Genomic DNA, 72,089 nt, shown 5'->3' on the forward strand with positions numbered 1-72,089 from the left:
CCACAACAGGAAGCTACGTCACAGCATGTAGGCTGGTCCAAAACCTGGGCCCAGTTAACTGCTCGATTGGCACAGTGCTGGAATATCATCAAGAACACTTCACCAAAACAAAGGAAACCTAAAGACTGTACTGTACATTGTACCTTCCCAAAATTAACATGTATCATTAACATGTAAGAATATTTGATCTTAACCTCCTCTGCCAGGAGTTTTGGGTAAATAAATTGTTTTGCTTTATACAACAATCACACCATGCGATATCTACCACTGTAACCTTAGTGAACCATATCTTTATGGAGCTTGCTTTGTGCAAAGTGCCCTCTTTGTTTAAATGAGAGAGAAATGTAATTCCACTTCATCCAAAGACATCCTATACAATTGTGTGCCCCCAGCTCTGGGGTAACAGTTTGGAAAAGTTGGTTGTCCCAATACTTTTTTCCATATGGTGTACATCTAAATAGAGAAATGGTTGCAGCACCCGAAATGAACGCTTTGCAATGATCAGTGAGCAGGGAAAGCAGCATGCACAAACATTAGAATAAATAAGCTTGCAATGTTCTGCTGTCTAAAAAGGGCTGTCTAAGAGCCCAATACATGTGTTATTTAAGCTTATTAAACATTACATGACGAGATTCCGTGTTGTTATTCTCTCCAAAGATACTGATTGACTTGATTTTTTTTATAGTTGTTTGCTCTAAAATAAAATATAATATATATAGACAGCTTTCCCCTATCATTGTCAACTACTCTTTTGTGAGCAAAATAAAACATCTCTTCTAAAAAATAACTCGTTCATTTAAGAGCACACCACATATTATCAATTATCCTAACATAATGTTCCATTACTAAAAAGAAACTGCTAATATTCAAGATTAGTTATGGTCATTAATTCAAACAGTTAAGGTAAGACTAGGAATGTAACTCAAAAAGTCTTAAAATTCAGAATTAATAGATAACATGTTCTTATGGATATGAATAAGGTACACAATTTTTCAGTCAGTGGTTTGCTTTAAAGATTGAACTAAACTGCTTTATTTACATTTACATTTGTGGAATTTGGCAGATGCCCTTATCCAGAGCGACGTACAAAAGTGCTTTGAGTCTCTAGCAATGAATAAATCTACATTGGTACGCAAGATTACAAACTTTATATAAATATAACTCTTGAATTCTACAAAGCAAAATTGGAAAGTGCTAATTGAAGTGTTTTATAAAGAGGTAGGTCTTCAATCGTCGCTTAAAGATAGCCGGGGACTCCACTGTACGGACATCTAGGGGAAGTTCATTCCACCACCTCGGTGCCAGAACAGAGAAGAGCCTTGAAGTAAACTTACCTCTCATTCTGAGAGAAGGTGATACCAGTCGAGCAGTGCTGGAGGATCTCAGACAGCGTGGTGCAGTGCGAGATGTGATGAGGTCTCTGAGGTCTGGTCCATTTTTGGCCTTGTAGGCAAGCATCAGTGTTTTAAATCTGATACATGCAGGTACTGGGTACTGGGCAGCCTGTGTGGACAGAAGTCTGTCTGTCCGGATGTTGTAGAGAAGAAATCGACAGGAACGAGCCACATTAGTGACATGTGAGAAGGACAGTTAATTGTCCATAGTTACCCCAACGTTATGAGCAGTGGCTGAAGGGGGGGAGCAGAGAGTCATGAAGAGTTATTCAGAGACCTTGACCTGGAGATAAATCACCTGGGATGACCAGCAGTTCTGGTAAGCTGGAGTTGTGTTTTAGTTGAGAAGCACTTATCCATGAAGATGTGTCTGTCAAGCATGCCGAGATACAAGTGGAAGCTGTGGTATCTGATGGAGGGAAAGAAAAGATTAGTTGAGTGTCATCTGCATATAAGTGGTAAGAAAACCCATGTGAGGATATGACTTTACCAATAGAGTGGGCATAAAGGGAGAAAAGGAGGGGACCAAGTACCGAGCCTTGTAGGACACCAGTGGTGAGGCTCTTAAGGATAGACAAGAGAGTCTTGCGGTTGACTGTGTCAAATACTGCTAAAAGGTCCAGGAAGATAAGTACAGATGACAGCTTGGCTGATCGAGCAGCATGCAGTTTCTCAGAAACAGTCAAAATGTTCATCTCTGTGGAATGTGCCGCTTTGAACCCAGACTGGTTCGCATCATGGAGGTTGTTCTGTGAGAGATAGACAGACAGTTGGTTAAAAACAGTGCATTCCAGAGATTTAGAAGAAAGGAGAGAAGTGATACCGGTCTGTAGTTGTTGATGTCTGATGGGTCCAGCGCAGGTTTCTTTAAGATGGGAATGACCCTTGCTTGCTTGAAGGTAGTTGGAACATAGCCAGATGTTAAGGACCCATTGATGATTGTGGAGATGAAGGGCAGGTGATGTTGTGTGATGGTCTGAAGCATAGTTGAAGGGCTTGAATCTAGAGGACAGGTGTGGGATTACAAGATTGGATGACTTGCAGTATATAATCTTCTGTTAAGGTTGGGAAGCTTGACAACAGAGAAGTAGTGGATTCCATGTTGTGTAGTTATTGTTGGGGAGGAAGGCAGATTTCCTTAATCTTTTCATCGTAGAAAGAGGCAAAGTCATTAGCAGTCAGGGAGGGTGGAGCAGGTGTGGCAGGTGGGTTGAGTAGTGAAAAGAAGATATTGTGGAGCTTACGAGGATCTTGTGCAGAGGCCTTGAGCTTTTCCTTGTAGAAGGCAGCTTTAGCAGAAGTCACATCAGAAGAAAATTTGGTCAGGAGGGCACGGTAAGATGCGAGGTCTACATCGAGCTGTGATTTTTTTCCACTTCCTTTCTGGTGATCTGAGTTTTCGTCGATTGCTGTGCAAAACCTCTGACAGCCATGGTGTGGGACAGGAAGTCTTCTTCGGTTTTGTGGTCAAGGGGCAAAGGAGGTCCATGGTTGAGGAAAGAGATGAGAGGAAGGATTCAGTAGCAAAGTCCAAGGGTAGAGAGGAAAAGAAGTCAGGGTCAGCAAGAGATGAAAGAGTACAGGAAGCTACAGAGGAGGGGGATATAGAGTGAAGGTTAGGACGGATTCACTAAGCTGCACTAAGCTGCAAACAAAAATAAAAACATATTGCCAACATATTTGTTAACAAACTGGGCCAAAGTTTACAGAAGATGCCTGATTGAATTTATAGAGCTCCTTTAACAGAGTTTTTCTGAGACAAAAATTGAGTCTGGGAGTCTCATAATCACTTATTGACCAATTTATTAGGAGCAACAGCATTACTTTTTTGCAGGTTTGTAAATTTTTAACCAATTTTATTTGAATGAGCCATAATTAATAACTGTTGTAAAAAGCATTTCATAACCGTTGTAAAAAGCATTTCACTGCATGTCGTACTCCGTATGTATGTGTATGTGACAAATACGATTCAATTTGATTTGATTTGCTAATTTCTCTTAAGTGCAGGCTTTGCCAGCAACTTGGCAGCATCACAGGCAATAAAACAGTGTGCTGGTCCAAAACAGTCTCCAAACAATCCAGATCACTTGATGGACAACACATCTTCTGATGGCCAAACCAAGCCTATAGTGCACGTATACGATGTGCATAGAGCACCAGATATCTGCATTTTAAAACTATTAAATGAAAAACATCTTGAAAAACATACAGGCGATTGTCACAGTTCATGAATAGAGCAAATACAAAGGTTAAAACACACTTTATTAAATTCATATTATATATATTTATTTTTTTAATTTAATTAAATGCAAATAAATAAACAACTATTAGCTACTATTGTTTTAAAGTATAATACGTTCCCTATTTTAGGAAAAACATTTTGGTGAAACATAAGAATTGGAAGTTTTTTTAATTGTCTTCTGAATGAGATTTGAATGAACATGGCTGCATCATAATTTAAAAGTGTGTATATTAATGCTTCCTTCTATAAATATACAAAATGATTAACACTGACTGGTAGTTTGAGTGGAAATGGTACCTAAACAGTATGGGAATTCTTTTTTGATTTTTGAAATGGTGCTTTTAAAAAAGTTTTTTAATTCTCAGATAAATATTATTTGAGCATTGGCTTGGCTGTAAAGTCTAACATAGTAGGAAACACATGCAGAAGATTACTGAATAATCTTCCAAGTGTAACACTACCAGGACCTTTACTGTGGACTGAAGTGATCTGGGCAAATTTAGTTCTAACCATTTTTAGCAGGAAATTGAAATAGGTGCCTAATCATGTGTCCTAAAGTCATTTATGTTTTGATTTGGGTGCTAGTTTGTGGTAATTTTATTGCTAAATGATTAGTAATCTCCTGTCAGAAGCAACCTTGTGTTATGCAAACTTATAGACTGTGTGTGACTGTGTGATTTTCCAGAAAATTTGCAATAACTGGTTGAATTTAATCATTATGTTTTACTTGATCTGGAAAAATATCTCAATTCTTGATGCTTCATGTAGCTGAGGCTATGTAGCTGACATGATTCAATATGTTATAATTAGTATTTTGAGCTGCATGATTTTACCTACAGTGCATCAGGAAATTATTCATAGCGCTTTACTTTTTCTACATTTTGTTATGCTACAGCCAATATGGATTGAATTCATTATTTTTATTAATTCTACAAACAATACCCCATAATGACGACGTGAAATTATTATTATTTTTTTATCTTTGGAAGAGACACACCTGTCTATATAAGGTTTCACAGTTGAAGTCCAAGGAACTGCCTGTAGACCTCCAAGACAAGATTGTATCGAGGCAAAGATCTGGGGAATTGAACAGAAACATTTCTGCAAAATTAAGGGGTACAATGAGCACAATGACCTTCATCATCCATAAATAGAAGAATTTTTGAACTACCAGGACTCTTCCTAGAGTGGGCTGCCTGGCCAAACTAAATTATGCCAAACAACCATCTCTGCAGCACTTCACCAATAAGGCCTGTATGGTACAGCGGTCAGACGGAAGCCACTCCTCAGTAAAAGGCACATGACAACTCACATGGAGTTTGCCAAAAGGCACCTGAAGGACTCTCAAACCATGAGAAACTAAGATTGAACTCTTTGGCCTGATCAATTGGCCAATCACTTAGCCAATACCATTCCTACAGTAAAGCATGTAGATGGCAGAATCATGCTGTGGGTATGTTTTTCAGTGGCGGGAACTAATAAACTACACTGTAAAAAAAATAAAAAGTTGAGTTAACTTAAAAAATTTAGTAAATTTGCTGCAAAGCAATTTTGAGTTTACTCAACTTCCGTGGTTAAAGTTATGCCAAATCATTGTAGAAAGTGGATTGAAACTGCTATCTTAAGTTAGGTATACCGTCCTCAGTAAGTTCATCTAACCTTCCTCAGTAGGTACATCTAACTAGTCATCATGAGTTTGTTTAAATTTTAAAAGGGGGTTGAGTGAACTTTAAAAAACGAGTAGGGAGAACAGACCTGAAGTTCAGTAAACTCAAAAAAGCTTTGCAGCAAATTTACAAAATTTTTTAAGTTGGTTCAACTTAATTTTCTCTTTTAATTTACAGCTTTAAATGTTTCATTCAAACTTCTTTCACAAATTCCTGTTTGGCACAGGAATTTTACATTAAAAATCAAACACAGATATTGCAAACCATACTGTAAACACAATGAAAAAAGAAATTTTTTTTTTTGAGAAAAATGTTTATTTTACAATTTTGCCAAGCGACACATTTCCTGTCAACATGAACTGCAAAAATTGGATTCAGATAGTTTTTTCTCTAGTCATCAAAATATAATAAATAATTGAAAATAAAATATATATATAAAATTGAAATAAAATAAAAGGCAAAAAAGGCAATCTTGTAATGCCTTTAAAGTGCTGGAGTAAAATAAATTGTTCTCAAAGTGCCAGAATAATCTTAACCTTTAATCGATCTTTGGGGTCTATATGACCCCAATCGACTTTTCCTTGATAAAAAAAAAGGGTTCCCTTCATCTGAGTGGAATAATATCTTGTGACTTTTCCTACATAATCTATCTATACACACACAAAAAAACTGGGCTTGATTCGGTTGTTCTGAAGGTATGTAAAAAATTTTTTACACTTTTGGTCTTCGGGGTCAATATGACCCCACATTGAAATGAATGGGAAATGTGAAAAAAACTCAATATTTTTTCTTCATTTGTCAAAAAAAAATCTATAAATCCAGCATAAATCAGAAATTTAGATCATCATTTAAGTGATTTTTTCATAAAAAATTAATATTTCATATGCAAGCTTATGGTGTAGTTGAGGAATTGTGTGGTAAATAGGTACAAAAGTACTTCATATCTCCCAAAACACAGCATTAATGAATAGATGAGAAGTAAACAAAAAAATATATATATTATTTGTATAATTAAAAATGTATATTTTTTGTATAATTTCTCTATCAATTGTTGGGGTCATATAGACCCCAAAGACCAGATTTGTAAACAGGAAACGAAGACCTTATGAGGGTTAAAACATTCAGTAGAGCAATGAAGTATTAACTGTTATAAACAAAACTTGAAAGTCATTAAACCTTACATTAAAACTCAAAACTGACTTTGGCCTATGTTGCACTGTTATACAGCTACTAAACAAACAGGAACAAATCAGTACTTGCACTTTTGATCAGCCATCTGAACTGCAGCTACTTCAACTTTACCAATTTGCTTTGAATCACTGGACTCCTGAAGAGCACTGGTGGTCAAGGCCAATAAACACTTTCTGAATAGTTTCAAAAGTGTATTTTAGTTCTTCAGGATAGCTAATGATTTTGATAGCATAAATCAAGTCAAATAGAAGAGCAACAGCTGTAGGGAAGTCTTGCACATTATCCAGCACAACTTGCTCCTCTAAAACTACAGACAGGCACCTTACATTTGGGTTTGAATGGATGGTGGCAACGTCATCTTTAACGACAGTTAAGACCCCCTTCTTCATCCCTTTTGTGTGAGTGTCTTCTGGGTCTGTGTCCTGCAGTAAAAATCAGCATAAATACAGAATCAAAACCCATTTTTAATTGATAGAGTTCTGCTGGACCACAAAGAGATTTTTATATTGTTTAAGATAGGTCACTCAAAATCACACATGCCACAATTTTCCATTGTGTTTGCTTGGATATACACCATGTTGCCAAAAGTATTGGGACACCCCCTTCTAATGAACAGGTTTCACTACTTTAGAAATTTCATTGAGTACAAATCTTAATGTTTAAGCATATGATGAGATTCGATGGAATTGTGTGCATCTAATTTTATAGCAACAGTTTGGACAGGACCCTTTTCTATTCTAAAATAGCAATGCTGTTTTATAAACTATAATACAATAGCAATGATTTGTTGCAACAGAGATGGAAATACAATTTGTAAATACATGAATTATGTTCCAACAGTTTTGGAAGTGTATAAAATGACTACCCATATGTATAAGTCATTGGTGTTTGGTTTGAGTTTTTGGCTCAAGCTCTACATTTAAAGTGACATCAAAGGTGTTCAGATGAGTTTAGGACTTGGCTTCATGCAGACCAGTCAAGTTCTTCCACACTGAATAAATCAATAATTTCCTTTTGAACCTTGCCTTATACACAGAGGCATTTTCATGTTATAAAAGAAAACCTTTGGCAATATAGTGTAACACTTAATTTGTGGTGTCAGAATCATTATTGATAAGTATTCAACTAGGATTATTTAATAAATACATTTTTGCCAACACTTTGCCTATGCCATTCTACTCTTTCCCCTGACGTTTGGGTTAAAGAACAGTTATCAGATTAGTTCCGGACACCAGACAAAACTGGATCTGGATAGTACCTCAGGTATAGGATAATATGCCTAAAACAGACTGATAGCACACTTAACAGGCAAGACTTCAGGAAGTTTCCAGACTTTTCCCCTTATAAACAAAGGGAGACTTTTGAGAGCTGTAGGTTTATATTTTGAGCAGCACACCAGAAGCCTGAAAGACACAGAAAAAGTTAAAACCTTCAGATTTATGCTTCTGAGATATGTGGCTACTAAAAGTTGAAAGGACATTGGTTGTCAACTCACAATCTTTAAAAGGACAAGTGACTGTGTCATGCCTCCTCAAACGATTACAACTGGGATGGCTGACAAACATCTTTAAAATCACATAACTTACATGAAAAATTACATCTTGTCAAATGTGTTTTTAACGCACCTAAAGTTTTAAAAGTGCAGATGCAGTCAGTATACACGCAAGGATGCTGCCGGGATCGCCCTAGATAGTGCAGAAGCTTGTAGTGTTTCAAAAGGACCTCTCTGCTGCTGTGGGCAAATCTGCATTCCAAACCTATAAAAAGAAAAACAAACACAGTTTGACATGTGCAGTAATACATTCCATCTAAATTGACATTAATTGTTTAAAACACAACATAAATATTACATAAAAAAATGAGAATATACAATGAATCACATTCAAAGCAAAATAATAATGCCAAATTACATTGAACTAGTTAAATGATGCTAAGAAGAGCTATGCTAAAAAAAACACTAAGCTCCTAAAATACTAGACATTTGCTGATAATTCAACATGATATATTTTCTGTATTTTAGACCGGATGTTATGTAAAGTATGTTATGTTTTACGTCTAAGATCAGAAATAACCACACGGTTAACAAGGTTAAGAATACCCTATAACTTACTGAAATGTAAAATGCTGTTTTTCCCCACTTTTTAATAATACTAATGACTTTCCTTGTTGATTGTGTAAGGGTCTTCAGTCATGGAGATCGCATTTTTCCCGTAAGTAGTGCTCTGTTTCATGGTGTAGCTGGATGATCAATAATCACATGTTTAGCATTAACGTTAGCCAAAACTGATCTACAGAAAGCAAAACGTGGCCGGTAAAATGGAACTGACCAGCTGGCAGAGGATTCTGTCTGGTCTGAAAGCCTTCCTCTAACACAAATCAAGCAAAGATTTATCCATAAAGATTCATTCTCAATTTAGCATTTGTAATTAGCATTCGGCGTATGACTGTGTTTCTTATGTCTTTCGTATGCTTCTCTTAATGACTTAAATACTAGAGATTCTATTAACTCCATCCCCAACACACAATCCATTTAAATACAGTTTATTGTAATAACTATAACTTATACAAAAATCGTGTATTTTAAAACATTTCTTTCAAATTTTGCAAAGTGAACTGAACATGACCTTCAAATGAAGCACGCTTACTGTCTCAGCTCTCTGCAAAATATCATTACATTCCTTAGAATAGTCTTTCCAAAAACAACGTTACATTTTACGTCATGCGCAATGACAGGAAGTGAAACGCTTAAATGAAGAAATCAAAATGTTAAGTTTTTCCAACTTAATTGTTTATTTTTATTGGACAAAATAGTAGTAAACATGCAGTTAAATCTTTTTTATGAGTAAACTCAACACTGTGCTCAAAAATATGTCCACCTAACTTATAATTTTAAACTGAGTTAACAATTTGCAAGTTGGATTTTTTAATTTTGATGAATATGGCTTACAGCTAATGAAAATCAAAATTTCAGTATCTCAAAACCCAAATTTCAGTATCTCAAAAAAATTTTATATTGTGAAAAAGTTTATTATTGGAGACTTGTGGCATCACACTCTAATCAGCTCATTAAATCCAAACACCTACAAAGGTTTCCTGAGCCTTTAAATGGTGATCTCTGGAATGGTGATCTCTGGAATTCTGATCTCTAGATCAGTCACCCTGCAAAAGGACATGAAATATATACAGTATCATACATGGAAACATTATTTCACTCACATCATTAAAAACACAAAAAACACTCTCCACTTCATAATTTAACAGAAGTTATACTTTAACAGTGGCCTTCAGCTCATTTCCATTTTTTGGTCTCTTGTTTCTCATTTTTCTCTTGACAATACTCCATAGATTCTCTATGGGGTTCAGGTCTGGTGAGTTTGCTGGCCAGTCAAGCACACCAACACCATGGTCATTTAACCAAATTTTAGTGCTTTGGCAGAGTTGGTAGGTGCCAAATCCTGCTGGAAAATGAAATCAGCATCTCTATAAAGCTGGTCAGCAAAGGGGGAACATAAAGTGCTCTAATAATTCCTGGTAGACGGCTGTGCTGACCTTGGACTTGATGAAGAACAGTGGAGCAACACCAGCAGATGACATGACTCCCCAAACTACCACTGACTGTGCAAACTTTACACTGGACCTCAAGCAACTTGGATTCTATGACTCTCCTCTCTTCTCCCAGACTCTAAATCAGTTGTAGCCCATGGATACGTCTGTGCGTAGTGGCTCTTTAAGCACTGACTCCAGCTGCAGTCCACTCTTTGTGAATCTCCGACAAAAACTTTAATGGGCTTTGTTTCACCTTTTTCTACCACATTATTTACTTCCATTCAACTTTCCATTAATTTTTTTGGATACAGCACTCTGTAAACAGCAGCTTATTTAGCGATGACCTTTTGTGTCAACGATCGTCTTCTGGACAACTGTCAAGTCAGCAGTCTTCGCCCATGATTGTGTAGCCTGAACCATACTGAGACACCATTTAAAGGCTCAGGAAACCTTTGTAGGTGTTTGGATTTAATGAGCTGATTAGAGTGTGATGCCACAAGTCTCCAATATTAAACTTTTTCACAATATTCACATTTTTTGAGATACTGAAATTTGGGTTTTGAGATACTGAAATTTGGGTTTTCATTAGCTGTAAGCCATATTCATCAAAATTAAAAGAAAGCGCTTCACTTTCTCCACATTTTATGTTCCAGCCTTATTCCAAAATGTATTCAAAGTATTTTACTCAAAATTCTACAAACAATACCCCATAATAATAACGTAAAAAAAACAACGTTGTTGCAAATTCATTATAAAAAAAAAAAAAAATCACATGTACATAGTACACATATATCAACTTTTTTTTTGCAGGGTATTTTCCTCACTGTATATATAATGTGTATATATATAATATGAAATAGTAATGTCATGCATGTGTGTATGTATATAATATGTATGTATATGTGTATACATGTACATGTAAAAATCCCAGAATAGTTCATACAGATCTGTGGGCCAAGGAAATGTTATCTGTGAGGTTGGCAAAAAAATAAAAATACAGATACAATAAAAGATTAATAAAACATTCAGTGTCATTAGGGTTGTGTGGTCCATATAAACACAATGCTGTAAATATAAATAAATACTTATTAAACACTGGTACACATTTCTCAGTAAAATAATATCTGAAAGCTCTGTTTCTAGGTAAAGCTTTTGGCACTGTGATGTGAGCTGTGATGAAGTGAGAAAATGCTTCATCAAAAGAAACACAAAGAAAAGACGTCTACATAATCCTGCGCTTTAACCCCACTGTGCATATGTGCACTGGTGACAACATAAAATTTTTTTTTCCACTCTAAATGTAAAAACAATGTAAAAACAGAAGATGAAATTCTATACATTAGATCAGCTTTCTCTGCCAACAATATGCCACATTGTAATGATTTACTGGTCCACGGAAAATGATTAATGACAAATCTATTTCTTCAGGGCATTGACTGTTATACTTGCATGAAATGCAGGTTAACACATGATTCAAATGAAACCTGTTTTTGAGGCTGCCTCTGTTTACAGGTGAATCAGTTAGTTGTACAATTTAAGCAGGCTTACAATTCAAAGCTCCAGGGTTAGAGGTTCTGGAAATGATTATACACAGGCGCACACATTTATCCTCCACTTATTATACACACACTCAAACACAACAACATACACTGGTCTACTGTTCTGCTTCCCTTTTTACAATGTCTTTTCCCATCACACTCCCTCCCTCCATCTATGTCTCTTTCCTATCAGCCGGGCCTGGGGCAATGTTCAACCTCAAACTCACAATGGACTTGTAGAGTAGGATTCCTTAAACCATCTCCTTAATGACTGAAGGCCCACTAAGTGACTCTACACCACTGGCACACTGCCCCCACTGCATATGTGTGTGCGTGTGTGTGTCTGTCTACTACCTCCTAACAGTGTGACCACTGCTGGCAGTAGCAACAATACACTTCCTCTCTCTACATCCCCTTTTGCATGATCCTGTTACCTCTGAAATAATACTACCTGGCATATATTTCCCTGAGGTGGTGAACCTGGCAAATAGCATGAAAGATAACCTTGAGATACAGTACAAAATAAAATGCATGAAACTAAAGCTGTTAAAAGTTGCTGTGGCATAGCCAGAGGATGTATAAACACTTATAAATTAAGTAATCTGAACATGCTGCTTCTTTTTTCACACACACAGAAAGATGTGTGTGTGTATATATATATATATATATATATATATATATATATATATATATATATATATATATATATATATATATATATATATATATATATATATATCACGCATCTATTTGACAATGGTCGTCACACACTAAGGAACCATCCTTTTACTTACTTGATGATGTACAAAAACTCTGCTTGATGAACCAAAGCTGTTTAAATTTTAATTCAGGTCGATAAGACTATTTACTTGTCTTCAGTAGTCAGAGTAGTGTCAGAGCTTCCTCCAGTGTCCAGGTGCCTTTTGAAACTGTTAAAACTGTCCTCACTGACACATTGGATTCTTTGCAATTTCTCTAAAGGAAAGACATACTTTTAAGGGGTATAATGGTCTTTCTGACAGCCTCCGTTAATTGCCCTTTTCTCATTATTATAAGAGCAATATATTGCATTACAACACTGTCCAAGGATTTAGTAAAAAATTTTAGCATCAACATTTAAGGCTTAATTTACTTCCATTGCTGCATAACAGCTTTAAGTTGTTAATCTATCATTTCTTCTTTATACTGTAATATTTCTTTGGTGACCTAAACACTGTTTATACCTATGGCAGTTTACCACTTACTTTATATAGCTTATTCACTAATTTTAAGCTGCTTATTTGTCAATATATAAATGTGTCCAATTTGTTGTCATCGGGCTAAAATACAGTTTTGAAGATGACAGAAGTTAAGCATACAAAGTGAAATTCTTTTTCTTTTTTTTTTGGAAATGTGCACAGGGCACCTGATCAACGAGGACTGGGCTGCAAGATGCAACAGAAATGTCACGTATTGCTTTCATGCTGGTTCATCAAGTTGCCCGATACACAGTATGACCAGGAGTATATGTACAGCAGATCCAGATCAACAGTTGACATACAGCTGGAAGCACAGCACTGTCTAGAATGCCACAAAGTGAGATTTGTAAAGACAGTTGAAGACTTGTATGGAAAAATCATTGGGTGGCATTGACCACTTCTGGCTACATTCCTGGCCTTCAAGCTTAACATCCAAACTTCTTGTAGCTAAATTTGCACATATCCTCTTTGTCACTCCAAATATAGTGGAAAACATTTCCAATAGATTGGAGGTCATTATAAGATCAAAAAGCACCAGTGGTGGTCAGTCAGGACCAGCAAGGCCTTCTCTGTCTAAGCTCTATTAGAATCACTGAATAGATATTTATATTTTTCTTCCATGAATATATGAAATTATACACGAAAGTCTATTCTCTTCATTTCATAGCTTTTCTCTTGTTTGCGCTACTTCCTATAGTGTCTATGTTAGAGTTTCTATCCAATTATATTTCATCCATCAAAACACGTTTTCTTTCCTGTAGAATTTGCACATCATCACACAATTTGCCTTGATTGAATTAAACTGTAATGCATAGAAAAAATGCATTGTGGTACATTATTGATTAGTTTGCTAGAGATGTTGTATGCGGGCAGTGCAGCTGCAGTGAATGGATAGTTGTTGAATTGTATTAATTGGATTTCTTGCTTTAGTAATGTCATTCATTACTGCTGCATGTGATACCTGTCTGTGGTGCTCTATTTTACTGCATTTCTTTATAATATTGATTTCTTTAGCCATGTCATCATAATAATTGTGGTCATAATGAAGACGTAGGTTGATTTAGATAGGACACCAATAAAGGCCTAGCTGTGAAATGAATAGCCCATCTCATCTATTATTTTAGCTATATACTGAATGAAATTTGTGGGACAAGATGCATTTACAATGAAAAGCAAGGCATTTGCAATAGTTTGCATGTGTTGATATTATACACAGATCATTAAAAAGATTTATTGTAAGCAGATGAAAAAGATTTTGTATAAAAGCCGAGGAATACACCATGCTGCCAGTGCGACATTTCAACATCTGGGGGTTTTTTCCTCCCTGTATTTTAAGGAGCAAACTATATGGGTATGGCCAAAATTTGTCTGCACTCAAGTAATAAACATACATTTTATTAAAGTTTTTAAGCTGCCTATGATCTATCAGAAAAAGACACAAATAATTCTGAGACTAATTGAGTGACAGGCCTCCTACACAAGTGTATGTCTTGTTTCTGTTCAGCTGGTGTAAATTTTCAGCACTTACTGCTTGACTTTTTTGTTTTCTCTCTCACTTGTCTCACTTGTCTCACAAGTTAGTTTGCATAAATGCGTCAAATGATTAAATGTAAATGTAACATTTAATTCTGTGGTCATGTGCGATGGATGAAATACACACACACACACACACACACACACACACACACACACACACACACACACACACAGACAGACACTCACACTCTCTCTCACACTCTCATACACACACACACGCACACACACAACACACACACACACACACACACACACACACACACACACACACACACACACACACACACACACACACTGACATCCTGGCCCCTTTGTTAATCTCTTTTTTTCCAACAATAAAGCATGTGACTTGCGGTTTCTCATGCAACAATGTGACATGTGGGCTCACGGACAAGTCCACAGCCTCTGTTGATTTCCAAAGTTCTCACTATAGTCACCTATTGTGCTCCCTCCATATTGGAGAATGAATGATGGATAACAGGCATGTAGTCTTACAATGTCCACTACTTGATGCTTAGTCTGGCCTGGCTGTCTCTCATGTGACCTGCTTGGCATGCACATGATTGGACGATGAAGTACCTCATTGTCCCCCAACAGCATTTACGCTGACCGAGTCTTGCAGTCTCTTTTGATTGCTTTGTAGAACAGCTTCTTTTAGTCAAATAAATAACACACACACACACACACACACACACACACACACACACACACACACACACACACACACAGACAAGAAAAAAAAAAAATAATTTTTAGATCATGCAACTAACCAACCTCAAAAGTTCATGCAACATTGCAGCTCTTATGATAAAGTGCATGCTGAATTCTAGATGGAATATTAAGCATGACACTCTTAAACACTTGTTACCTCAAAGCTAAGGAGAATAGTTTGCACCTCTGTTCAGCCAAGGGACTGTTTTTTATTGTTATTATTAGCATCAATGTTGCAGATAGAATTATTAATTTTAAACAGAAAAATATCATGGGTACATTTTTGCACTTCTCTAATTAATCTAGCAATAAAAACACAACCCCTCCCCTTAGAAGGCTACACCATGTCAGTAAACAAAAAAAAAAAAAAAAACGAGAGCCACCATGCATGTACTGTCCACAACTGGAAGCTTATTGCTGTATTTTTGTTGAAGGAATAGGTGTGGAGATTGGAGATCCAGGTCAAACTTCTGACCCAGTGCACTTTGGGGGTCAAAGGTCAAGCAGCTTGGACTGTTTGCCTTGAAATTCTTTTCACAAACCAATAAATTGCCACAAAACAAACATCATGAGAAAAGATTTATGAATATCTTTTAACTGGTAAAGACAGGACTTCAGGATGATTACTTTTTTGAGGTCTAACTACCCATAAATACATTTTAAGAGAATTATTTATGTGGTAATAAACTGTAAAATGGAGGCATTTAGAAGTCAAAACCATGGTGTCTGTGGCCTGAAGAGGTGGTTTTACAATGAAAATCTGGTTAAGTATATGCCATCTGTGTAAGAATATGCAATAATGGCCAAATTACACCACTGAAATAAATCAACTCACAAGGGACAGAACTGATAAAAAAGGAGTTCTTCATCAGCACATGCTTGCAGCTGTCTTAGATCTTTTTGCTTTACTGTCAGAGGAGACACAGCTGTGTGTATTTGCTTTGCTCAAACCACAGAGCTTAAAGACTCAGAGGATGTGCACCTGTGAACGCATCCTCTCCTTTGACCTGAACCACAAACCACAAGGGCACCAAAGAATTTTATCTAAAGACCCAAACTACAGTACAGTTCTGCTCATATGCAATATTTTCCTTATAATATAAACTTTATCATCAGGGGGTTTGTGCTCACTTTTTACACTTGGAACGTAGTGTTAGCTCAGTGTTTGTGTACACTTTACACTATTAACAAAGGGTTAGTTTACTTGATTGTAACAATCTCTACTTTATTTGAGTAAATCTATTCAGATCCATGTTGTTTCACAGTTGTTTCACCTAGACTAATGTGACCATGTTTAAATTTATATAAAGGATAAATTAGCTTTTTATTAGCTATGTTTTTTTCTTTTCATGAAAAAACAGTATACAGGAGTACTCAGTAATCAAAGTACTTTAACTTGAGACTAATATTAAAGCTAAAACTGCTGAATAAAATGTATATGCACATTGTAAACAATGAAATTTTAAGATTAAATCAGAATTCCAGTGTTTTCTGGCAAATGTTTAGACCTTGTGTATTAAATGCTAGGAAACAGCAGTGTGGCAAATGACATGACAAACTTCCAGCTCCCAAATTTATCACCATCACCATGTATCACCATTTTCAATTTCTTAAAAGAAAACAAAGTAATAAATATCTGCGAATTATGCAAGTCAAAGCCTGTGGAAACATAAGCATTTCACAGTTCACATTTCACAGTCTATGCTCACTATCTATGTAACCAAATTTCCCCACTGTGGGAGGAATAAAGGTATATCTTATCTTATCCAATCCACCAACCCCAATTGCAAAAAAGTTAGGATGCTATGTAAAATGCAAATAAAAACAAAATGCAATGATTTGCAAATCTCATAGTTCAATATTTTATTCACAATTAAAATGTAAAACATATCAAGTGTAAAACATTTACTGAGGAAATACAATAAAAAAAAATCGGTTAATTTTGTCAAAAACATTATGACAGAGGCTACAAAGGCGGGAAATGTAATGCTCACAAAAGCTTTATAATGCAAAGAACAAGATATGTGTGAAAATTATCTAGAAATTCCACCCTGTTTTCTGGGCCTAAGCTCATCTAAAATAGACTAAGGCAAGGCGGAAAATTGTTCCCTTTTAGAAACTTAAGCTGTGTCGAAACGCTTTGGGAACACGCCCGAGTGTTCACGCTCTAAAATAATGTGTGTAATAAGTAAAAAATTGGATGCTGGCCGTCACTGGCGGAGTAACGTCACAACCATATATATATATATTCCTAGAAGCGGAGCATGCTAGTCAGTTCTCGAAAGAGCTGGCTGCATGTCAATGCTATCGCTCCACTCCCGAGAGCTAAAATAATGTGTGTAATAAGTACAAAATTGGACGCTGGCCGTCACTGGCATATACAATGAGGAGAATAAGTATTTGAACAACCTGCTATTTTGCAAGTTCTCCCACTTAGAAATCATGGAGGAGTTTGAAATTGTCATCGTAGGTGCATGTCCACTGTGAGAGACATAATCTAAAAAATCCAGAAATCACAATGTATGATTTTTTAACTATTTATATGTATGATACAGCTGCAAATAAGTATTTGAACACCTGTCTATCAGCTAGAATTCTGACCCTCAAAGACCTGTTAGTCTGCCTTAAAAATGTCCACCTCCACTACATTTATTATCCTAAATTAGATGCACCTGTTTGAGGTCGTTAGCTGCATAAAGACACCTGTCCACCCCATACAATTAGTAAGAATCCAACTACTAACATGGCCAAGACCAAAGAGCTGTCCAAAGACACTAGAGACAAAATTGTACACCTCCACAAGGCTGGAAAGGGCTACGGGGAAATTGCCAAGCAGCTTGGTGAAAAAAGGTCCACTATTGGAGCAATCATTAGAAAATGGAAGAAGCTAAACATGACTGTCAATCTCCCTCGGACTGGGGCTCCATGCAAGATCTCATTTCGTGGGGTCTCAATGATCCTAAGGAAGGATCCCAGAACTACACAGGAGGGAGCTGGTCAATGACCTAAAAAGAGCTGGGACCACCGTTTCCAAGGTTACTATTGGTAATACACTAAGATGTCATGGTTTAAAATCATGCATGGCACGGAAGGTTCCCCTGCTTAAACCAGCACATGTCCAGGCACATCCTAAGTTTGCCAATGACCATTTTAATGATCCAGAGGAGTCATGGAAGAAAGTCATGTGGTCAGATGAGACCAAAATAGAACTTTTGGGTCATAATTCCACTAAATGTGTTTGGAGGAAGAAGAATGATGAGTATCCCATCCCAAGAACACCATCCCTACTGTGAAGCATGGGGGTGGTAGCATCATGCTTTGGGGGTGTTTTTCTGCACATGGGACAGGGCAACTGCACTGTATTAAGGAGAGGATGACCGGGGCCATGTATTGCGAGATTTTGGGGAACAACCTCCTTCCCTCAGTTAGAGCATTGAAGATGGGTCGAGGCTGGGTCTTTCAACATGACAATGACCCGAAGCACACAGCCAGGATAACCAAGGAGTGGCTCTGTAAGAAGCATATCAAGGTTCTGGCATGGCCTAGCCAGTCTCCAGACCTGTTTCTCAGTGACAGGCCAGAAACCTGACTGATCTAGAGAAGATCTGTGTGGAGGAGTGGGCCAAAATCCCTCCTGCAGTGTGTGCAAACCTGGTGAAAAACTACAGGAAATGTTTGACCTCTGTAATTGCAAACAAAGGCTACTGTACCAAATATTAACATTGACTTTCTCAGGTGTTCAAATACTTATTTGCAGCTGTATCATACAAATAAATAGTTTAAAAATCATACATTGTGATTTCTGGATTTTTTTTTTAGATTATGTCTCTCACAGTGGACATGCACCTACAATGACAATTTTAGACCCCTCCATGATTTCTAAGTGGGAGAACTTGCAAAAATAGCAGGGTGTTCAAATACTTATTTTCCTCACTGTATATATATATATATATATATATATATATATATATATATATATATATATATATATATATATATATATATATGTTTTTTGACGGGCTTGTCCCTTTCTCCAACCTTACCTGCTTGGTCCAGCACTCGCTCACAGGCTCGAAAGCATGCCTTTCAGCGATGCCTTCCCCCTGTGACGAGAGCATTAGTTCCACCTCTCTTGAGGGGGGTGCACTTTGCGAGCTAGACTTGAGGAGCTATGGAGTTGGGGGCGGAGTAAGGTCAGGTTTCCGAAGGATCTGACTGCACGCATTCTGCGCACTTTTGGCGCAGATTCTCTGCACATTCTGTGCATGATCTGCACATATTGCGCCATTAAAGAGTGGGGCAATACTAGGGCGGTCCATGGCTGTCCCCTCGCCCGACGAAGAGGCATGTCTGGCTCACTCTCTCAGAAATTTCCGACAGGGATAGGGCTGTGCTGCTGGATGCCCCACTCACTCCTTCAGGAGTAAGAAACAGGCAGCGGTGTTCCAGCAGTACCTCCCATGGCCCTCTTATGGGGCTGCTCCGCAGGCACAGCCCCAACCCCAACCCACCACCTCCCATCGGGAGGTACAGAAACGAAGCATCACGTCTCGCACTCACCCTGTCAGGGATCTTGCGCAGTGCTCATTGCACCGTTTAGGTCTCCTCTGCCCCGTCTTCACGGGATTCCTCCCAAACTGGTGGGAAACCAGCAGGCTCTGGTCATGGAACGGAAAGTAAACACTATCCTGAGGAAGGAGGCCATCAAGGTGGTCCCTTCATCAGATCAAGAGTCCATGTTTATACAGCTTCATACATACTTCATAGCTCCCAAAAAGGATGTCCTATTGTAGATCTACGTCAGCTTAACCGATCTCTCATGAGACTCAGGCTCAAGATGCTGACCCTCAAGCAGGTCGTGCTTCAAATCAGATCCAAGAACTGGTTTTTCATGGTAGATCTAAAGGATGCGTACTTTCATGTATCCATCCAACCTTCTCACAAGGTTCACTTTTGGGGCCGAAGCTTACCAATTCCTTTTGGCCTTGCCCTTTCACCCTGTACCTTCACAAAATGCACATCCTAAACTACATAGACGATTGTTTAGCTCAATCAGAGCAGTTGGTGGTTCGGCATCGAAATGTCATGCTCACCCACATGAAGGCGTTGGGGTTTTGGCTGAATGCCGGAAAGAGTGTGCTTTCTCCATTACAGAGAACAACCTATCTCGGTGTCATATGGGATTCGACTACTTAGGGCGCACAGCTTTCCCCTGCCTGCATTGTGGCAATCCTTACAGCCAACAGGAAGGTCAGAGAAGGGCAGCCTCTCACTGTCAAGCAGTTCCAGAAACTGCTAGGGCTTATGGCAGCTGAGTCCAGTGTGATTCCACTTGGCCTGTTGTACATGAGACCCCAATGCCTACGTGCCTTAGATGTTTGGAAAGATCCTGGTTACTATCTCTAGGCCCCGTGCTGGGAGTGCCCGGTCGTTGCTTAATGCCAACGACGGATGCGTCCCTCATGGGGTGGGGAGCGATCATGATTGGTCGCTTCGCCTGAGGTCTGTGGGAAGGGCTCCATCTACGCTGGCACATCAACTGCCTAGAGATGCTGGCCGTGCTTCTAGCACTGAAGCATTTCCTTTCACACCTCAGAGGTCACCACGTGTTGGTCCATATGGACAATACTGCTGTGGTCTCCTACACCCAGTCTACATCCCAGGCCGGTTGAACGAGGCAGCAGACACCCTGTCGAGGCAGGGGGTGAGACCCGGGGAATAGTGGCTCTACCCTGATGTGGTGTAGCAGGTTTGGGAGAAATTCGGAAGAACCCAGGTGGATCTGTTCGCAACTCGAGAGACGTCGCACTGTCCCCACTGGTTCAGAATGAGAGGTAAGTATACGTCAAAGGCTCTTCTCTGTTCTGGCACCTAGGTGGTGGAATGAACTTCCCCTAGATGTCCGTACAACGGAGTCCCTGGCTATCTTTAAGCAACGGTTGAAAGCTACCTTTTCCTGAAATTAACTTAGCACTTTCCAGGTTTGCTTTGTAGAATTAAAAAGTTATATTTATATTAAGTTTGTAATCTGTCGTACCAGTGTAGATTTATTTATTGCTAGAGACTCAAAGCACTTTTGTACGTCGCTCTGGATAAGGGCGTCTGCTTAATGCCGCAAATGTAAATGCAAATGTAAATGTAAATGGATGCCATGGTTTAGGCGCCTGTACGCCTTTCCCCCCATCGCATCATGGTTCACGGCCTGGTAGCTCTCCTCGAGCACCCTCCCTGAGAGATTCCTCTGAGGGGGATCTCCTTTCCCAGCTCGGGGGTGCCATATTTTACCTCCGTCCCGAGCTGTGAAGGCTGTGACTGTGCCCCTGAGGGCCTCTCAACCGAGGTGGTAGAGACCATTCTCTACTCCAGAGCTCCCTTGACGAGGAGGTAGTATGCCGCCAGGTGGCGTCTGTTTTGCTCGTGATGTGAGCACCACCAGCTGGATCGAGTCCACTGCCCGGTTGGTTCAGTGCTGGATTTCTTCTAGAGACAGTTCTCCAAGGGGTGGCTCCGTCCACCCTAAAAGTCTAGGCATCCGCCATTATGGCTAATCACGCCCCCTTGGACAGGCAATCCCTGGGCAGAGACCCTATGGTAACGCGTTTTCTTTGTGGCACCCGGAGGCTCTATGACCTAGAGTGCCTGGGTGGGAACTGTCAAGTCAAGAGGCTTTTGTCATTTCTACTATACACAGTGGTACACAGTACACAGTAAAAATGAGACAACGTGCCCGACGCAGCGTCTCGTTCTCTCAGGGAACTAGCGCTACTTATGTAACATAGGGACGTTCTGTGGTCAGACAAATTGCTATGTGGCCATTAAATGCAAAATAATATTTTTTAAATGTTTAAATGTTTAATGTTTTAAATGTTTCCCATATTCTATTGCAAATTATTAAATTAAATTCTTTTGTTTATGTTTTACACAATTTTGCAATACTTTTTGGAATTGGGGTTGAAAAATATACAGCTAAGCCATTAGTAACCTAATAAGATAAACTAGCCAGCAGATTTTTTCATGCTTTACAGAATGAAAGCTTAAATTGATTAAATTAAAACAATAGACAATTGAGAATAATTTTATACATATGTTTTAATTTAATTTTGTCCATGAATATGTCATATATATGACATATATAAGACATTCACCAACACTAACCACACAGATATATTTTGTAGCGTGTAAAGCTATGTGTCAGGGATCCACCTGCCATGCCCTCTCGGAGGTCCTCACGCTGCCTCTCTCTGCCGCTCTCAGCGTTAATCATCGGCACCTGTTCGTCATTCCGATTCGCCTTTATAAGGTCCTGGTTCCACCTCACGCGCTGTCGGACCTACCAGATGGTTATCGTGACCTTCCGAATTCTAGATAGCCAGCATTCCCTGCTGGTTTATGCTTTGTGTTCCGTGTTGCAGGAGATTACTCATGTTAAGGATTATACTCGCTTTAACAACTGCACTCGCTGGGCGGATTTATACAGGCTTTCTGGATTCTACCCCCAGTACGGAATGTACATGCGTTACGGTTCATACTTCAATTCAAGTCTTGGTTGTGTTCTAACTATCAATAAAGATGATAGAGTTACTTCTGCTTCCTACTCGTACAGGCCTGCACCACGAAAGATTCGAGGAAGGTTGAGTGCCAACGGTAGGAACCGTTCGCTGCAAACTGCCGCTGGCTGAAACCTCCTTAAGGTCGGGCAAGGACTGAGGCGGAGCGATGCCCCCTGTGGAGACCTCAGGCAGAGCGACACCCTCTGCGAATGCTTCGGAGCACGCCGGAGTCTTTGGAGAGACTTGCTCCCACGACGTCGCCTTCGGAGGAGCTAGGAAGCGCGGCGTTGCCTTCGAAGGAACTGTGAAGCGCAACAACGCCTTCAGAGAGACTTTGAAGCATAATGTTGCCTTCAGAGGAACTTTGGGACGTGACAGCACCTTCGAAGGAACTTGGAAGCGTGACGGCGCCTTCAAAGAGATGTGGGACTGCAACGTTGCCTTTGGAGGGGACTTAAAGCATGATGGCACCTACGGTGAGATCTGGAAGCGTGACGGCACCTTCAAAGAGACTTTGGGAGCGTGACAGCACCATTAATAGGATTGGGAGCGCGCCATCACCCTCAGAGGGGTCTTAAAGCATGACAGCGCCTTTAGAGGGACTTTAAAGTGAAACGACGCTTTCGGCGGAACTTGGGCTGCGATGTTGCCTTCAGAGGGACTTTGAAGCCTGACGCCGCCTTTGGCGGAACTTGGAAGCGCGGCAGCACCTTTGGAGGAACTGTAAAAAGAGATGGTGCCCTTGGAGAGATTTTGAGCTTCAAAGTCCTCTTTGCTGGCCAGGGGTGAAACGCCACCCTCGGCGGAACTTAGGAGCGGAGTGGCATGCTCGCGGAACTTTGGAGCGGAGCGGCGCCCTTGGCAAAACCCTGGAGAGGAGCAGTGCCTTTGCTGCTCCCAGTATCTGTCTCTGTTGAGGCAACAACCCCATTGGGATGCACCACATGAGCAGCACCCCCAGCGAGGAGAAACGGCTGGGCGATGCCCCAGTGGGTCTTGGAGGCTGGAGCTTGGGTTGGGGCCTCCTGCCATCAGCAATCCGGTCTGGGGCCTTCCCAGAACAGTGGGGACTGTGGTGGAGGTCTGCCGTTATCATCTCAAACATTCCTGTGAATTGCCCGGTGAAACTGGTATACGAGCCAAGACGAGCCAAACTCCCAGGCCCAAGAGAGAGCTTCCCCAGACAGGAGAGAAATGAAGAACACAATCTTGGCTAGTTCGGTGGGGAATTGGGATGTTTGTACCTCTATGTATCCGTTGACGCTCTATTCAGCCGCGTCGCAGGAGAAGCAAGCCGGGAATGCCATCGGTCTCTCAAGGGGTGCGCGGCATGAGCTGGAGCCAGCAAGCATGACTCCTGAGGAGCGGCAGTGAGCTTCCGGGTGGGATCCGAAGTGGAGCAGGGCTGCCGGTCCATCGCGGTAGAGCGATTCCCTTTCCTTCGTTTGATCTTTGGTCTTAGTTAGTTCAGAATGTGGCAGCCAGAGTTCTTACAAGGTCAAGAATATATGATCATATAACCCCAATCTTATCTTGCCTACACTGGCTACCTGTCAAGTTTCGAATAGACTACAAACTACTACTCCCATGTACCTATCCAGTCTATTAACAAGCTACAATCCATCACGCTCCCTGAGATCTCAAAACTCTGGGCTTCTAGTAGTTCCTAGAATAGCAAAGTTCACTAAAGGCGGTAGAGCATTTTACATTTAGCACCTAAACTTTGGAAAAGTCTTACTGACAGTGTTCATGGCTTAGACACACTCTCCCAATTTAAGTGCAGATTAAAAACGTATCTTTTTAGCAAAGCCTACAAATAACATACGTCTCACATCATAACCTTGTGCTCCAGAACATCTTATTACATGAACATTATCAACTTGTGCTGGTAATATCATGAACAGCAGCTACGCTAATTTCTCTCCACTGTTTCTCTTTCTTTCCCCATCCCGAGGCATCCTGAGGTTTGGCCAGCTCCAGTCACGTCCCACCTCATGAAGATTTTGGACCTTTGAAGAGAAGTAGATGCCGAACTCGCAAACATCCCGTACCATCTAGAGACGTACCAGTGCCAATTGGATCCCACTACATGTGTGGAGTTTTGACATTGGACCTTCTGGAGTGTTTAAAGGCTCTGGCATGGAAAAGCTGGTGTTGGATCTGTAATGATCACATATGTTGAGCTATTTTATGAGTTGCTCAGTAGCTCCTAGTTTTATAACCATAAAGACTGTATAAGACTGTAGAAAGAACATTACTTATAATCTTATACTCCAGTGATCATGTTAGTTCTCTCTCTCCAGTGTTCTGTATTGTTGAAAGATTTATGATCAAACTCTTGATGTCAACCTAATAAGGATGGGTTCCCCTTTTGAGTCTGGTTGCTCACAAGGTTTCTTCCTCATAACATCAAGGGAGTTTGTCCTTGCCACAGTCGCCATGGCTTGCTTATCAGGGATAAATGCACACCATTCACCTTGACTGTTGATTTCTGTAAAGCTGCTTTGAGACAATGTCTGTTGTGAAAAGCGCTATAGAAATAAACTTAACTTGACTTGATTGATCTTCTTTCACGGTAGTGACCAAGCATAGGAAGCAGGAGTAGCTCAATCATATCTTTATTGAAAGTCTGAACATACACACGAGTCTATACGAGCTACAAACTGCAACGCGCGTAGAATCCTGATTCAGGGGTATAATCGGTATAGCAGGTATGTCTAATAACCTTTACATACTCCTCAACATTTTTAAGCTGATCTCACTCATCTGGTTTTGCTGAAATATACAGCTGTGTATCATCAGCATAGCAATGGAAGCGAATACCATGTTTATGTATAATTTTACCCAGAGGCAGCATATATAAAGAGAAAAGCAGTGGGCCTAAAACAGATCTTTGTAGAACACCAACTTTACCTAATCTGCTAGGGGGCCTTCAAAGTCAGTACTGCTGGCCTTTTTACCTTAGTCTCTATTAGAAATGGGTCTGTTATGTCTATTGTTAAAAGCGCTATAAAAATTAAAATGATTTGAATAGCAGAATAGCATCAGCATTATTCCATCCTCTGATTGGTTGGTCAGAGGGAAACTGTTACAGCCAAGTTTGACTGGCAAAACAAGTCTGTAGCGCGCTGCACACAATTGATTTGGTCTTGGACATACATAAAAATACATTTTCAAAAAAAGCTAGACATCGTGATGAGAGGTCGGCCAACCCCGAAGCTAGCTAGCTTGTCTCAGCCCGGGTAGGGGTTAGTTTTCACCACTTCCAGACCAGTGAATACCAGGGGTACCACTGGCTTACAGCCTCTGGCCCGCCACTGACATACATACAGAAGCAGCGGAGTTCATTCTCCAACAGACTGATTCAGCTTCACTGTCACAAAGAATGGTTCATGAAATCATTCCTACCATATGCCATTGCACTGTAAAATGACACCTTTATGTAACAGATGTTAATTGCAACTTATATACATATCCCATTATTTACTATCACTTTATGCACACATGCACTGACAATTTGCATATTTCATACTTTTTCTTTCTTTCTTTTTTAATTGCTTGTAGCAGTCTGTTTTTAAGTAGCATCATCCGTCAATATTGTATTTATTTATCATATTTTTTTTTTCTTTTTATTTACCCCCCCCCACACCCCCACTACTGTTTGTGTAACCCGCTGCTGCTGTAACACAATAATTTCCCTCACAGGATCAATAAAATATGTCTAAATCTAAGTCTAACAAACTGCACATGTGAGACTGAACTTCTTTTTTGGAAAACAAAAATCCACAAGTACAATAAAATAGACTTGGAGAAAAAGTCTCAACTTTGTGTTTTTTGATATACTGCAAATACCAATCAACCATAATTACCAGCTAGACAGTAGTATCACCCAGTCAATTGAGTCATTACTTAATTCTTATGCTTTATTTGCATTTAAAGCTAAATTCCATTTACATTACAAGTAAGATGCACAGTTTAATATAAAATATTTGAACAGGAATGATCCTGGGTTCTTATTGTCTCCGATGAACCACTAATGTAGTTTAAGTATTTTATCATTGCTACACTTTAATAAACCTCTTCTTCATTAAGATATTTCATGTCCTTATGATTTTTTTTTTATTTTACACTGGACATGTACTAGTACTTTGGAGTTATGCTTCCTGTACATTTACTTCAAGTGAAATACATATAAACCTAGACTTATGTCTAGACATGCTGCCTTGTGCACCTTTGCACAGAAAACAGGTGTTCTCTGTACACCTACACTCCTACACAGCTAAAGCTTTTAACAACTGCTCTTATCTAACAAGTAAAGCCTCATACTTCAACGGAACACTGCATAACAGCCAAAGAAAGTAAAGAGGGTGCAATGTTTGCTAAAGTTTTTGCCAAGAGGCAAAGTGGGATTAATGGTTTACAGGTCCTTATTTAAATAAACAACAGTTCCTTAAGTAGGCAAACACTTTCAGTATCCAATGTTCCATAAACTATTCTAAATTAGACAGAACCAGACTGTTAAAAAAACCTTAGGGTCACACTATTCAGCAAATAGCTGCCAAAATGAGCTTCTCACCATGATGAAAATCCATAATGTCATTTATCAAAATAGCCTCCCAGTTTAGTTTTTGTGAACATTACATTTATATTATTCAAAATTAGCAATTAAACTGTATTTTATCCAACCTTAAATCTAAAACAACTTGCATTTATTCACTAATTATGTATTAACCAATGAAAAAAATTATTTTTCACAAGTTTTACAATTATTTTCAAGTAAGTTTTTTAGCATAGATTTAGCAAGCAAATGATACTTAGTTAACTACCCATATGAGAAAAAAAAAACATGATTTATATACAGCAAACATATATCTTCCTTACTTAAACTGGTCAGATTTACCTTCTGTGTTTCATGTAAGTCCAATACATGTTCTATAGAAAATCTGACCAATTATGGCCACTTTTATACTAAAACGCACACATAAAACTTATGAATATTGTATAAAGTCTTATGTGTTTTACATGACAGCAGTATGCTAAGTATGCATAAAAAATATAAAGTTCTTATACTGAATCACATGCTACTCTTATTAAAGACATTTACGTACATTTTGTGTAATTTATTAATATGGATTTATTTGGTTTAATAGGAAAATTGTGTGCCTGTTCTTCGAATTTTATGTTTCCTCCTAATTCATTATATTAAAGCAATAATATTGCTATAAATCCACATATAATTCTTATACATAATTATAGTTAGTATCAGGATATATCTGCATATACAAATCATATAGGATTTCAGTCAATGATTTACACAAATTTGCAATGGAACACTTTTATTTCAACTCAAAGTGACACAATCAAATGATACTTGTAATGGTAATTTATAATTCCAACTTATAGCAAACAAATAGTAACTTTGCTCAGGAAAACCTAAAGACTAAAAGCAACAACAAAATACCAAAACACACTTTCATTGCCATCACACATCAAAGAGCATTATGGATTCCAGATGAATTCAGTCATTTTAGCATTGATAGCTGCACCAATGCTGGAGGGCACCACATACTGTAAGGCCACTTTTGCAACGTTGCTCCTGTGAGACAAATTAATAAAAGGCAAAACATTGCTTTTGTTAGAAAGCAAGGTGGCCCACAGTTGATGACTTCCAAATAGAAACCCCAGAAAGGATTGCCACTATTGTGGCACTGAACAAGACACATGGCATAATCTTACTCCCAGTGGAGTACTTATCGTAATTATTTTTATTAATATTTTTATTAATATATACTTGTCAGGCTTGAAGAACTAGCCAGAAACTGAAGTTCAAGCGAACAAGGTTTTTAATGACGATACGAAGTAGTGGAAACAGAAAGCGATAACACACATGCAAAGTCAATGGAATACCGGTAATCCTTAGGGAAGGCAAAGTCCATGGAAATGGGGTAATCCTTAGGAAAGCCAAATAATCAAATTATTATAAAGGGGAATTCTAACGAGGGACAGGTGTCGGCGATTAGCGCCGGGAGCGGCTGAGAGAGAGCCGCGGAGGGGGCATGAAAAGAGGAGCCCTAAAAATACTACTACTGTCAGGAACAGGGGTGGGGACACGATGCACAATGCAAAGCCATATTATTCTGTCAGGAACTAACGGGACACGGTGCACGGCCAGATTATATTGTCATTGATCTTGCGGGTGTCTAGGTGAGTGAGAATCCAAATGCAGGATATCACAGGGGTATGGAGAAAACAGGCTTTAATATAAGGCAACTGAGCAAAGGGGCAAGGCAAAAACAAAGTCCGAAAACAGTCCAGGGTCAAAACACAGGCAAACAGGTTGATGCAGGGAGAGACTAAACCAAAACCAAAAACACAGTAAAAAAAAATCAAAGCTAGCAAACAGAGCAATACAGACAGGGCAGAAACACAAACCAAAAACCAGTCCAGAGTTCAAAACCAAAGGCAGGGCAGAACAGGGATCAGGATCAGGATCAGAATCCAGAGCAGGCAGGGTGGCAAGAATAATCCCAGGGACTAGACCTTAGAGATCTGCCAGACCTCAGAGAACAGAGCATTTCAGGCATAAAAGGGCCATCTCCAATTGTGAATAAAATGAAACATGATCAATAGCGTGGTCCCTAATTACATGCATTGTGTGTTGCTGGGGGTTTGCCAGCAAAAAGCCACTTTATGGTTTGATTCCAAAAGCTACAGTCAACCATGGTATATTGGTTTGAACACATCAAGAATAGATGGAAATCTTTTAGCAATCAAGCCTCCAAAATTTTTCCAAAACCTATGGTCTATTGTTAAATGTAGGTTTTGGAAAGCTTACGAATGGCAGAACTGGCTTTAATATTACAGTTTGCCAGTACTGAAGGGGATACTTCCAAACATGTGTCTTTGCCACTGGGCTTTAATTGTGGGCATTTTGCTAGGTTCAGACATTAGCCAAGAAGATATTGACCAAGCTCATGAGGCTCTTGAGCTTTATGTCAACTCAGTTTAGTCTTTGTATGGCAGATCAGATGACCTACAATGTCCATTCTATCCTGCATTTGACTAAGAGTGTTGAGAATTTGGGTCCTCTCTGGGCCCAGTCTGCTTTCATGTTTGAGAATTATAATGGCTCCTTGTTTGAGCAAGTAAAAAACATTAATGCAGTACCTCAGCAGATTTGCAAAAGGGTAGTATGGTCACGTGCATTGCAAACTTTTCCATATGGGTACCATCCATGCTAATCACCATTATTGTATTATGGTACTATTATTATGGTTACTATTATTGTAACATGTTATTGTGTAACAATCCATTTGGAGGACTGAATAGGGAACTGACTAACTGTAATAATGTGAATGTGTCTGTTTGTGAAATTAATTTTCATTTATATAATTAATTGATTATATTTTAAACTAAATACTTAAAAATATATATTTTGTTAAAACTTACATTACACACACACACACACACACACACACATATGAGGCAGATTTGTGTGTTGCCTAGTTGTGACCAAGTTTGAACTTGCTCACTGGCTGTGTTTGTCGATTTGTTGCTTTAGTATTTCAAAATAATCCTTCTTGCTTTAGTAAACAGCATTAATCAAAGTAGCACTTTCAACTAGCTTTATGTCAATAAACTTTCTTTTCGGCTTCTCCCGTTAGGGGTTGCCACAGAGGATCCTCCGCACGTTTGATTTGGCACATGTTTTACGCTGGATGCCCTTCCTAACGCAACCCTCCCCAATTTATCCGGGCTTGGGACCGGCACTAAGAGTGGCTGGGGATGGTTCCCGGACCGGGAATCGAACCCGGGTCGGAGCGGTGGGAGCGCTGCATCTTAACCACTAGACCACCAGGGGACCTTAACTAGCTTTATGTCAATCAACATACAAAAAAAGTTGTAGGTTAAATGTATATTCCTGATTACACAGATTGCTAATATGAGAGGAAAGTATATATCACAAGCTAGCTTGTTGTTGACAAAATGCAGTAGGTAATATATATTTTCTACTTCTTAAAAGTGCCAAAGTAAAAAATGATGCCATACTGAGTTCACCAGAATGCACATTGTGCCTCTTTCCTGAATGATGTCTGTGTGGTCCTAAGATTTTTATATTTGCATACGGTTGTTTGTGCAGATGCTTGTAACATTATAAGAAAAAAAGGGGGGACAGACCACCCTTGTGTTTCCTCTGCAAAATGCTCTTTACTTGCTCTTTTTTCATGATACATTTTTCCGTGGACCATTGTCCTCCTGTGGGTGCTGCTTATTTTTATAAGCATCATTAATTGCTTTTGTGTTTTTAACTGCTAAAGAATCTGTCAATCCTGGTTAAGAGGAAATGAATCACAGAAAAGCAGATGAAAGAGTAAATTATAACCAGTATTCCTGTAGACAACATCAAAAAAGGCCCCTGACCTAAAGAAAGACATAAGGGACTTGAAGTTTTCTGGCAGTGGCACTGGGCAGTGGACAACACTCGGGACATCAAAGAACATCAACCCTCCCCCAAAGTACTAAACAAGAGGAAATGTGTGTTCTGGCATGCTTTACACTGAAATTTAGAACAAAGACTAGTATAGTTATGGTTACAGTCGCCACTGGCTTGCTCATCAGGGACAAACGTACACTTATAAAGAGCATCTTATAAATTTTTTATCACCACATTATCTGTGTGAAGCTGCTTTGATTGTTGTGAGCTTTGATTGTTAAAAGCACTATAAAAATAAAAATTTCTTGAATTGAATTACTAACTTCAGGGTTACAATTAATTATTTTAGCGAGTTTTTTACATTATTAGTATTATTATTATTGTTATTATTATTATTTAATGATTTTAAAGAGCATTAATATCAGCAAAAAAACCAAATTTAGTATACACTGGCGATCAAAATTAGAAAACAATTTATAAACAATTGAACAATTCTGAAATAATGTCATCTTCACTGCTCAACAGTTGAAGGAGTTTTTGTTTTGTCTATACCATGCTACCAAAACACCTTTTCCACAAAATAACTAAGGCATTTAAAAAAAAAAAAACATTATTTTGCAGAAAACACACTGATCAAAATTAGAGAACACTTTCAGATACCTCCCAGTTATTGGTGTTAATCTGGTACCGGGTGCTAATTTCCTTGATTATCTGTCAACCCCTATTTAACTGGCAGCCTAACTTCCAGTTTCATTGACTCTGCAAGATGGTGGGCCGTTCTAAAGTGACTGAAAGCCTCCGGCAGCAGGTTGTCCAGATGAAGGCCAAAGGGATGACCCTAATAGCCATAGCAAGACAAGTTGGTCATTCCAAATCTGTGTTCAAGAATTCAAGAATATTGAATTTTTACAACATCACAAACTCATTCAAGTCCGCCAAGAAGGCTGGTCGTCCACTGAAGACAAATACAAGGATACTGGAGGTATCTGGACAGGATACTGCGGAGGATCTCAATGGGCAATTGTTTCCACACTGCAGCTGGAATTGGTTACCAGTTCAGCGCTGAACAGGGTAAGGATCTGTCTCGTCATACAGTGTCTCGACATTTAAGAGCATTTGGACTGAAAGCCCACTCTGCAGTGACCAAACCTCTCATTAGCAATAAGAATCAAAAGGCTAGACTAAGCTTTGCTGAGGAGCATGTTGTGTGGACAAAGGAGAACTGGTCCAAAGTTCACTTCAGGGATGAAAGCAAGTTTAATTTATTTGGGTCCGATGGGAAACATTATGTTCGGCGACAAACTGGAGAAAGACTGAACCCAAAGTGTTTAAAGAACTCAGTGAAAAGTGGAGGAGGAAGTGTCATGGTTTGGGGCATGTTTTCTGCAGCAGGAGTTGGGCCTCTTATACAGCTACATGGCAGAGTGAATGCAAATGTTTATAAGAACCTTCTTCAACAACATATGGTTCCTTCCCTGCATTTATCACCCAATCAGCCCGCGGTGTTCATGCAGGACAACAAAATCCTTGGTGACAAAGTTATGGCCAAGAAACCCACTACAGTCACCGAACTGTGGAGGACACTGAAAGAAGAGTGGACCAAAATCACACCAGAGCAGTGTCAGAGACTAGTGCTGTCCTGTGGCCGCAGATGTGCTGAAGTCATTCAGAGCAGAGGCCTGTACACTTCCTACTTATTGCTGACTGTTGTAACCTTTAGAAAATTTTGTTGTAATGTTTTTCCATGCTACAGTCATTGTTGTTCTCTAATTTTGATCAGTGTGTTTTCTGCAAAATAATGTTTTATTTTAAATGCCTTAGTTATTTTGTTGAAAAGGTGTTCTGGTAGCATGGTATAGACAGGACAAAAACTCCTTCAACTGTTGAGCAGTGAAGATGACATTATTTCAGAATTGTTCAATTGTTTATAAATTGTTCTCTAATTTTGATCGCCAGTGTATGTGTTTCAGTAAGTCTCAAGCAATTAATGCTAATGGTAGAACATTATAATTTTTTTAATCCAAGATCTGTTACACTCTTTAAAAAGAGATCTTTGGATTGTTAATAGTTTTATTTGCACTACCTGGAACCTAATGAAAGAAAGCCATCTGATATGTCCTAGATAGGATCATAAGCATAAAAAATAAAATACAACTTGTTAACATGCTGGATTTTTCCAAACCTGTACATCCAATTTATGTATTAAACATGTGTTTGTGTGAATGATGTAAAATAAAATAAAATAAAATAAAAACTATGGAATTATGGAAACTAGATCGAGTACAATATCCAACTTTACTTATGTTCCCTGCTGAGTCATAGGCTGAGTTAAGTCAGATGTTATAAGGCTGAAGATGATGAGACTGGAAAAGAGTGGCGTCCTAAAGGAGGATAGATTAGTCCGTCTGCCACAGTGTGCTTTTGAACTCTAGAAATGAAAAGACAAACACTTTTTTTTGGACCTCATTGATGTTGCTGGATGACAAAATGTAGCCTTAGAGGACATAGTTAGCCTTTCATATCTAATCAGTGGCCAATGTCTGATTTCCTTAGTTTGGTTAGAGGCATGGTTCTTTAGTATGCTGTAATTCAACATTACTATGCAGCTTATGTAAGTGTTTCCTTTGACAGGTCAAAATCTTGAACAGTCTCCTCTCACCTTGGTAGGTGGATTGTTTACTCTAAAAATGGGCTTGAAAATGAATTTGAGCAGCAACTGTAATATTTTAACATTTACCATTTTGCATTCCAAATCCAACTTAATGCTACTAAATGGAATATAACCAAAATATTTTCACACAGGCCGTGTGAAATTAACACACACACACACACACACACACACACACACACACACACACACACACACACACACACACACACACACACACACAAGGAGGTCAAGTGCATTTATTTTTGTGCATTTACAAAATAACACAATGAAAAAAAAATTATCTTTGCTCGAGTCTATTACCAAAATATTCAAAATCACATCTTGCTAAATTCTTGCACATTCTTAAAGCAGTTGATGTGAGCGCTTGCAAACAACGCACACACCTCTGACATGCCTAAATAACTCTGGTACAAAATATAAAATAGGAGTAAAAGCAGATCCAGTGTATAGTTTTTTGTTTCACTCAATCATTATTATTATTATTATTATTATTATTATTATTATTATTATTATTATTATTATTATTATTAATATTATTATTATTATTATTATTGCAGAACTACATGTAGTTTTTTGTCATACTGATCCCGCTATGTAACCTCAAGGACTGTGCTGGTCCCGTTTTGTTAATTGTATGTCATCAGATTTATGTCCTAGAGGCTGAGAGAATTGGGTTTTTTTAGTGTTCAACTCATAAAACTGAAAGGTTAATTATAGTCTGAGTATTTATTCCCCTGGGGAGAGCCAAGGCCACTCTGCTAATCAAGAGCACCAGTTTAGTTAGTGTAATAAGTATTGTCAGCATTCTGCGTTTTTTTTTCCTGTGTGTGTGTGTGTGTGTGTGTGTGTGTGTGTGTGTGTGTGTGTGTGTGTGTGTGTGTGTGTGTGTGTGTGTGTGTGTGTGTGTGTGTGTGTGTGTTGTTCTGGTTAAGAGAGCGATAGGTTCCCTCATAATCCAGCATTACGATATAAGTAAAGCATTAAAAGCAGGGCTCATCTTTCCTTAGGCAAACAAGTAAAGATGAAAACTTAACCCTTTTATTGTTACTGCAGATGCCAGTCAGTTTGTTTGGAGTAAAGCATCTTGTGCTAAAAGCTAGCAGCTGGGTCAGTTACTCTGTAAATACATCAACCTGAGTGACAAATTTAAAATTAACTTAACTGCATTCAAATTCTTTAACTGCTGTACTACACATAATATAATGGTTTAATGTTCTATTGCATGGTATTACAAATGTCCCGCCAAATGTTTATTTAAATGGTTTTATTTATTTGTGTATTTATTTACAGTATCTCACAAATGTAAGTACACTCATTACATTTCAGCAACCATTTTAGTATAGCTTCTAAGACTTTGCATGGTTACAGAACGTACAGCTGTTATCACTTAGGGTCTACTCGCTTTTGTTGCCAGCTATTTACACAATAATGGCTGTATGTTGAGTTATTTTCAGAGGACAGTAAATCTGTACTGCTCTACAAGCTGCACATCGGCTACTCTAAAATATATCCAAGTTTCATTTCTATAGTATTGTCCCTTTGAGAAGATCTACTAACATGGTTTCTAAAATGTGAGGGGTGTACTCACTTTTGTGATATATATTTATTTATTTGCTTGTTTCTTTGCCTAGTTATGTTACCCACTATTGACTATTTCTAGAACTGAAAAAATCTAACCTTTATTCTAGAGTTTTGCATGGCACAAAATAAATACTGTATATAACATAATAGTGATGCAAGTTTTTCAAGCCCCCCAAAAAAAAGAAATATAGAGCTGAAATAAGGACGATTCAAAAATGACGTTCACTGTTGAAAAGAAGAGTATAGGAGAATCTTTAAAATCTTCCTCCAAATACATAGCTGGTAAAGTTGTGTTACATTCTATATTATGAAATAGACAATTAGCAAATATGTTCTCTTTAAATACTCAAGAACAAGATAAATTACATGCATTTTGTTTATCCCCCTGAATCCACATTAAAGGTTGCATGCGTCTTCTGCTAACTGCTCACTAAAGTTTTTTTCTGCTACTGGTTTCATTACTGAATGTTTATGTTTATAAACACTACAAGTCTATATTCACTGTAAGTACTTCAAAAAGCCTTTCTTTAACACTCTTTTGTGTCTTTGCTTCTCTTTTTTATATTTCTTGCCAGACACGTACAAGCTCTGTGTTCAAAACATTTTCCTTGGCCTTTTGTCAGTGAAGGCTGCTAAAGTGATCAAAGCCCTGTTTTCACTGTTGTGACACTGCATCTGCCAACACTAAAGGGTGTAACAACATAATGCTCTACCAACAGGTTCCATCCAAATCTTTTCTGTTCACACAACTATCACTATCATCTGGACAGCAAGGATTCAGTATGAATGCTGTCCGGATAATAAGGTTTATTTCGTACAAACACTGACCAGATATGAGGTACCACAGCTGCATCCACAACACTGCTCCTGCTAAACGACTCCAGATGTTGCACGAAGTGGAACAAGTAGGGGAAATGAGGACAGAATGAAAAAGTGGGACATGATACAGAAAGGAGACTGGCTTTGTGTGTAAAGGGGAAGTAAGAGTTCAGGTGCAAGCAGAAGAGTGGGAACAAACTTTGCTCTTCTCACCCTCAGGCTTCAGGTTCACAGGCTGTGTGAAACGATCACTTATTGCCCCAGGCTGGTTGTAATGCAGAGTGTTTGAAGACATTTTGGATAACATTGAGTAGCAGAGCAGACAGTAACACACCAGAAGATGCCTTTGAAGCATCCATCACAAAATCATGGTTGAAATAGGGGAAGGGTCCATTTACATTTTCTTTTTTGCTTTTTTTCTGCTGCTCATGCCTGTGGTCACTTTAAGTAAATATGAGCGCATTAATGTATATAGCATTTCTTATTAAAATTCACAATATTGACAATTTTAACTGCTTTTTCATTGTAATTTATGAGCTTGTCTCTTATTTAATTCTGACTACATTATTATTATATAAGCTTATATTATATTATTATATAATATGCTTGATTATTGTCAGAAGTTTTTTTTTCTTTATGCAAGATCTCATATCTCTGAAGGAACAAACAACTAGTTGTTTTATATTTCCTTTAATGTTGCCCAGTCCCTCATATTCAGAGCAAAGAGACAGGAAAGATTAAAGTCTGTGATACAGAAGATACTTACTATGCTGTATACAGGTGCATTAATTAGAATAAAAGATTTATGTTTTGTCCATGTATTCATTCATTCTATTTTCAGACACAAATTCTAGCTCCTCTTAGGGGATCCCCAAGCATTCCCAAGCCAACTGTAAGATATAATCTCTCCCATCAGTCCTGGGTCTGCCCCGGCATCTCTTCTGAGTGGGATGTCCCTGATGTGTTGCTAAGGATAGCTGAAAAGTTTTGATCACAAACTGAGTGTGATGACCGATCTGTGTGTAAAGTCACAAGTGAGGACCTGGACATCTTTTGAGGGTGAGGCTGATAGAGTTGCTGCTTCTCTGAATCAAGGTTTCTGCAGATGTGGTTTGGGCTTTTTGCCTATTTTGCTGACATTTGTTTCATGTGGAAAAATGCATGAGACTTATTTTAATTAAAGCCTCATGGCAATCTGGTGGCAAATATTATTTCAAACACCAGTAATAATTTGTTTTCTATAATCATATAATATCAAATAAATCTAAAATAAAATATTGGTTACATTTTGTGTTTGCAGTTCAGGGTAGGATAAACAAACTGATCTGTTGCTAGAAAGATGTCATGTATTAATGTGGATGATAAAATTTATTTTTCAAGACACCAAAAACATTTCTACTGTTCCTTTGACAAGAACTTAAAATGTCCCAATTATTACCAGATAATCTTCCCAGAGAATGTATGCTTTTTGGAAAGATGCCTTTTTCCTATCTCAGGAGACTCATTATTATTATTATTATTATTATTATTATTATTATTATTATTATTATTATTATTATTATTATTATTATGTTAATAGTCATTTAAAGACAATAGTGACACCTTCTTGTTCGTAATGCAGGTATACATTTCCAACAAAATCTTTATTTATATGCATTCCTTATGAATAAGATAAAAATGCATGAGGAGTCTGTAAGGTTGACTGTAGAGCTGTATTAAATATTACTAAAGTGAAATGTCTTCCTGTCATTAGTTCACTGGTTGACTTTTTGTGTCAAGCATTAAATGAAAAGCTGCTAGTCAAGATGAATGGATTTTTGAATAAAAGGGTAAATATCTTCACCAAATAGTTTCGGATTCAAAATGCTTCATAAAAATCTTTTCTGAGAATATTGGTATATTAAATAAAAAAACTCAAATAAAAACCTACAAATATTTTGAATAGACAACTAAATTCTATTCCATTTGTTTACTGTGTAAAGTACTTTACACAATGGATACTGTAATGAAGCAGCTTTACAGAAATATAGATGCAGTGTACATAAAAAGCCTAGTGCTTCACTTTTTCCACATTTTGTTATGTTACAGCCTTATTTCAAAATGGATAAAACTAATATTGTTTTTCTAAAATTCGACAAACAATACCACGTAATGACAACATGAGGGAAGTTTGTTTGAAATCTTTGCAAATTTAATTAAAAATGAAAAATAAAAATCACATGTACATAAATATTTACAGCCTTTGCTCAATACTTTATTGAAGCACCTTTGGCACCAAATACAGCCCCAAGTCTTTTTAAGTATTATGCTACAAGCTTGGCACACCTATTTTTGGGCAGTTTCTTCCATTCTTCTTTGCAGAACCTCTCAAGCTTCATTAGTTTGGTTAGGGAACGTCAGTGCACAGCCATTTTCAGATCTCCCCAGAGATCTCCAGAGTTCGTGTTCACCATACCCATATTTAAAGAGAAATCCACCATTGTGTTTTTTTTTTAAATGCTGGAAATATTGGAACAGAAAAGCCAAAGCTTTTGTTTTTGGTACAATGAAGACTACTAGGTTTGAGATAAAATAGATGAAACATTTGATCAGAATTTCAGTGTTCTTCCTGGTATTTATTTATTTGAGGTAAGAGATTCAGGAAAGAGCTCAGACAGGGGCTTGGTGGTGGTGAAGAGGTGCTAGATGTTTGGGCAACTACTGCAGAAGTGATAAGGAAAACATCTAAAAAGGTACTTGGTGTGACATCTGGAGATAGAAAGGAAGACAAAAAGACTTGGTGGTGGAATGAGAAAGTGCAGGACAACATAAGGAGAAAGAGGTTGGCAAAACAGAATTGTGATTGACAGAGTGATGAGAAAAGTAGGCTCGAGTACAATCAGCGAGACCACAGCGACAGCGCCAAGACCGTAAACAAAGGAGTGGGAAGCGAGGCGGCATCAGGGCTAGGCTAAGGCTAAACCCGCATCAACCGTCTATTCCAAGCATCTTCCTTGCCAATGTACGGTCTCTTGCAAACAAAATGGTTGAACTGCTGCTTCAGATAACATCACACAAGCGGATTAAGGAATGTAATGTCATGATTTTTACGGAAACATGGCTCATCAACAACATTCCCAGCAGCACCATTGAGCAGTAGCAGTGTTTTCCGGGCGGACAGGACGGCAGTGGACTCTGGTAAGCACAGAGGTGGAAATCTATGCATTTATGTTAACAAATCAAGGTGCACAGACTTTACTGTTACTGAAAGTCATTGCTCTGTTCATTTAGTGTATTTGATGATTAAGTGCAGACCCTTTTATTTACGAGAGAATTCTCAGCCATTGTTGTGACTGCGGTGTACATTCCGCCGGATGCTAACACTAAACTAGCTATAGAGGAACTTCATGCAGCTATCAGCAAACAACAGTCTGCACGTCCCGAAGTAGCTATCATTGTTGCTGGAGATTTCAACCACTCCAACCTGAGATCTGTTTTTACCAAAAATTCACCATAATGTCTCCTGCTTTACCAAAACGGACAAAACACTGGACCAGGTATACACAAACATACCTGGGGCATATATGGCCATTACCCTCCCCCACTTGGTTCAGTCTGATTACCTCTCTTTGTTCATGCTACCCAAATACACACCACTGATCAAACGGGTGAAACCAGCTGTGAGGACAGTAAAGGTAAGGCCAGAGGGAGCCATTTCTTTTCTACAGCAACAGTTTAAGGATAATGACTGGAACATGTTTGCCTCACAGGCCACACTGGACTCTCACACAGACATGGACATTTACACATCATCTGTTTTGGACCGACATTTCACCGACATTTTTCACCGACACGGCCACGGTTCCTAGATGCCTGAAGACCACAACCATCATACCTGTGCCTAAGCACTCAGCTGCCGAATACCTGAATGGCTTTCGCCCAGTTGCACTCACCCCTATCGCTATGAAGTGCTTTTAGAAACTGGTCCTGAATCACCACACTGCGGGCCTACCACCTATACTGGACCCACACCAGTTTACCTATCACCCGAACAGGTCAACAGAGGATGCAGTTTCCACTGCTCTTCATTCAGCCCTTACCCACCTGGATAAAAGCAACACCTACATTAGAATGCTGTTTATTGACTTTACCTCTGCGTTCAATACAGTCCTCCCCACTGTACTGATCACTAAGCTTAGTGACCTGGGTATCTGCATCTCCACTTGCAGATGGATTCTGGACTTTCTCACCAACAGACCTCAATCTGTTAGGTTTGGCAACCAGGTATCCTCAACCCTCATTCTAAACACTGGCATCCCGCAGGGCTGTGTTCTGAGCCCATTACTCTACTCCCTGTTCACCCACAACTGTGCTCCTCTGCATAACTCCAAAATCTTCATCAAGCATGCAGATGACACCACAGTGGTCGGCCAGATCAACAACAGGGACGAATCGGCCTACAGGGAAAGGATCTGAAACCTGACAGCAATGCAAAGCAGTGTGCCACCAACAACTTGACCCTCAATGCCTTGAAGACTAAAGATATCATCGTGGACTTTCAGAAATCCAACAGCAGTAGACATCTCCCAGTCAATATCAATGGAACTGAGGTAGAGCGAGTCTCCAGCTTTAAGTTTCTGGGAGTTCACAACTCTGAGGATCTGTCCTGGCACAAGAACACTTCAAATCTGGTTAAGAAAGCACAAAAATACTTGTACTTCTTGAGAAGTTTTAACAAAGCTCATCTGTCCCCAGGGATTTTAACGAGTTTCTACCGGTGCATCATCGAGAGCATCCAAAGCCAACTCCCAAACCGTATGATATGGAGGCTCCACTGTGTATGAATGTAAAGCCCTGCAAAGGGTGGTCAAAACAGCCCAACGCATCACTGGCACCCAACTACCTGCCATTGAACACCTTCACCAAAGCAGATGTTTGCGCAGAGCTCACAACATTGTCAAGGACTCTTTACATCCCAGTCATAAACTGTTTAACCTCCTTCCATCAAGAAGGAGATACAGGAACTTACGCACCAGAACCAGCAGGTTCAGGGACAGCCATCCACCATCAGACTACTAAACTCTAGACTACACTGCTCTGTACAATATTACATAGTATACATTTTTTACTCCTCATTACATCCGAACTATTTTTATCTATATGTATTTTTATATCTATATGTCCTTACTGGACATTCTGCCCAACATTTCACATTGATGTATATATGTGTATATAATGTGTGCATATACAGTGTATATATATATATATATATATATATATATATATATATATATATATATATATATATTAGACTTGTTTATTCAGCTTGCACATTTCTTAAATGCCATAATCGTATAACCTTCCACTTCTGCACATTTCCTCTTCAATGCCATGTCCTTAGAACATATATCTGTACTTCTTAACGATGTCCAGACATCTCTGCACTGCTATAGACTTTATATTTATTCATCAGCACTGATGACATTTTTTCACCCCTTCAACTTCCAGCTTTACGTTCATCAGAAACTCTCTTCACCTCCACTACACTCTTACTGTACTCTTCCTTCAGGATTACCCATACACCATCCACACCATGATAGAACAGTTTAGACCCACCTCCAATGTTCCTGGCCTTACTCCCTTTCCACTTGGTCTCCTGAACACACATACTACCTTTTTCCTCTTTATCATATCAGCTAACTCTCTCCCTTTACAAATCATAGTACTAACATTTAAAGTACCAACTCTAATCTCCACTCTCCTCCACTTCTCCTTTTCCTGCTGTCTCTGTAGACATCTTTCTCTTCTCCTTCTCCTCCTTCGGTACCTTGTTGGCTAACAATAACTGTGGTAATCATTGGTAACCCAGGCCTCGACCAATCTGGTATGAATTTCTGATTCGTGATCCGCATATTTAATTTGCCACGTTTTATGCTGGATGACCTTCCTAACACAACCCTTCCGATATATGCTGGTTTGGGTCCGGCACAAAGAGTGCACTGTCATGTGCAACCCTAATGGGTTATTTTATGACCGTACAACTAAATGTCCTTAAAAAGAAAGAAAGTAGTCATGTATGAACACTAATACATTTAAAAGTTTGGCCATTGAAAACCAGCACACCTTTTTCACTGATCATCATTGAGATGTTTCTACAACCTGATCAGAGTCCACCTGTGGTAAATGCAGTTGCTTGGACATGATTTGGAAAGGCACACACCTGTCTTTATAAGGTCCCGCATTTTAACACTGCATGTCAGAGCACAAACCAAGCTATGAAGTCTAAGAAATTGTCTGTAGACCTCAGAGACAGGATTGTGTTTCTCTTTAAATATAATGGTTTTGGTGATTGTGTTAGACATTTTAGTATATCACAATATATATATATATATATATATATATATATATATATATATATATATATATATATATATATTATTTTTCTTATTATTAGTGGTGGTAGTAGTAGTAGCAGATTTGAATAAAAATTTTTTATTTCAAAATAAGGTTCATGCCACTCGCTATTTTTTTCTACTATTACCTTGCACTCGTTTCTGGTCTGTTGATGAACACTTACACAGCAATTGTAATATTTTGTGTATTATGTTCACTTGCCACTACTTTAATCAGTGGTATGTTACATTGTAGAGCTAAAGTAGTTTCTAAAACATTGTCCAGCATAATTTTTGTTAGTTCTGAAATCTCTGGTTAAATATATTTATATTTACATAATATATACATGCATACATGGATGATACATTATCTAAAACATTGAGACAAATGTTATGTAAACTGGGGTCTTCTGACTTCTACCGTGGGTTCTATAACACAGTTTTAACACTATGTGTGTGTGCTTGCATATGTTTACACATGTATCCTCTTACATTCTGAGTCACCTTGTGGCTTCAACCTCTGCCATTTACCCAAATGCTCTTAATGACTTTCTGCATTAGATGCTTATTATTTTAACTGAACTATTAAGTAGGATGTTGTAACTTCCATATGTCATATGTGTGTGTAAGTATGTGTGTATGTGGTGTAGAGTACCTCTGCATTCTAAAACTTAACAGTATGAATATAAAAGAAAGTACAAACAAAATAACTACCTCAATTCGTGTTTTTAGTGTTTTTAGAATTTCCATACATGCGTATAATAAACATATGACAGCAAAGTGAACCTTATTCCATGATTCTAAAAGTGAGGTCTACAAACTATTAGGGGGTCTGCAATGTGTAGCATTGGTATATGTGATTTTTTTTTTTTTTTTTTTTTTTTTGGGAAAATGTATCTTGTAAATATTGATTTACAATTGCGCATAAACAAGTCAAGTCAACAGTCAAGAAGTTTTTATTGTCATTATATCCATATATAGCTGATGCAGTACACATTGAAATGAGACAACGTTTCTCCAGAACCCTGGTGCTACATAAAACAACATAGAGCTACACACAGGACACAGATCTATAGAGTATAGTAAGTTGTCCTAGCCACATAAAGACAATATGAGACAGTGAAGCACAGATACACAAAACACATAATAGCGCCAACCAGTAAACCTACTGGTTTTTATGTGTATGTTTAATGTGTAAAAGAGAACTATAAACAAGAGTGTACTTGTAAACATAAACACAATGTTGTGCAAAAACAGCAAGAGCAACCATCGAGAGGTGTAAAACAGCATGTAAACAGTTAAAATATTCCTATAATATAAAATAGGTGGTGCTGAAGACATGGGTGTGCATGAATTGAAATAAGTGTTACTGAACTGTACAATCTGAACTCAAACACAAACAGTTGAGTGAGTGTGTGTGTGTGTGTGTGTGTGTGTGTGTGTGTGTGTGTGTGTGTGTGTGTGTGTGTGTGTGTGTGTGTTATGTACAGTTCTGTTCTGTGTTGAGAAGCCTGATGGCTTGAGGGAAGAAACTTTGTACAGTCTGGATGTGATGGCCCGAATGCTTCGGAAACCTCTTTCCTGATGGCAGGGTTAGTGCGAATGCCATATCTGTGCTAAATCTTTTACCACACTTCGTGGTACCACAGGATCACTGGCTGTAAATGTTTTAGGAAAGAACTGAAGGATATTTCTCTTACATATACAGTATTTTGTATTCTTTTACATATGATATTTATCTATTTAAATTGTTGTTACAATGAGAGTTAGATTAGTTAAGCATGCTGCCTTTAAGAAGCTTTGCCCTATATACTTTTAACCTGACACCACAGAAGAAAAAAGGGAACAGTGCACCCAATAAAATCAACACAACCATGCATGAGACAAACCATGCAAACATGCTGTATGACACAGTATAAGATTTAGAGTCAAACAGCTCAATCCAGGGTACACACAGAGAGAGAGAGAGAGAGAGAGAGAGAGAGAGAGAGAGAGAGAGAGAGAGAGAGAGAGAGAGAGAGAGAGAGAGAGAGAGAGAGAGAGAGAGAGAGAGAGAGAATGTGTGGGGGAGGGTTAGATAGATGCATTTACCATATAGCCAAATGTTTTTATAATTTATAATTGGTTGGAAATCTGGGGCAGTTTTCTGGAGGTTAAAAGCATTCAAAGAAGATTTTCAGGTATTGTCTTCTGACAGCCAAATGTGGTGTCATTTCTAGAGAAATGCATTAAAAACTAATCCTTGTATTTACAGATTCAAATATGAAAGAGTGATGTGGTTGAAAATGTGTGAAATTATATATAACTGGAACATAGGATTAGGGCAGAATGTTGGGACAGATAGTCCAAGATTAATCATTAAGGTCATGTTACAGCCAGAGTGGAATTTTGCATGTTCTCTCTGTATCTATATGGATTTCCTTTGACCCTTGGGTTTCCTCCAACTTTCACAAATTTACCATTGTGTAGCATTCTCTCTTCTATGAAATTGTTTAATAGATTTAGCCTCATGATGCACCAAATATTTTTAGTTGGTGGAAAATCTGGACTGCAGGCAGTGTAGAACCAGGACTCTTTTATTACAAAGCCATGCTTCATATGCAGTACACAGTTTAGCATTGTATTATGAAAGTAAGCAAGCCCTTCCCTAGATGGAAGCATATGTTGCTCTAAAACCTGTATGTACCTTTCAGCATTGATGGTGCCTTTCCAGACAAGCAAGCTGCCCTTTTCATAGGCACTAAGGCACCCATACCATCAGCGATGTAGGCTTTAGAATTGAGCACTTATAACAAGCTAGAAGGTCCCTCCACTCTGTCTCCTTTAGTCTGAAGGATGTGGCATGGTTTCCTTAAAGAATTTACACTTTTGATTGATCTGACCACAGAAAAGTTTTACACTTGGGGAAGTGGTAGCTCAATGGTTAAGGCACTGGGTTACTGATCGGAGGGTCAGGGGTTTAAGAGCCAGTTCTGCCAATGGTTGGCCCCAGCTCCCTAACATTGCAAGGGTATATGAAGAAAAAATTTCACTGTGCTGTAATGTACATGTGACAACTTCCTTTACTTTGCCACAGTACATTTTAAATGATCTTTGGCCCAAAGAAAATGATGGCATTTCTGGACCATGTTTACATATGGCTCCTTCTATGCATGGTCAAGCTTGAGCCTAATGTATTGCTGCCTGAGAGCATAAAGATATTGATTCTTGCCCTTGTTCCTTGTGCACAGAGATTTCTCCAGATACTTAGAATCTTTTGATAATATTATGTACTGTGTAATGAGAAGATATTTAAAGTATGCACCATTTGATGGTCAAGAACATTATTCTGAAAGTGTTCCACAATTAGTAGACACAGTTTCTTTGCAGATTGGTGTACCTCTGCCTAAGTCTACCTCTCTACAATAGACGTTTACCCAATTTACCCAAACAAGTTACTGACCTGTTGACAAGATCCTAATTAGTTACAAAATGTTCCTTTAGCTGTACTTTTCCAGCCTTTTGTTGCCCCGGTCCCAACAGTTTTGATATCAAGTTCAATTTGATTTTTTAATGTAAAATTGTAAATTTCTCCATTTATTTTTTATGTTATTATGAATATAATTTATATGGGTTTATGGGATTAAAAAGTAAAGCCAAAATGGAAAAGTTATTTGTAAAAAAACTAAGTACACTTTTACTGCTTCCATAGCCATTTAAAGTCTAAGTAGCAGCCAGGTACTGCCTATCAAAGTCTCATGAGTAATTGACCATCAGCAAGTGTGACCACCAAGTTTTAGCAGTTTGCTGTTCTGGAGCGTTGAAAGCATCCAGGAAGAAAGACATTAAAATAAGGCTATTTTTACACTATTTAAAGTCCACCATTCTAAAGTGAGTGTGGGAGAGCTTGTCGGTGGGAAAGGAGGAACACCACAACAGGTCAGGGGTAAAGGCTATTCAGCCGTCTTTATTTTCTTTTACACAAAGTTTTGCTTTTCTGTACTGTGCTCACGCCGCACGTCTCTGGCACCCATACGCACACCCCTCTCACACACACACACACCCTCCTCCTTAAATGCCTCCTTTGATCACTGAAATAGAGAACACATGAGGTTAGATAGACTTCAGGTGAGGCAATTCCATACCTATCTTCTCTTGGCCCTGCCCTTCATTCACAAACCGGCGCTCGGCCCCGCCCCCGCTGCCACAGTGAGGAACATTATTTTACAAGTAAAAAACATACAAGACCAAAGTAATTGGGAGTTAAATTTAGGGTCCTTACTCTGACACCTAAAGTTTGGCCAAAAATGGGTCATGACACAGGATCCCAAGCACAACAGCAAACTTACAACATTTACATTTACATTTGTGGCATTTGGCAGATGCCCTTATTCAGAGCAACGTACAAAAGTGCTTTGAGTCTCTAGCAATGAATAAATCTACACTGGTATGCAAGATTATAAACTTAATATAAATATAACTCTTCAATTCTACAAAGCAAACTTGGAAAGTGCTAATTTAAGTGTTTTAGGAAGAGGTAGGTCTTCAATCGTCGCTTGAAGATAGCCAGGGACTCCGCTGTACAGACATCTAGGGGAAGTTCATTCTACCACCTCGGTGCCAGAACAGAGAAGTGCCTTGAAGTTTACTTACCTCTCATTCTGAGAAAAGGTGGTACCAGTCGAGCAGTGCTGGAGGATCTCAGACAGCGTGGTGCAGTCTCTGAGGTAAGATGGTGCTGGTCTATTTTTGGCTTTGTAGGCAAGCATCAGTGTTTTGAATCTGATACGTGCAGCTACTGGAAGCCAGTGAAGGGAGCGCAGCAGTGGGGTGGTGTGGGAGAACTTAGGCAGATTGAACACAAGTCGTGCAACTGCGTTTTGGATCATTTGCAATGGACGAATAGCAGTCAGGGGAAGACCTGCCAGCAGAGAGTTGCAGTAGTCAAGTCTTGAAATGACAAGAGACTGAACAAGCACCTGGGCAGCCTGTCTGGACAGAAATAATCAAATCCTTCTGATGTTATAGAGAAGAAATCGACAGGAGTGAGCCACATTAGCGACATGTGAGAAGAAGGACAGTTCATTGTCCATAGTTACCCTAAGGTTATGAGCAGTGGCTAAAGGGGAGAGCGGAGAGTCATAAAGAGTTATTTGGAGATCTTGACCTGGAGATGAATTACCTGGGATGACCAGCAGTTCTGTTTTGCTGGGGTTGAGTTTTAGTTGATGAGCACTCATCCTTGAAAATATGTCTGTCAAGCATGCCGAGGTCCAAACGGAAGCTGTGGTATCTGATGGAGGGAAAGAAAAGATTAGTTGAGTGTCATCTGCATAGCAGTGGTAAGAAAACCCTTGTAAGGATTTAACTTCACCAATGATGTGGGTATAGAGGGAGAAAAGGAGGGGACCAAGTACTGAGCCTTGTGGGACACCAGTGGTGAGTCTGCACGGGGCAGATGTGGATCCCCTCCATGTTACCTGGTATGAGCGACCTTCCAGGTAGGAAGCAAACCATTCCCATGCTATTCCGTGAAGACCAAGGCTCTTGAGGGTAGACAAGAGAGTCTTGTGGTTGACTGTGTCAAATGCTGCTGAAAGGTCCAGGAAGATAAATACAGATGACAGCTTGGCTGATCGAGCAGCATGCAGTTTCTCAGAAACAGCCAAAATGTCTGTCTCTGTGTAATGTGCCGCTTTAAACCCAGACTGGTTCGGATCATGGAGGTTGTTCTGTGAGAGATAGACAGACAGTTGGTTTAAAACAGTGCGTTGGAAAGAAAGGAGAGAAGTGATACCGGTCTGTAGTTGTTGATGTCTGATGGGTTCAAAGCAGGTTTCTTTAAGATGGGAATGATCCTTGCTTGCTTGAAGGTAGTTGGCACATAGCCAGATATTAAGGACCCATTGATGATTGTGGAGATGAAGGGCAGGAGAGCTTGTGTGATGGTCTGAAGCATAGTTGAAGGAATTGGATCCAGAGGACAGGTGGTGGGATTGCAAGATTGGATGACTTGCAGTATCTCATCTTCTTTTAGGGTTGAGAAGCTTGACAACAGAGAAGTAGTTGATTCCTGGCTGTGCTGTGTAGTCATTGTTGGGGAGTAAGTGAAGGTCTGGCAGATTTCCTTAATCTTTTAATCGTAGAAGAAGGCAAAGTCATTAGCAGTCAGGGAGGATGGAGCAGGTGTGGCAGGGGGGTTGAGTAGTGAAGAGATGTTGTTGAGCTTACGAGGATCTTGTGCAGATGCCTTGAGCTTTACCTTGTAGAAGGCAGCTTTAGCAGAAGTCACATCCGAAGAAAATTTTGTCGAGTGCGCAGTAAGATGCGAGGTCTACATCGAGTTATGATTTTTTTCCACTTCCTCTCTGCTGATCTGAGTTCTCGTCGATTGCTGCACAGAACTTGACAGCCAGGGTGTGGGACAAGAAGTCTTCTTAAGTTTTGTAGTCAAGGGGCAAAGGTGGTCCATGGTTGAGGAAAGAGATGAGAGGAAGTAGTCAGAAGCAAAGTCCAAGGGTAGAGAGGAAAAGGAGTCAGCGTCAGGACGAGATGAAAGAGTACAGGAAGCTACAGAGGAGGGAGTGATGGAGTGAAGGTTACAACAGAATGGGTAAAAAAGAAAAAAATCAAGGTGTTGTAATGGCCAGACATAAACTTGAAATAAAGTGAAATCCTGTGGCAGGACCTGTGCAAAAACAAATGCCCTCAAACCTCAATGAACTTAAGCAACAATGTAAAAAGTGTGAGGCATATTTTTTCCACAATAATGCAAGAGACAGATAAAGTGATTACATGATTACTTCTAGTACTTCTACTTTTATTAATTTATTGCTGCTAAAATTAGTTCTACAAACTACTGAATAATTGTTACATATGTTTATCACAAATGATTTCTTCACTTAGGCTTGATTTTTGTAAAAAAAATTAAATAAAATAAATAATACTTACACAGTGTAATATGCCATGTGTTGTACATCTGAGGTTGTATTTACCTAATTCTAATAAATTAATATATTTCAGTTAGGCTTATTGCACTTAGCAGATGCCCCAGAACATCTTTGTGTTTTGTAATTAATGTAAGTCACTTTGGATAAGAGCATCTCCAAATGCCATAAATGTACATCAAAAGGTGCAAGCTATTTGTTTGCACCTCAAATAGTAAAACCTTCAGAAGGGACCAGATTTTTCCCTTTTAAACCCCAACAGTTATGAACCATAACATTTCTAATTAGTGCTTGGGAATTTGACACAGTCCCATTGTCTCAAGTCGAGGTAGAAAGGATCAGTTAGGGCAAAACATTGTCCACTCTAATAATAAATTGCAACATCCTTATCTTAAAACGTTGTGCATTTGTAGCCTCACATTTATATATATTTATATTTATTTTATATTTATAAAAAAAAAAAAAAGCCTGTAGGCTTGTATGCTGATTTATCTTTAATTTGTAATCTAGCGAACCAGTATAAATTTATTCTTTACTAGAGACTCAAAGCACTTTTGTACGTTGCTCTGGACAAGACCGCCTGCTATATGCCGCAAATGTAAATGTAAATATTTGCATGGCATATTGCATTCAACTTTTACCTAGATCTGGTTTTGAGGATGAAAAAAGTCAAACCAGTACGTAAAGTCGTCTGAACTTCCCCACAGTCCAAACTTTATGCTCGCTAGCAAACTTTTTTCCCCAATTAATCTCAATAACAAGTGGCTTTTATGCAGTCACACAGTTTTTTTTATCCAGTAAGTTACATTTATGCACATGAAAATGCTTTTACTTTAAACATTAGACATGCTCACTATCAGACATAACCTCGAGTCCTACTCTCAATTCTTTAATTGATGTAAATTCAACACTTACTTAAATATCCTTGATCACAATCTTTCAAAAACTTTTTCTGACCACATTTCATCCTCTTAATTGCAGTTCACCACATTCCTTTTAGGTCTTAATAATGCATTGGACATTATTCAACCCAGTTTCAGTGATTTGAGCCTTAGTTGTTTTCTTTGCCTTATGGATGACCATAGTATATGTTTTTTGTCATCGATCTTGAAGAAATGACAAGCTACAGTCTGCATTAGTTGCTGGTTATCATAATTTTTGCTAGTTGAAACATATTAATCAGTAATGCATAGAACCAATGATCGACACTTAAATTATAATTACATAACTAAATTAATCACTGAGTCAATTAATAAGTGTTCACTTCTACCAATTTCTTAAAGGACACATCAGTATACTAAAAATGAATGTACTCCTTAAATTCTTGTATCCATTTCCAGTGTTGGGCAGTAACGTGTTACTAGTTTTGTTACTAGTATTAGTTACTAATTTACTACTTTTGACAGTAACTAATACTGTAACACGTTACTTTTTAAATAAAGTAACTCTGTTACCGTATGGTGCGTTGTGCGTTAATTCTTTAAATGAATTTTTTTCGGCTGAAGTGTCCAACCTGTTTACAGCAGCGACGCATTGTAGGATTGGTAGATGAGAACCACTGTAAACACGAAGAAGACGCACTGTGGGCGTGTCTCCATTTATTCAGGTCTGTGCAGCAGTAATGGCGAGTCGAGGCGAGAGCAAGACAAGTTTATTAAAGTGGAAATATGCTCATTATTTCACTTTAGTTGAGCATAAAGACAAAAACGTTTTAGTCAAATGTAAGCTGTGTCTTTCTGAGTCGAAAGTCGCGTCTACTGCGATAAACAGCAACTCCAATCTGTCGAAGCTCCTCCAGAAACTCCATGCCTCGATGAAGCTAGATGCTAACCTGGTGTTATGTTGTACATTGTTAATAGTTTTTATACTTAAGGTGTGAAAGGAGCATTTTTAAGAGCTTAACACAACAGGTTTTATGATGCAGAAGCCACTTTAGTTTTTGATTCTGAATATATTATTCAGCTTGTTTTGTTATTTATTTCAGAAATCCTTGTGATATATTCAGTTTGTGCTGGTCTGACTTAAATAAAATAGTGTTTAAAAATTACTTTGTGTTTAAGTCAGTTTTGTGTTTGTATAGACCATAACACATAAAAGGGCATTAATGGGAACATTAAAGGACATTCTTTAAAAAAGTAACTAAAAAGTTACTTTCAACAGTAACGCATTAATTTTTGGTGTAAGTAATCAACAAAGTAATTAAGTTTTGAACGAAGGAACTAGTAACTGTAACTAGTTACTATTTCTTAGTAACTAGCACAACACTGTCCATTTCAATCAATTCCCCCGAAACCCACCACAAAATGTTTTGAATATGAGGAAGCTTTTTTCCGATTTAATTTTAAGTAAAGTGGCATCCCAGACTAAGACTCTCTCTTTTGTGTTTACCATATGAATGTGGAGTTGCCTAATCTTAAGTGGTACTCATGGACAGTTTAGCTAAGAGCAGCAATGTTTTGGCTCACAAATGAAAATTCTATCCCTTTGGTTATGGATTAAGGCCTGTACATCAGGTCAACTGCCCTTAAATTTGTATTTGTACTCAGCATCCCTACTCAAATACACTTCCCTTTGTTAAAAATTCTATTGTGGTATGGTATTAAGTTTTAAAACATCTTGGAGAGGTTCCTTAATTATCACAATGTACCCCGTTTTGGGATAATGCTACCATTACACCTGGGACACATGATGCTGGATTAAAAATTTGTGCAACAAAAGATTTGCGTAAGGAGAGAGATTTATTTAGTAGCGAAACTATGCTCAATTTCCAGGAATTAAGACAAACGTTTGTGTAAATGAGAATATAACAGACGATGAGTGGCATAGTGTCTGCCTAAAAGCCCAAACCCAGACAATTAATATGATATTCAGTTCTGCAATATAAGAGGATTATAAGAGTATACAATTCTCCGGAATTACCACACAAATTTAATCACAACATTTCCGACCATGTATAAAATGCAATATAAAAATAGGAACTTTATCTTCTTCTTCTATTTTCGGCTTCTCCCATTAGGGGTCGCCACAGCGAATCATCCTTCTCAATACCCCTATGTCCTGTATATCAGCCTCTTTCACCCCAACCACCCCCATCTCTTCCCTCACCACATCCATAAACCTCCTCTTTGGCCTGCCTCTTTTCCTCCCTCCTGGTGGTTCCATCCTCAGCATTCTACTACCGATATACTGCTGCACATGTCTCAATCAAACCTTCCTCACCTTGTCTCCAAAACATTTTACATGCGCTGTCCCCCTAATCAACTCGTTTCTAATACTGTCCATCCTCGTCACTCTCAACGAAAATCTTAACATCTTCAGCTCTGCTACCTCCAGCTCCACCTCCTGTCTTTTACTCAATGCCACTGTCTCTAAACCATACAACATGGCAGGTCTCACCACATTCCAATAAACATAATAATAATCCTTTCACTCTTGCAGATACCCTTCTATCACAAATCACTCCTGACACCCTTTGCTCCACCCTGCCTGCACACTTTTCTTTACTTCTTTAACACACTCTCCATTACTTTGCACTGTTAAACCCAGGTACCTGAACCCCTCCACCTTCACCACCTTGTCTCCCTGCAACTGCACCACTCCACTTCCCTCCCTCTCATTCACACACATTTACTCTGTCTTACTCCTACTGACTTTTATTCCCCGCCTCTCCAGTGCATATCTCCACCTCTCCAGGCTCTTTTCAACCTGCTCCCTACTCTCACCACAAATAACAATATCATCCACAAACATCATGGTCCACAGAGACTCCTGTATGACCTCATCCATCAACCTGTCCATCAACACAGCAAACAGGAAAGGGCTCAGAGCCGATCCTTGATGCAATCCAACCTCCACCTTGAACCAGTCTGTCGTTCCTACTTCACTGCTGTCACACTGTCCTCGAACATGTCCTGCACCACCCTTACATACTTCTCTGACATACCTGACTTCCTCATACAGTACCACAACTACTCTCTCGGCACCCTGTCGTACGCTTTTTCTAAATCCACCAACACACAATGCAACTCCTTCTGACCTTCTCTATACTTCTCCATCAACATTCTTAAAGCAAATAATGCATCTGTGGTTCTCTTCCTCAGCATGAAACCATACTGCTGCTCACAGATGGTCACCTCTTCTCTCAGCCTGGCTTCCACTACCCTTTTCCATAACTTCATGGTGTGACTTATCAACTTTATTCCCCTGTAGTTACTGCAGGTCTGCACATCTCCATTATTCTTAAAGATCGGTACCAACACACTCCCCCATTCCTCATGCATCCTTTCACCTTCAAAAATCCACTCTTCATCCTCTTAACCGCGGCTCTCACTAAACGCTTAATCGCTGGGCTTCTTATTAATCCTATCCACTTCCTGCTTTTTCCTGCATGTTTTACGCTGGATGCCCTTTTTAACGCAACCCTCCTTATTTATCCGGGCTTGGGACCGTGCACTGGCTTGTGCAACCCGGAACTTTATATCACTGTTTATTGACATGTCCCTGAGGTTAAATGTTTTTGGGAAAAGGTTTTAGACTTTTTATCCATAGTGTTGAAACAAAAACTCTGTATATTAAATATTTCTCTGCAACATGCACTTTTACTAACTCTAATGAGAAAATGTTAAAATTCTGTTTATTACGACCAAAACTTATAGTAGTTATTGTCATTGAAAAAAAACACAGAAATCCCTTGGTTACAAAAAAAACCATCCTACAGACCACCATCCGATGCTGTCTAGCTACACTGTCCCCTGCCAACACCTTACAGTCTCCAATCTCCTTCAGGTTGCATCTCCTACACAGAACATAATCCACCTGTGTGCACCTTCCTCCACTCTTATACGTCACCCTATGATCCTCCTTCTTCTTAAAATACGTGTTCACCACTGCCATTTCCATCCTTTTAGCAAAATCTACCACCATCTGCCCTTCCACATTCCTCTCCTTAAAACCATACCTACCCATCACCTCCTCATCACCTCTGTTTCCTTCACCTACATGCCCATTAAAGTCTGCCCCAATCACCAATCGTTCTTTCCTAGGTACACCATCTACCACTTCATCTAATTCACTCCAGAATCTTTCCTTCTCCTCCATCTCACAGCCAACTTGTGGAGCATAGGCACTGATGACATTTATCATCATCCCTTCAACCTCCACCTTCACGATCATCACCCTATCAGAAACTCTCTTCACCTCCACTACACTCTTACTGTACTCTTCCTTCAGAATCACCCCTACACCATTTCTCTTTCCATCCACACCATGATAAAACAGTTTAAACCCACCTCCAATGTTCCTGGCCTTTCTCCCTTTCCACTTGGTCTCCTGAACACACAGCATATCTACCTTTCTCCTCTCCATCATATCAGCTACCTCTTTCCCTTTACCCGTCATAGTACCAACATTTAAAGTACCAACCCGAACCTCTACTCTCCTACACTGCTCCTTTTCCTGCTGTCTCTGTAGACGTCTTCCTCCTCTCCTTCTCCTCCTTCAGCCAACAGTAGCCCAATTTCCACCGGTACCCTGTCGGCTAACGATACCTGTGGCGGTCGTTGTTAACCCGGGCCTCGACCGATCCGGTATGAAATTCTCATTTGTGATCCGCATATTTGATTTGGCACATGTTTTACGCTGGATGCCCTTCCTAACGCAACCCTCCCCATTTACCCGGGCTTGGGACCGGCACTAAGAGTGCACTGGCTTGTGCCCCCCTAATGACTGGGTTCTAGGTAGTAATAGACATTACATCTTAATGATACAGATTACAACTTAATGATAATGATTTTTTAATTATTTTGTATAATAAATGCTGTACATTCAGATAGTTTGAGCTTTTATCTGTTTAATTCCAAACCCAGGAAAATTCATGTTACAATTTTGACTCTTACCGCAGTCACAGTAACACATACTTTTGTGGTTTCATACTGTCACTTTCTCTATATAACAACCAATTTTTATGTCCAAGAAGAAGTTTCACTTATGTGATAATAACAGCTCAACTAAAACCACTCTTGGAATACACAATTGCTAATAATAGACATTAAATTGTCACTGACAATCACAATACAAGTCAGACAGCCTAAAATGGTAAAAGACATCCAGGTCCAGAACTACGGGCTCCATTCAAAAGAATGGGGCCAATATAAGGAATAATCAAAACACTAGTTACAATAAAAAGAATTATAATAATTATCTATTATTTTATTAATATAATCGTATATATCCTTAAAAAAAACTTGCCAAACACATGCTCAAAAGAAAATATTTCTAAAAGCAACTTATAAAAAACCTCCACAAAGAGTTTTTGGAATTATGTGGTCAAATGGAACCAAAATTTAACTTCTTGGTCATGCAATTCACCAGTATGGCCTGCATACAAGGCAACGAAAAAATGTAATCTGGCCGGGATAGCTATTTATGGTTGAGGGGCTTTTGTGAAAATTGATGGCATCATTAGTACCAGGATATGTTTATAGGAATATAACATGCATCTGCATTAATACATAAATGAGTACACAAAAGGAATACAAAATTAATGTTTTACAATGGATGAACTCAGTTAATGAATTTGAGCTCCTGTGGTTCTGGAGTTCTGGACAAAACAGCCAACATGTGCAAACTTAAGAGCAAAAAGCAGCTTGAAATGATCTGCATGGTAAATGGCTTAAGAATAACCACGTGCACATATTGAGGTTTATAGGAAAGTAAGAGCTCAAAAACTACAAAATGTTGTATGTCTTCCACATAAGACATTTTACAGTTACAGTGGATGAAGGAAAAAAATGTCTTAATTTAAATTAGTCTTGTTTTGATTGAACTTTTCATATGGATTTTGAGTGTTTCTTCTAAGTTTCTATGTCTTTTTTCAGTTTCTTTCCTGAAATGGTTCGCTGCACAATGCCCAGATCCGATGTGGTGTGATAAAACGCATGTTGAGAAAAAGACAGAGAGGGGAGGTGAAACAGGGAGGGAGAGAGGGAGGGGGATGAGAGAGGGAGGGGGTCTGGCAGGAGGGGGGGGGGGTACCGGACCTAGGGCAGACATATTGTCCGTGTATCCTAAAATGACCCTGTCGGGTTTATGTTATTGTTTAAACCCATCCCAGCCCTTGGATCATATTTCGGTTGCTGGTGCCAAGACAAACAATCCTACTTACCTCTGAATCTCTGCTCCATTTTCTCCTTCTCTCTTTCTCTTTGCATCCTTTCTATAAGCCTGTTTATGTGACCAATTTTGCAATTTTAGAAGCTTATAACAGTACGATAATAATGCTGAACACTGGGATCTGTAAACACTTAAATGGGAAATGAGAGCAAATTGACATCCCTTCATTCTGCCTGCCCCATACTTTCCAAGTCACCCAAAACGGAAACCTTACAAATGAATTGCCACACTCCCCTCACCACCCTTCTCCCTTCTCATGTCCTCTTATTTGTTCAGCATGAAAGTACAAAGTTTTCCTAGGGACTGCACTATTAAGGGAAAAAAAAAACATTTTCATGAAATGGGCTTTTAAGCCATTTTAAAACAATACATTTAGAGTGCATTTGGGTCTGACTTGCCTCGACAGACTAATACTGTATGATTAGTGAATGTGAAAGCAAGCCAGAAAAAACAATCCACACTCGCTTTCTGAGCAGTCCACTGTTTTATTTCCTTGTCTCTGGCACAAAATAAATTAATACCTTTCCAGAACGAGGAATAACTTAGGAAATGCATTAGGAACACTAAGCCAACATTTTCTTTTGCCAGTTACAAATGACTTTAACAGCTCAAAACAAAAGCAAACAGCACTAAACATGTTCGCTTTACATGCAATAAAATATTAGCACAGAAATAGATTAAGTAGACATGGAATAAAATTTGATGTTATGTTTTAATTTATACAGGACAAAAATCAATGCTAGGGCAATATTTTGTACAGTGGTTGATGTGACAGGTATTACCTCTAATGATTAGAAGTGTAAACTGTAATGAAACAAAAATACCCTTATGCTCATACTGATCCTCTTGTCACACGTATTACTGTTTGACTTCAAAGTACAAGCTGGAGTAGAGGATGGGTTCCTCTCAAGGTTTTTTCCTTCTTTGTTTCAGAGAGGTTTCATTACCAGTTTTGCCTCTGGTCTGCTCATTCAGGATCTAATTCTAGATCTGGATTTCTGTAAAGCCCTTTTATGACAATTGTTAAATTAGTTAATTTAAATGTAATTACATTCATACATTTTATTTTGTGAAATGTCTGTTAAATAAGTTAGTTATCTCTTCTGTTATAAAGCTATAAACAGTTGTTCCCACACCAGTCTGTTTTGCCATATTACCCAGAAACCACAAAGCTGTTAAGAAGTATCTTTCCTGGACTCTGTTATAAAGCACTGCTTTGATGGATTTTTAGCATAAAACTTCACCAAAATATGCTCTCTATAATGGAGATTGTAAAAATCTATCTATGGCCAGGGGCCAAGGGAGCAAAATTGGCCTTGATCTCTGGATCACATCAACACTAGTCAGTCATGGGCATCTGTGTACTTATGTATGCAGAAGAGTGCAGATAGCACTTTACTCTGAACAGATTGCAAAAAAAAAAAAAGATTGCTGGCTTTATATATCTCAGGATGCATGTGTCAGCATATGGGGAGAGCTGACTGATGTATAGGAAAGAAAATATTAGCGTTTTCAGCATTTCACCATTTAAAAAACTATAAAAAACAAACAAAACCAAAAATATGTGAAAAAGTACATTTACAAAATAAAATAAAAAAATCACCCTCTGACCAATCAGAAGCACACATTCAATAAAGTTGTGGAATAATGTTTTTTAATCACTAAGGTATATTGGATTTTATTTATTTTATTTATAAATTTATAGCCGTTTAAAATGCACTTCACACATACACTACATACATGATAATGGTGTGTAAGTGTTTTTGTGTTTTTTTTTTTTAATAATTATACTTCAAATGAATATCAAATCTATGTCTGCCTAATTCACGTACATTAACACAATCTAGTAAATAAACAAATCCTTTGTGTACTGTAATATAGTACGATGGCATTAAAGTTATTAATAAACTGAGTCCTGCTAAAATTTTACATGGGGGCTCTCTGTAAACTAAGCAGATTTCACTCACATGGTTCAGTTTCTCTTTATTTATTTAGAAAATCAGTACAAGGAAAATTAACCTATATGAATAATTCTTTATATATGTTTAAATTTTGTTAACAAGTTAATATCACACTCCTTTTTTTAGGAGCCAACACAAACATAAGACCTGTAGTCAAAGATTTAGTTTAGTTTTACCATTTAAAATCATTTGAGGAAGTTTCACGCTCTCTAAACCAAAATAAGTAAAAAAAAACATTTGCAAACAGCAGCTACATTAATTTGGCTTTTCCCTTCATTCTGACAATTTTAATGAAGATAAAGCTAGTAAATAAAAGATAAACAATGAAAAAATGCAAACAGAAATTAACAGATAAGCATGGATAAACATAGCTGGAACAGCAATGTGAAATAGCAGTGTAAAATAGCAATCTGGAACAGCAGTGTGAGATCTACATTTATTCATCCCACAGTGGGGAAAATAGCATTGTGGAACAGTGGCCAGATGTTTTCAGTGTAATAACATCTGAAGCAACACACAAAGATGGTATCTTGTGCCTCCAGAAACATTGTTTAACATATAAGGCAATAAAGTGCCTTTGCCCATGAAGCTTAAGACATAAAGATAAATATTGGGATTGAAATGCATTATTCAATTGACATTGATATTAAGAATTTCTACATCAGGACGGAGATGCAGGAAATAATTGTAATAGTCATAGAAACATTTGGCTTTGACTGGAATTATACTAGTTACCAATCTTTCAGTAAGTTTAAGTTCCCACCCAGCTACATCCCCAAAAACCACACGAAAGACTTCTCATCTATAAACAACAGTTTCCGGATATGGGATGATGTTACTCAGTCACATTAGATTGAAGATAGAAAGCTTGCGAAAAAAGTAGTAAACAGGGCACATGATTAGGGCACAGAAAGTGTTTCAAAAAGCTGAAAACATTTATTTAGTCAAGTCTTTTATCAGTAGATTTTTCTAAGGTAAAGGAGCAGATCTGGAGGGATCATGGATATTGAGCGTTTGGCCAACTGGATATTTGTATGCTGTCGTCCCCTCACACTCACGTTCACTCAGGTTTGTTGACGGTGGTGTCTCTTATCCCAGAGATACCTTATGTCTGTGTTACCTTCTGGTTCTTTTTACCTTCTAACCCTTTTGCCGGAGTCCCCAACTGCACAGTGTCCTTCACTTTCATACAACAATAAGGACACATATTAATCCATACCCTTCTCTTTCTGTCACCCCATCTCTCCATGCTCCTGTGGTTCCAGTGACTACTGTTCCTGCTCCTCTCCCCTCCTTGGATCTGCCCACTTTGTCCTGGCCTGCCTCTGGAAAGTGTTATCTTCAATTGGAAGCCACTCTGTGCAGCTGGAGATGGTTTCTCATCAATGCACTGGGGACCCATGAAATTAAGTCAAGAGTCAAGTCAAGAGGCTTTAATTGCCATTTCAACCATATATAGCTGACGCAATACACAGTGAAATGAAACAACGTTCCTCCTGAACCCTGGTGCTACATAAAACAACAATCACAGAAAACACAGGGTCTAATAAGTGTCCTCGCCACATAAGTGCATCAAGTGCAACCTGGTGCAAACAGTGCAAAGACAACACAAGACAGTGCAAGACAGTACAGGACAGTGCAAGACAACACAAGACAGTGTAGGACAAATACACAAAACACAAAATAGCACCACCAGTACACCTGTTGTATATTGCACACTGCAGTGTGTAAAAGAGTAAAGTGAACATTGTAACAAAAAATGTAAACAAAATGTTGTGCAAAAAAGCAATACAGCAATCCAAAAAAAGATGTGCAAAAACGGCATGTAACGGCAGTTTGTAATATGAGTGGTTCTGAAGACATCGATGTGTGAAGTGAGTTCGAGTGGGTGTTTGAGTCCGGGTTGTACAGATCAATCACACAGTGATTTGATTCAATATCATATCTCCCCTTTGTATCCAAAATTTTAGAAAAGGTTGTAGCACAGCAGTTATGCTCACACCTTCTTATGAATAACATTTTTGAAATGTATCAGTCAGGATTTCGGCCTCATCATCGCACAGAGACGGTGCTAGTTAAGTTGGTAAATGACCTGTTATTGGCCTCTGATCAGGGTTTTGTCTCCTTACTTGTTTTGCTCGACCTTAGTGCAGCTTTTGACACCATCGATCATACTATACTACTTGCTAGACTAACAGCTCTCTCTTGGCTCAGGTCTTATTTAACTGATGGCTATGAGTTTGTTGATGTAAATGGTGAGTTCTCCACACTCTCTGAGGTAAAGTTTGGTGTTCCTCAAGGATCTGTCTTAGGCCCTCTGCTATTCTCTTTATATATGCTGCCTCTTGGTGAAATTATTCATAAACATGGTATTCTCTTCCATTGCTATGCTGATGATACACAGCTGTATATTTCAGAAAAGCCAGATGAGTAACTTCTAGGTTAGACTATTGTAATGCTTTACTATCTGGGTGTGCAAATAAGTGCATAAATAAGCTTCAGTTAGTTCAGAATGCAGAGATAAGAGTCCTTACTAGATCTAGGAAATATGACCACATCACCTCTGTTTTAATCAGTCTACACTGCTCCCAATCAAATCTCGCATTGATTATAAAATACTACTACTGATTTATAAAGCAAAAGGTGCTGGCTATCTGTTGGTTCCTCAAATGATGAAGACTACAGCAGGGGGCAGATCTTTCTCTTATAAAGCCCCACAGTTATGGAACAGCCTTCCAATCAGTGTTCAGTGTTCAGGACTCAGACACAGTCTCAGTGTTCAAGTCGAGGTTGAAAAAATATTTATTCAGTCAAGCCTTTGATCAGTAGATTTTTTTCTTAGGTAAAGGCTCAGATCTGGAGAGGAAACGGATATAGAGTGTTTGGCGAACTGGGATATTTGTATGCTGTCATCCCCTCACATTCACACGTTCACTCGGGTTTGTTGACGGTGGTGTGGTGGGTCGTCTCTTATCCCAGAGATCCCTCATGTCTGTATTACCTTCTGGTTCACCCTTTTAGTTATGCTGCCATAGCGAGTCTTGCCGGAGTCCAATACTTTTATACAACAATAAGGACATATAATAATCCATATCCTTCTCTTCCTGTCACCCCTCTTCTCTCTCTCTCTCTCTCTCTCTCTGTCAAATTAAACTTGCTCCTGAGGCTCCAGTGACCACTGTTCCTGCCCCTCTCCCCTCTGTGGATCTTCCCACTTCATCCAGGCCTGCATCTGATAGTGTTCTCTCCAACTGGAGGCCACTCTGTGCAGCTTGGGACGGTTTCTCATCAACGCCTTGGGTGGTTCCATGAAATTCCGGAGTAAGAACGGGCGCTTTGAGGATGGATTGGACTGTAGTTAATGTCAACAGTCTCCTACACTAACTCAGGAATACAGTTCGCTTCTGATCATCATCACTGCACCCCACAACATTGTATATCTGCTACAAATGGACATTCGGTGCAACCCAGATGAGGATGGGTTCCCTCTTGAGTCTGGTTCCTCTCAAGGTTTCTTCCTTATGCCATCTCAGTGAGTTTTTCCTTGCCACAGTTGCTCATCAGGGACAAACTTACTCATAAAGAACATATTCACTTTTAATCACCACATTATCTGTGTAAAGCTGCTTCGAGACAATGTTCATTGTTAAAAGCGCTATACAAATGAATTGAATTGAATTGTGTGCGTGTCTGGATGTGACGGCCTGAATGCTTCGGAACCGCTTCCCTGATGGCAGGAGGGTGAAGAGTGTGTGTGACCACAATGCTGTTGGCTTTGCGGATGGAGCGTGTGGTGATCTTACGGAGTAAGAACAGGAGCTTTGAGTGCTATACAAATAAAAATTAATAGAATTTAATAAGATATACAAAAAACTCCCACACCAAATTAATTAATTTTTATAACCTGTAATAGGAGACTAGAAGGAAATTATGTTTAAGGGTTTCATATACTGATTACAAATAATTATAATATGAATAAATAATATGGAAATGTGGTATAGTTACATTATAGTGGATTGTGACAAATTTGCTGGTTTCTTATTTTTGTAGATTTTTGTCATGTTTTAAAACATATTATCTGATACATTTACATAGACTGTCTAACACACTTGTGTTAAAGATGTCTATTACCTTAACTTTACATTAGGGATGAATACAAATATATCAAATGCATTACATAGACAGAACAGATAATGGGTTCTAATGAATGGAAATACAATTAACAAGTGCAGTAGTGGGCAAGTGGTGTTTCCTTTCCAGAAAGCGTCTCACTGAGAGCAGGTATTTGAATTGGGGTTGGGATCCTGCAGTACTCCAAACACTAGCTGGCTAGATGTATCTTGTTGTCAATTATAAATTGTGAATCACTACTTTGTGAAAGATTCACAAATGTCTCAATAAATGTAGATAATACATATATATATATATATAGTGTCTAAATGATCCATAGGGCTCCAGTTTTGAAATGTCAAGGAAATATACAACACAAAAAAGCTAAAAAAAAAAAAAAGGAAAGAAAAAAAAAAGTAAAGAAACAAAATTATGAATAAAAAAAAAAGAGAATCATCTGAAAAAAACTTTTGTTACTTTCCTTAATGGATATATTTTGGTCATTGTGGATAGAAAAAGCCTATCAAGGCAGGTCAAGCATGATTTTATTTATTTAATCCATATACAGTACACAGTAAAACAAAATAGCATTTCCCCAATAACAAGGTGCTACACATGACCAACACAAATTAATACAACAATAAAAAAAAAAAAAAAAACTTACCAGTACACTACCTAAAGTCCACATGTTCAAACATTTAGTGCAAACAACATGAGATAATAAACACAATGAAACCAACCAGTTAATGCATGATTCTGAAAATAACCTATATAAATAATGATAAATAATCTATATGTACACAATTATTGTTAAGCAGCAATTTGGTAAAACAGTTTCAATGATTTGTTTATTTAAACTATTGTGTGTACCCGTCTAGTTCCTTTTACACAGTCTGACTGTGAGGGCTTGATCCAAAAATTGCAATCCAAAATTGTGCGATTCCCAAACCAGGTAGTGACTGCTCAAGATGCTCTTGATCATCCCTCTGCAGAACATAGTGAGGAAAGGTAGTGGGAGGTGGGCCTTACTCAGCTTTTACAGGAAAAAGAGACAATAATGGTCATTCTTTAATATGGATCTGGTACTGAGGGACCAAGTGAGGTTCTTTGCCAGGTGAACACCAAGGAATTTGTTGTTCTTGATCTATAAGGAGGAGTCATTCGTGTTCAGCAGGGAGTGATCACCAACCAATTTTACTGTTTTATCCACATTCAAATACAGGTTGTTGGCTATACACTGGTCTGTTAACTTCTGCACTTCCTCTCTTTAACTCATCATTCTTGCTAATCAGACATACTCATACTTCATGGTTTTAAATTCTGAGCTGAACAGCATTTGAATGTATGTATTTTTATTGTTTAGATGAGTGAGGGCCAGATGGAGTGTGGTGGATCATCTGTGGAACAGTAGTATGGGCCACTGAGTGGGCGGCACGGTCTTGATGTGCGTTATGAGAAGCCACTTGAATTATTTAATTATGATAGGTGTGGGTATAGCACGGGGACTATGGTGGTGGCGGCCATGATGCATACTGTAGTTCAGACAGCACAGCTCAGAAAGATATTAAGATGTCAGATATCAGGTCTGCACTTTCTTTGAGCACTCTGTCAGGAATGTTGTATTGTCCTGCAGCTTTCTCTGGGTTGACACGATTTAGAGCTATGGTAGAACATGGCACCTGGCCATTGAAAGGAGGGGAGGTATTTCAATTTTTGCAAAAGTACACATATGAACTTGAAGTTTGGGCTCTACCTAACTGTTTGTGTCACCCTGGTAACTGGAATTCACATCATATTAATATATACGAAATTGTTACCTAATGCATGTAGCCAGGCTAAACAACCACCATACAGAACACAAGCAGAAAGATGATGATGATCAGGTGATCAGGTATGTCTCTGTTTTCAGTCATGTCAACATCGCTGACCCCTCTGTCTCAGCCATGTCAGCCCCATACTTCTTGTTGCCTTCTGCCTTGTTTGTTGTTAGCTTTGTAGGCTAGCCTACATCTGTGGCGCATGATAGCCAGGAAATTATACACCAGTGGTAGGTTGAAAAAGCCGCACAATTACTAGAAATAGATTGATGGGCTGAAAACAGCACAATGAGAAGAAAAAAATATTGATCATGTCACCAAATAGATTAAAACTAAAGTAACAAGTCTGGTTTAAAAATGTAAGAAGTAAAAAGTACAGATATTTGTGTAAAAAATTTTGTAATGTTGTGAAGTAAAGCAATTATGTTCTAATACAATGCGCTCCAGATTTTTACGGAACACAAAACAAATAAAGGGTGTGCATTAGCACTGTGATGTACTGTATTGTACATGTACTGTTTTTTTAAACAGTTAAGATAAGAATAAGGTCAGAAAAAACTCTGTGTGTGGACAAAATACTAAGTTTACCCTTAAGGGAAATAAAATTTGCTCAGGTCAAAGTAAAAATTTAAAAATAAACACTTTGAGTTATTTAATTAAATTTAATGTAATGTTTGTGAAAATTATTTCTCTTTACTGGAACTAAGGTACCCAAGCCTGTTTCATCATGTCAGTGCACCTGTGAACAAAGAAAGACCAGAATGATATGGAACACTGACTACACCACAGGCTTCCTTGCCCAACATCTGTGCCTACACCCACTAATGGTCTGGTGGCTGAACAGGCAAATCCCTATAGCCACATTTCAAACTCTAGTGGAAAGCATGACCAGAAGAGTAAAGATTATTATCACAGCAAAGGGAAACTAACTCCATATTAATACCCATGGTTTTGGAATTGGATATTTACTCAGCAAATGTGTATGTGGTGGTCAATTGTCCACATACACTATTACAAAAGTTGCTGTACATTTTACAGACATCTGAGCTGAAGGGCTTTCCATATAACTCAAGCATGACATTTTGATGGGGAGATCTGACCTTTGAGCCACCACAACCAGCACCATTAGCAAGTTCTATTATTAAATAACAATCTTACTGAATCTTTCTTACCACATTATCTGTGTAAAGCTGCTTTGAGACAATGTCCATTGTTAAAAATGCTATACAGATTAAAATGAATTGAATTATATATCTGAATTAACCCCAACTAAAATTTAGCATTAAATCAGTGCAATTTACTTAAGTGACTTAGTTAAGCAAGTTGCCTAAGTGTTAGTGATTACTGTTAAATTTATAGTAAATAGTGTTTAGGGATATAGGTATTAAGATACCTTTAATACACACGATAGAACAGCATGAGCAGCAGGTCACACAGGTTGTGAATCTGAGCAGAACAAGTTAACAGCAGCATTTCTAAAACTTTATAAAATTTATTCAGAAAGCTTGAACATATTATTTGGTGGAATGCTGCTGAATGAAAAACTAGTGCAAATGTGCTATAAAGAAAATTAATATGATAGTGTTTAACTAATATCATAGTTTTCATACTGTACTCAACTAAAGAGAATGCAAGAAGAGTTAAAAATCCTTTCATGTGGAGAGAGTAGCATTAGAAAATAAATCGTTTTGGGATGGCAATGGTGACACTGCTGACACAGCTGTTCACGCAAATCTTTTTTTGCTGCCCTTCTAGCAGCTTATAAAGTATTATCAGGTGCAGAGAACAAGTGGTTTTTCTGACACTTTGTGTACATGGGAATTTACTCACAGTGCAAGGACAAATCAAGTGTCTGATTTTTAGAGTCTTTTTTTCAGTTCTGTTTGGGAACGGTTGAAACAAATCAGCAATTTCATTCTCATTTGTTGCGGCAAAACATCACATGAGTTTCAATTAAGAACCTCAATATTTTTTCTCAAGCAGTCTATGCATGTGTGTGTTGTTTACAGAGACGTTTTTAATCATATCCTACATGTGGGTATGACCCACCCTGTCTGATACTTGCTACACATTTTAACCACAGTCATGACCACAAACTGACATGTGGTGCTTTCTCTCACAGACTCCAACAAACACCCACGCACTTACATTATGTTCCATCAAAGATTCTCCTGCTGCTATTGGTGGTTAAAAGGTGTTAGACAAAAATATAGATTGCATGCAGACTTAATGGAGAAGTTACCACCACAAGAACGTCATGTATTTTTTTTTTTTTTTTTTTGTCAACTTCATGCCCATGCACTTCGTATCACACAACCCCCTCCCCCCTCAGTAGCAGCACACATATTGCACTCGCAACGCTTTTTTTTTAAAATAAAACAAGAAGCTGACTCATTACTGCACAGGAACACAATATTTTTCCCCCCACATGTCTCTCAAGACAAGGCACAACACATTGCACAACGTCTGCTGTGTCCGTTAGCATGAGACATAATACGGCGAGATTGTGGGTAAGTTTCAAAAGATATTACCATACACAATTACACAGGGGGAAGTCGGGACATCCTTCTGATAAGTTCAACAAGCAGGAAAATGTGCTGCTTAATAACATGTCCTTGTGAAGACAAGCCACAAAAGTCTCTACTAGGTCAAGAGTCCAATCAGATAGTCCTGTCTGCTTCCCGATCCCCAACCACACATTTATAAAAACGAAATCTCTGATTTCTCTGTTGGATCCCATCACTGCTGTTTGTTATTTAATGAAGCTGAACTTAATATTACAGCACTGTTAAAATCTGACTGTTCATAAGTCATTGATTTATTTTCTATAATAGACTATCTAGCAAAAAATATGCTGGTGTGTTTTGGATCATTGTCCTGCTGCAATACCCAAGTTTGCTTCAGCTTGAGGTCACAAACAGATGGCATTCTCCTTCAAGATTTTTTTTGGTTAACAGCAGAATTCATGGTTCCATTTATCACATCAAGTCTTTCAGGTCCTGAAGCAAAACAGCCCCAGACCATCACACTACCACCACCATAATTTAATGTTGGTATAATGTTTTTTTTCTGAAATGCGGTGTTACTTTTATGCCAGACCTAATGTTATACACACCTTCCAAAAAGTTTAACTTTTGTCCCCTCAGTCCACAGAGTATTTTCCCAAAAGTCTTGGTCTTGAAGAAAAAAGTCTTAAAGAAAACATCATCAAGATGTTTTCTGGCAAAACTTAAACAAGCCTTTATGTTCTTTTTGCTCAGCAGCAGTTTTCATCTTGGAACTCTGCCATGCCCAGTCTCTTTCTTATGGTGGAGTCATGCACACTTACCCTAACTGAGGCAAGTGAGGCCTGCAGTTCTTTGGACGTTGTTGTGGGGTCTTGTGACCTCTTGGATGAGTCGACACTGTGCTCTTGGGGTAATTTTGGTCGGCCAGCCACTCCTGGGAAGGTTCTCCACTGTTCCATGTTTTTGCCATTTGTGAATAATGGCTCTAACTGTGGTCCACTGGAGTCCCAAAGCTTTAGAACTGGCTTTATAACCTTTTCCACACTGATAGATCTCCATTACTTTCTTTTTAATTAGTTTCTGAATTTTTTTGGATCTCTGCATGCTGTCTAGCTTTTGAGGATCTTTTGTTCCACTTCACTTTGTCGGGCAGGTCCTATTTAAGAGATTTCTTGACTGCGAGCAGGTGTGGCAGTAATCAGGCCTGGGTGTGGCTAGAGAAACTGAACTCAGGTGTGATAAACCACCGTTTTAACAGTGGGGCAAACACTTTTTCATAAAGAGCCATGTAGTTTTGGATTTTGTTTTCCCTAAATAATAAAAACGTCATTTAAAAACTGCATGTTGTGTTCACTTGTGTTATTTTTTACTAATATTCAAATGAGTTTGACGATCTGAAACATAAAAGCATGACAAACATGCAAACAAATTAGAAATCAGGAAGGGGGCAAACACTTTTACACTACTGTATAATCTATAAAAAAAACTTAAATAAATAGTTGAACTATTATATAATAATATTATATTAAATAATAATTTAACTATCTATAATAATAATAATAATAATAATAATAACAATTTATAAACAAAAAAATGTATCTCATTAGTATTAAGAACTTTATGTAGTTGTTGGCATGTAGTATGTACGAAAGTAAACATCATTTTCAATGTTTCCTCTTTTCCACTACTATTTGTATTAATCAATATATTTGTTTTAAAAATAATAAACTCTTCCATTAGCACTGGTTTTGTACCAAAATCCTTCAAACTAGCAGTTATCCACCCCCTAATTAAGAAACCTGACCTTGACCCATGTCAGCTGTCCAACTACAGACCAATATCAAATCTCCCCTTCATATCCAAAATTTTAGAAAAGGTTGTAGCACAGCAGTTATGCTCACACCTACTCATGAATAACATTTTTGAAATGTATCAGTCAGGATTTCAGCCTCATCATAGCACAGAGACGGCGCTAGTTAAGGTGTTAAATGACCTGTTATTGGCCTCTGATCAGGGTTTTGTCTCCTTACTTGTTTTGCTTGACCTCAGTGCAGCTTTTGACACCTTTGATCACACTCTACTACTTGCTAGACTTGAGAGCGTTGTTGGAATAAAGGGAACAGCTCTCTCTTGGCTCAGGTCTTATTTGACTGATCGCTATCAGTTTGTTGATGTAAATGGTGAGTTCTCCACACTCTCTGAGGTAAAGTTTGGTGTTCCTCAAGGATCTGTCTTAGGCCCTCTGCTTTTCTCTTTATATATGCTGCCTCTTGGAGAAATTATTCATAAACATGGTATTAGATTCCATTGCTATGCTGATGATACACAGCTGTATATTTCAGCAAAGCCAGATGAGAGAGATCAGCTTAACAATGTTGAAAAATGTGTAAAGGACATTAGACAGTGGATGTTTGATAACTTTCTTCTGCTAAACTCAGATAAGACGGAAGTACTTTTACTAGGGCCACATGCAGCTAGAAGCAAACTTTCCGATTACGTAGCATCTCTGGATGGTGTTTCTGTTTCAGTGTATACGGCTGTCAAAGACCTTGGTGTGATTATTGACCCGAGTCTTTCCTTTGAGGCTCACGTGAATAATATTACCAGGATCGCCTTCATTTACCTTAGAAATATTGCTAAAATTAGAAATATGATGTTGTTACAGGATGCAGAAAAACTAGTTCATGCTTTTGTTACTTCTAGATAAGACTACTGTAACGCTTTACTGTCTGGGTGTTAGAGTAAGTGCATAAATAAGCTTCAGTTAGTTTAGAATGCAGCAGCAAGAGTCCTCACTAGATCTAGGAAATTTGACCACATCACCCCTGTATTAATCAGTCTACACTGGCTCCCAATCAAATCTCGCATGGATTATAAAATACTACTACTGACGTATAAAGCACTTAACGGTCTCGCACCGCAGTATCTGAGTGAACTTCTGTACCAGTATGATCCTCCACGCCTACTTAGATCAAAAGGTGCTGGCTATCTGTTGGTTCCTCCAATAATGAAGATTACAGCAGGGGGCAGATCTTTCTCTTATAAAGCCCCGCAGTTATGAAACAGCCTTCCTATCAGTGTTCGGGACTCAGACACAGTCTCAGTGTTTAAGTCGAGGTTGAAAACATATTTATTCAGTCAAGCCTTTAATCAGTAGATTTTTTCTCAGGTAAAGGCTCAGATCTGGAGGGAACATTGATATAGAGTGTTTGGTGAACTGGGATATTTGTATGCTGTGGTCCCCTCACATTCACGCGTTCACTCAGGTTTGTTGATGGTGGTGTGGTGGGTCGTCTCTTATCTCAGAGATCCCTCATGTCTGTGTTGCCTTCTGGTTCTCCCTTTTAGTTATGCTGCCATAGCGAGTCTTGCCGGAGTCCAAACTGCACAGTGACTTTAACTCTCATGCAACAATAGGTACACTTAATAATCCATATCCTTCTCTTCCTGTCACTCTCTCTCTCTCTCTCTCTCTCTCTCTCTCTCTCTCTCTCTCTCTCTCTCGGTAGAGTTAAACATCCTCCTGAGGCTCCAGTGACCACTGTTCCTGCCCCTCTCCCCTCCGTGGATCTTCCCACTTCGTCCAGGCCTGCCTCTGGATAGTGTTCTCTTTGACTCTGTGCAGCTGGGGAAGGTTTGTCATCAATGCCTTGGGTGGTTCCATGAAATTCCGGAGTAAGAACGGGAGCTTTGAGGATGGATTGGACTGTAGTTGATGTCAACAGTCTCCTACACTGACTCAGGAATATAGTTCGCTTTTGATCATCATCACTGTACTCCGCAACATTGTATACCCGCCACAAATGGACATTCGGTGTAACCCAGATGAGGATGGGTTCCCTCTTGAGTCTGGTTCCTCTCAAGGTTTCTTCCTTATGCCATCTCGGGGAGTTTTTCCTTGCCACAGTCGCCACCAGCTTGCTCATCAGGGACAAACTTACTCATAAAGAACATATTCATTTTTACCACCACATTATCTGTGTAAAGCTGCTTTGAGACAATGTTCATTGTTAAAAGCGCTATACAAATAAAAATAAATTGAATTGAATTGAATAATCCTCTGAGCTAAATTAGAGAAGTGAGCTAGATTTGGAAAAACAAAAAAGAGATTCACTAAAAAGAGAAAAGAGTACTGTGCCTTTAAATGACAGCACAGAGAGGGAACTGCTAAATCCTTCTGTAAGATGCTGACATCAGCACACGAACATAGCACTCAGGGGTCAAACTGGGTCACGCCTGGTACTCAGCAACTGAAAAAGAAAAACATGGGATGGGGGTGTTGGGGCAGGAAGGCAGGCAAGTTCCAGTACAGTTTTAAACTAAACAAAAGGTTAAATTTTAACTTTTAAAGATACAGGGCCAGACTTACACACACTCATCCTATTAGCTTTCATAGCAGTTTATCAATTCTTACAGCTTACTGAATATTCTGCTAATATAACCTGAATAATTAGTTGAATGCTGCATTTCAAACAGCATGACCATTGCTCTTAAAATAATGGGTAATGTTTCAAGTACATGCATATTTAACATTTATTATCCTCAGCAAAAATATGTAAATGTAACCAAACCAAAGCATTTTTCCTAGTGGGGACCAATCCAGTCCAGTCAGATATTCCTGTCTGCTTCTCTATCCCCCACCAAACAAACCACATGTCACACACCTAATGGACAAATAGACATACCCACCCATCCACCACTGAGATAAAGTACAGGCTTGGGGTTTTCAGAATATATTTTTGCCTTATTATCACCACAGCAGAACATCACTGCAGATTTCCCTCTGCTCCTGATTATAAAGTGCTGAGTCTGTGCCTACTATCTGAAGAGTTTATTATAAGGCTACTATAGAATAAACACTGATAAAAACCTAACATGCCCTGAGCATGTTCAACTTTTTATTTATTCTAGGAAAGAGGTCTGCCACCATCAGGTACGGCTGTGATACACATAAGCTGCAGATAACAGTGACTGATATTGTAATAAAACACACACTTGCAAAGGTAGGCAATGATTGCAAGGATAAAAAGATATGAGGTCGCTTTACCGGATTATATATATTTAAAAAAAGGGGTTAACATGCAGGTTTTGCTGTTGTTAATTGTATTT

At 38.6% G+C, this 72,089-nt stretch overlaps 1 long non-coding RNA gene across 1 annotated transcript; it reads left to right on the forward strand.

Annotated features, from left to right (window-relative positions):
* The first annotated feature begins 993 nt into the window (after positions 1-993).
* On the forward strand, positions 994-49,271 carry LOC310731179. Its single transcript, XR_014535092.1, has 3 exons — positions 994-1,425; positions 47,196-48,344; positions 49,103-49,271. It is a non-coding gene; the product is annotated as an uncharacterized lncRNA (long non-coding RNA).
* The last annotated feature ends 22,818 nt before the right edge of the window (positions 49,272-72,089 follow it).

The sequence above is a fragment of the Silurus aristotelis genome, assembly GCF_946808225.1.
Source record: "Silurus aristotelis genome assembly, chromosome: 9".
NCBI classification, from domain to species: Eukaryota; Metazoa; Chordata; class Actinopteri; order Siluriformes; family Siluridae; genus Silurus; species Silurus aristotelis.